We start from the raw sequence: 59,419 nt of genomic DNA on the forward strand, positions 1-59,419 counted from the left end.
GCCCTATGCAATTGGAGCAGTTATAATCTCCTGTCGAAATTGGTAAAAATAAACTATGGGGAAACTCGAATTAGATAAAACACAATAAAGATATGGAAGCTAATGGGAAGGCACCTTAAACTTAGGAGGTTTTCTTTTATCTTACCTATTGCATCAAATCCGTCATTTGCCCCGTTTAATATGGAAGACTTTTTCAACAGCTGGAAGGAAATGGGTATAAGTAATATTGGGGACCCTTATATAGAGGGCTCTTTTGCATCCTTTGAACAACTTCAGGAAAAATATAACCTACCTTGGACTCACCGATTAAAGCACTTTGAATTAGAAACTATGTGAGGGAACATCTGGATACGAAAATGCAACCCCTGATAAGCTGGATGGGTGTTTGAATCTGTGCACAGGTGACCATTCAATGACTTGACAATTTGCAAGGTCTTTTCCAGTCCAACATGTCCAAGATAAAGGATAAATGGGAGAGTGAATTGGGGAAGTCCATTCCTGATAATATATGGGTAACCAGCCTGGAGCATATCCATAGCTGCTCCTAAAATGCTAATATAAGGTTGTCCACATAATTCATTACTCCAAAGTAGGACTACATTGTATCTTTTCTGAAGTTTCTCCCACATGTGAGAAATGTGAGTCTTTCGAGGCCGACCTGGTGCAGAGCTTCACACTTTGTAATAAACTTTTTTGGGGGTTTTTCTCAAGAATATTTGGCAGTTAGATAGAACCTGAACCGCTTATCAAAATCTTTGGAATATCAATAGTAGCTTAATGCATTAACAGTGGCGCAACAACAGCTTCTTTCCTATGGACTACAGCCAAAAAACTCATATTAATGTGCTGGAAAGGAAAAGAGGTGCCCACAAGGAGAAGATGGCTGACGGAACTGACAGACACGCTACACCTAGAGAAAATTCGGAACACCATGAAAGACAAAACTGACAAATTTGAAAGGATATGGGGACCACTAATATCCTTCCTGGAACAGGAGCGGAGGTCCTGACCTCTTTAAACTGACATTGATGGCGCTCGGGGAAATAGGGGTGGGGGGGTTGGGTTGGCTGAGGGGGGTGGGGAGGTTGCTTTAGGGTTCATGTTCAAATTTTTGTTGTTTTCTTTCTTATTGTATAAATGACATGTTGTAACATATCCATCCATCCAGTATCCACACCGCTTATCCTCAGTAGGGTCGCAGGGGTACTGGAGCCCATCCCAGCTATCTTCAGGCAGTGGGCAGGGGACACCCTGAACTGGTTGCTAGCCAGTCGCAGGGTACACAGGGACAGACAATTCACTCGCTCATTCACACTTAGGGACAATTTGAACCAGCCAATTCAGCTGACATGCATGTTTTTGGAATGTGGGAGGAAACTGGAGTGCCCGGAGGATACCCACGCAAGCACGGGGAGAACATGCAAACTCTACACAGGAGGTTCAATTCCATGACCTCAAAACTGTGCTGCACACGCGCTAACCACTGTGCCGCCCTGCTGCCCTGTTGTAACATATCTTGTTCATAATTTGTTTTATAAAACCAATAAAATATTTGAAACACAATCCGTAGACCACCATCCGTACTGTGAAGTGTGGGGGTGGTAGCATCACGATTTGGGGGTGTTTTTCTGCACATGGGACAGGACTATAAGAGAGAATGACTGGGGCCGTGTATTGTGAGATTTTGGGAAACAACCTCCTTCCTCCAGTCAGAGCATTGAAGATGGGTCGTGGCTGGGTCATCCAACGCGACGACGACCCGAAGCACATAGCCAGGAAAACCAAGGAGTGGCTCTGTACGAAGCATATCAAGATTCTAGCATGGCCCACCCAGTCTCCAGACCTGAACCCAATCAAAAATATTTGCAGGGAGCTCAAACTCTGTGTTTCTCAGTGACAGCCAAGAAACCTGACTGATCTAGAGAAGATCTGTCTGGAGGAGTGGGCCAAGATCCCTCCTGCAGTGTGTGAACCTGGTGAAAGACTACAGGAACCGTTTGACCTCTTTAAGAGAAAACAAAGGCTACTGTAACAAATATTAACATTCATTTTCTCAGGTGTTCAAATACTTATTTGCAGCTGCATCACACAAATAAATCGTTAAAAATTATGCAGAGTGATTTCTGGATTTTTATTTTATCTTTCACAGTGGACATGCACCTACAATGAAAATTTCAGACCCCTCCATGATTTCTAAGTGGGAGAAATAGCAAAATAGCAGGCTGTTCAAATACTTAATTTCTTCAGTGTATATACATTTCTACAAATATAGGTATCCTCACAATTATTTTTCCCCCAGCTGTCTCCGGGCAGTGGGCAGGGGACACCCTTGACTTGTTGCCGGCCAGTCGCAGGGCACACAGAGATGGACAACTCACTTGCCCATTCACACCTAGGGACAATTTGAACCAGCGAATTATCAGGTTATGTATGCTTTTATAATGTGGGAGGAAACCAGAGTACCCAGGGAGAACATTCAAACACCACACAGGAAGGTTTGATCTCTAGACCTCAGAACTGTGCCGCACACATGTACTGTGCTGCCGTGCTGCCCTATATGTGTGTATATATATATATATATATATATATATATATATATATATATATATATATATATATATATATATATATATATATATATATATATTTACAGCGTTGGGTAGGGTTACTTTAACTGGATTACTTTCAATTACTTTTGGATTACTCCAATACCAAATATGCTAATAAAAGACAAAAGAAACTAAATATGAATACAATTATGACTCGCAACACGTGGTAAGCTTTCTCTCCTGGCTTTGATCTCTTTGATCGCCGCAAAACTAACATAAAATGCGACAGAAAAAAATGAAAATAAATCCAAACAGCTTGCCAACATCATTTTTGCCGTTCCATGTGTTCTGTTACTCCCCAAGCCTGCACCAAATGTAGTAATTTTATTCATAGGCATATATATATATATATATATATATATATATATATATATATATATATGTGTGTGTATATATATGTATGTATATATATATATATATATATATATATATATATATATATATATATATATATTAGTTGTAGAGTCAAACGATGCTCACGGCGCATTTAAAGACAGTCGAAAAGATGATAAGCACCGATTTGTTCTTCCATCAGCATCACAAATCCCAAGTTTTTGAGGAATTGATATGTATACATTTTAAAATAAACATGGATTTAGTTTAAAATATTTTCATTTTTGTAATATATCCGTTTTCTAGTATCAGGTTAAAGTTAATTTCACAAGGCAATTTCGGTCACTGAATGCAGCGCAGAACTGGCTGCGCATGCGCACAGGCGTTCCGCTAATCAGCTGACTCGGGATGCTTGCTAGGTTGAATGTAAAGACATTTGTGTCGCAACACGGCGATTATTATCATAATTAAAAATTTGTATTTTGTCACATGAATGGGAATCTGCAACTTTTTAACTAATTTGCAACGAGGCAAGCGAACTGCGCACCTTGTAAACCTTTCAGGTAAGGACGGCGACGGAGCCATACACGACGGTCATGACACGGCTAATGCTAACTAATGTATACATGCAGCGCTTTATTAACCTTTTCCTGTGTTATTTTTATATGTTTTTTTAATGATTTTATGACCGTTTTCCTTATTTTGATTTGTCGTGTGCATATTTTTAATCTCATCTGCGTATGATGGTCATATGACAGCTCGGGTCATGTGACGTCACCACCATGCTTGCTGCAACAACGAGAAAAAAATAGAAGTGAAAAGAGGAACAAAGTCATGCACTAAGTTCAAATTACTCACATTAGGAAAACATATTCCATAATAGTATAAAATAAAAACGACCAAGTGGTTTTTTTCCCAGGGTTGTGCAGCTGTAATGCGTCATATTTACGCATGCTTCAAGAAGATTTATAACAATAATAATAATAGTAGTAGTAATACATTCTACTTCAAAGCGCCTTTCAGGACACTCGAGGTCGCTGTACACCGAAAACCAAACAAGAAAAATACAAGCAAATAATAAATAGCAAATAAAAATAGGGTACAGTTCAAACGGGGGGCTTAATGTGTGGCAGATGATTATTACTAGGCAATTCTGAAGAGGTTGGCTTTGAGTCTGGATTTAAATTTAAATCTTGGCTTAAAATACACTTCTATTCTCTATCTTAAGATTGAGCTATATTTCCTGTGTATTATCTGTGTATTATTTGTTATTTCAATTTCATTGCTTTAATCATCTAGTTATTTTTAATAATAAGCCTGATCGTCATTTGGTTACAGCCATGTGTGCCTTCCTTATATTTCTTGATAACCTCAGCTTTGTTTCCATTGTTATCTTGATTTGCTTCTCTCTTTAGCATCAATGCAAGTCAGAGTATAAATACAGTACCAAAAATACAGTATTGTATCGCCGAAACACATGAGTTCTTGAACGAAACTAAGAGACTGAGGAGCCTTGAGTGATGTAGTTCAACCAAGATCACGTGGTATTTTCATGTTCCTGTGACGCAAACCAATAGCAGACAGGTATCTCAGCGATGTAACCCATCATATACACAAACATCACAACATTTGAGTTTTAAATGTTTTGGGGCTCGTTGTATAGTTAGGAAAATATCTTAAAGAGGGTCGTAAAAAACATCTTGTTCCACACCGTAAAGTGAAAACGTCATGAGGCGGGGTCATCATATCCTTGGCTTTACTGTATAATTTTTCATTAATATTTTAACTAAGTAGGGCTCAAGAAACATCTATTTTTGTTTTCAACCATTACAGTACTTATCCTGCATTAGTTCAAGGCTCCCAGTCCAACATGACAGAATTCTGGTTGATTTCGGCGCCGGGTGAGAAGACGTGTCAGCAGACGTGGGACAAGCTGATGGTGGCCACAACGCGCACCAACAACCTCTCCACCAACACCAAATTCAATATTCCGGATCTTAAAGTAATTGTGACAGACATACGGACGACAAATTGCATCTTTGAGGACTGATTTTGTTTTGTGGGACAGGTGGGGACACTGGACGTCCTGGTAGGGCTCTCAGACGAGCTGGCCAAGCTTGACACGTTTGTGGAAAGGTGATTTGAAGTCTTTGTTGTTGTGGTTTCTTGATCAAAGTTTTTGTATCTGTAATTTTTTTTGACAGTTGTGGCACGAATAATGATGGCAATGATATTAACAATCGTGTCATTTGCGGATAATGGCTCCAAAGATGTAAAAATATATATTGTAGTACATATATCCCTATTGGTGTGTGTGTGTCTGTGTGAATGGGTAAGTGTGAACTATATTGTAAAGCGCTTTGGGAGGTCTTCATTGACTTGAAAAGCGCTATATAAAGACCATTTACCATGTTTTTTTGTGCTAAGCACCATGCAGTAGGATTTATCATTAAGTCGACATTGTTCGGCTTTTATTGAATCAGAAATTTACAAAAAACATTTGGTATTTCCAATTATGCATATGCCGGTAGCATCTATTTTCTATTATTTTATATGACATATATTTGTTATGATAATAAAAACTTATACATTTTTTGTCTTTAATTTTTCCTATTTTTAACGAGTCCTTTAAAATAATATATTTATTTTTTAATGAAATTCATTAATTTATCTTTTTATATTTTTGAGTAAAAATTTCATTTATAATTGGACCATGAATTAGATTTTTAAGAAATGTATTTTTTAGCAAAATGATTGTAATCATTAAAGTTGTAATGATTATATAATATGTTTTCAAATAATTATGAAATGAAATGTGTTTGTATTTTTGTCAATAATATTTCCTATTATTTCATCTATACCTCTGTATTCATATATATATTGAAAATCATCTAAAAATATTCCATTATCAATTTAAAAATAAATGTATTTGTAAAATATTCATGTTATTATCATTCAAAACAAGTACATAAATACAAATTTGTTTTATTTTTATAATTCATTTTAGGTCAATAAGTAATAATTTGAACATTTCAAATAATTTAAATTATGATGTTATTGTAATTTAAAATGACTACATAAATATTTAATAATAAGAAGAATTAATTATAATTACTATCATTCATGTTTAGTTGTGAACTTTTATTTTTAAGATGGTAAAAATCTATATTTTGTGCCCACAGTGTGGTAAAGAAGGTGGCCCAGTACATGGCCGATGTTCTAGAGGACAGTCGGGACAAAGTGCAGGAGAACTTGCTGGCCAACGGATGTAAGACACCACATCCTTGTCCAAAAACTTTTGTTTTTTTCTGAGCACATCTGCAAGAGGTCTCGTTGTCGTTTTTAGTGGACCTTGTGACATACATCACCAGATTCCAGTGGGACATGGCCAAGTATCCCATCAAGCAGTCGCTGAAGAACATCTCCGAAATCGTCTCCAAGGTTGAGTTCCATTTTTTGAGGCTTCTGCGTTTTTTTTTTGGTAATCACAGTTAATGAGGACTAGAACCCTCTGTGATTTACAAAGTTCTGCCAAGTCAAGCCAGTAAAGCTCGGCTCTGCTTATCCCCGCTCGCAGCAATATGGGCTCAGGCATAATTTATTACGGCCACATGGGTGCAGTTTATTTTACATGGGAATGATGGCGAAAAAGAATCGCCAGGCCTGACAAAAGTGTGCTCTGCAGGCCACTTCTTGCAGCAAAATAGGATTGGGGATAATAGATCACAACCCCATGAGTGCAGTTTACATTTGATGGAACGAAAAGCTAAAAGAAGCCGCAGGGCCCGACAAAAATGAGCTCGGCCGGCCCCTGCACTCAGTAATAGTGGACCGGGAATAATGGATCACCGCCACAACCGTGTATTTTGTTTTATGCGGGCCAGAACAGTACGCCTCCCCAAAAAAGTCTTCTGACGGTCCATGCTCAAAGCCATATAGGATTGTGAAAAATGCATTAAGACTGCATGAGTGCAGTTCATTTCAGTTGAGGTGGAAAAAATGGCAAAAAAAGGGCAAAAGTGCTCTCTGCCCGGGCCCGCTCGCAGCGATATGCGAATGGGGATAACTGATCACGGCGGCACGAGTGCAGTTCACATTTTTGGTAAACAGAATTGCAAAAAAGAGCCACCAGGCCTGACAAAAACGCGTTCTGCCTTCCAGCGCTCGCACCGAAATGCAATCAGGGATAATGGATCGCAAAGTAGTATGGGATTACCGTATGACATAATCGTAGCATGTTTTTCTACGTTTTAAATGTATTCCATTCGATTTTTCAGCAAGCCACGCAGATTGACAATGACTTGAAGGCCCGAGCGTCTGCCTACAACAACTTGAAAGGGAATCTGCAGAACCTGGAGAGAAAGAACGCGTGCGTCTTTCTTTTGGTTTTCCCGTGATAGTTTTGCAGCCTAACCGTGAAGTATTTAACCTTTTGTCCACCAGGGGGAGCCTGCTTACCAGGAGTTTGGCCGACATCGTGAAGAAAGATGATTTTGTGCTGGACTCAGAGTACTTGGTCACTATGTTGGTTGTTGTTCCCAAGTAGGTGCAATTTTGGATTAAGTAAAATGCTGGTTATCTGGCTCCTTGGTGTATTATTTTTATTTTAAAGAAAACTAGAAGTCGAAATTCTTTTACTAGGTATAATGCACAAGAACAACATTAGAAAACGTGAATAAAATTAGTTCATCTTGATGCATTACTAAAGCACATTTGTAGGTTTCACATTTTGGCCACCAGGGGGCAGTTTAATGTTAGCCCGGCTATACAAGACTTAAAAGTCCATTGATCTTGACCACCACAGGTAGGCAGTGTAATTGATGTTTTGCTGCATATATATTTTTTTGCTTTTTTTGTTGTTCAAATTCGTATTTTCTTCACTGTATATATATATATATATATATATATATATAAATTTATTATTTATTTAGAAAAAAAAAATTGGGGTGGAAACCTTTCTTATTTTTTTTTTCGTTGCCCAACATAAAGAAAAACATTTTTTTTCCATGTGTGTTGTGATTAGGACAAGCTTCGTGGACTGGCAGAAGACGTACGAGACATTGGCGGAGATGGTGGTGCCGCGCTCCACCAAGTAAGTGGCCTCTTGTTTTCTGACGCCAGCTCCAAAAATGTTAGCTTCCATGCTAGCTTCTGTGCTAGAACGGTCGCTAATCCCCTCCTGTTAAGGTTGCTTTTCGAGGACAATGACAGCGGCCTGTTCAGCGTCACCCTTTTTCGGAAAGCCATTGACGACTTCAAGCACAAGGCCAGAGAAAACAAGTAAGGCTCGTAAAATGGTGCCCTCGCTTGTGGGAAAGGAAAGATGTCGCAGAATTTGTGTTCAGGTTCACCGTGCGCGACTTCCAGTACAACGAGGAAGAAATGAAGGCCGACAAGGAGGAGATGACGCGCTTGTCCACTGACAAAAAGAAGCAGTTTGTATGTTGACAATGCACACAAACACATGTACACGAAAACATACACACAATATTGTAGGGGTCCTTTAATTCCCCCCACCCCTCCTTTTTTAGGGTCCCCTGGTCCGGTGGCTGAAAGTCAACTTCAGCGAGGCCTTCATTGCTTGGATCCATATCAAAGCGCTCCGTGTTTTTGTCGAGTCGGTCCTGAGGTGAGTCATTGATATACACTGAACCCCTTGCATGGCTGACTCAGCTATCGGTGTGTGCGTGTGTGTGTGAATGGGTAAAGTGTGAAGTGCTTCGGAGGTCCTCAGTGACTGGTAAAGCACTATACAAAGTCAGTCTATTTGCTATTTACCATATGCAGACGGAAAAACATGCATTTATTTTTAGACTGATACTGGTACAAGTACCCTGAAACCACAATTGCTATATGTGCAAATTCCCCCATGAAAAATATCATTTCAAATAACTCAATAATATATATTAAAATTTTTAAAACTTCATGTAATTTCCTGAAATGTTCAATTATCTAATGTGTTGCACCAATATCACTACATGGAATTGCTATTACCTCAATTACTTTTTCTCTGTGTGCACCTTTGAATGCTTCAAAGAATGACATCATATTTATCCAATTATATCCATCCATTATCTGCACCGCTTATTTTCAGTAAGGTTGCGGGGATGCTGGAGACAATCCCAGCCCTCCTCGGGCAGTAGGCAGGGGACACCCTGAACTGGATGCCAGTCAGTCACAGGGCACACAGAGACAGACAACTCACTTGCTCATTCACACCTAGGGACAATTTGGAGCAGCCAATAAACCTGACGTTTATGTTTTTGGTATGTGGGAGGAAACCGGAGTGCCCGGAGGAAACCCACGCAAGCACGGGGAGAACATGCAGACTCCACACAGGAAGGTTCGATCTCATGACCCCAGAACTGTGCCGCACACGCGCTAACCATTGCGTCGCCGTGCTGCCCCTGGTATTGCACCAATATCAGTAGCTGGTATCGCAAGTACCACAATTACTTTTGGTAATCGTGCAATTCCCCCCATGGAATAGACAGTTTCAAAGAACCAATAAATATTTATCCAATAAGATTATTATTTTTAAAAAAACATTTTTTTAATTGAAATGTTCAATTATCCTCTTGTACCACACCAATATCATCACCTGGTAACACGAGTACCATATTTTTTCCGCCCTATGCGCAACTCTCCATCCCATGAACCAGATCAGTTTTCAAAACTAAATTATATTTATGAAATTATATCATTATTTCAAAAATGACTGTGTCAATTATCCTCTGGAATCACACCAATTTCCATACCTTGTATTAGTAGTGCCACTATTACTTTGGTATATGTGCAATTCCCCTACTGGATCATATAAAGGAATTAAATAATATTTATCCACTGATATCATTTATCCAAATTTTAAAATATCCTCGTGTATCGCACCAATATCAGCACCTGGTATCGCGGGTACATCTATTACGTTTGCCACACACCCACAGCAAAACAGATCATTTATATAACTTATTGTTATTATTATTAAAAAAATGAAGAAAAGATTGTTAATTGACTTTTGAATTATCCTCTGGTATCAGTATCCGGTATCAGTAGTTCCACAATTACTTTTGATATATGTTTAATGCAGTTCTGGGTGTCTTCTGCCTACTGCCCGAAGATGGCTGGGATGGGCTCCAGCACCCCCCGACACTACTGAGTATAAGCGGCGTGGTAAAATATTGAAGGGAATAGATAGATGTGCTCTCACGAAACATATAATTTCTAAGAATTAATGCATTGATGTAATTAGTTTTAAAAAAGTAGTAATTGACATTTTCAATTATCCTAGGGTATCAGACAAATATCAGTAATCAACAATATGGGATTTGGAAGAATTATTTCTAGCGAGACGAGTCAGAAAATACAGTAATGGCAAAAAACAGCCGCCAGGCACGCCAATAGAACGCTCTGCCAGCCCTCTCTTGCAACTATATGCAATCGGTGATAGTGGATCGCAACTAAAAGAGTTCAGTTCATTTTAGACGGGAACAGAGTAATGGCAAAAAAGAGCCGCCAATTCAGACAGTCTCTGCACGCTACCGGTTCCTGCCAGCTGCAATAAACAATTGGGGATAATGGATTGCAGTTGCTTTTGTGTAGTTCACTTTTGGTTGGCGAGAATGTCAAAAAAGAGGCCCCAGGCCTAAAGAAGTATGCACTGCTGGTCTATAATCTATCGCGGCAACACAAATGCAATGAATTTCAGGTAGAAATATAGTAACGGCAACTAAAGAGCTGCCAGACCCAACAATAGAGCACCTTTGTAGTCCCTTTTCGCAGCAATATGGGAAAATGAATCCCGGCTGAACAAGTGCACTTCCCTTTTCTGTGGACAGAATGAGCAAAAAGTGCCGCTAGGCCCGACAAAAAAGTGCTCCGCCGGCCGCTACTTAGGGTAATGAGCGATAGGGATAATGGATCAAAGGATTATAGTACATTTGTATGAATTTATATATTATCATAAATATTGCGAAGAATTGAATACAAAAAACATTTTTGTGGCATTTAGGTACGGTTTGCCGGTGAACTTCCAAGCAATGCTGCTACAGCCCAACAAGAAGAACATGAAGAAGCTTCGTGAAGTTCTTTACGATCTGTACAAGCACCTGGACAGCAGCGCCGCCATCATCGACGTGAGCCAATCAGTCATCCCCTCAACAAACTCCGCCTTATCTCAGAGCCCAGTGCCGTCGCCGTGAAAACTGCTAGCATCATTGACGTAATTTAGCATCAACAAGCAGTTTAAGGAGCGTATCCTGGAAATCGCAATGACTAAGGGCAGTCAACAAACAAAGAAGGAGATGTAGTTGCCAGTGGGTGCTAGTTAGCCCTCTATCACAAAATAAGTAGTTCACCATTGATAAGACAATGCAATTTTTACTACATTAAACCTTAAAGTGTTGTAAACTGTATTAAATGTTCTGTATTTTATTCACTGTTATCATTGAAAAAACAATCAATACTGTAAGATTTGTCACTCAAATCTTAACCTTTATTACCAGTTATTGCCTTGATCTTTCCGGCTCACATGTGTCAAACTTCTGGCCCACCGGCCAAATGTGGCCTGCCACATCATTTTATGTGGCTGGGGAGACAATGCTGAGAGAAGCTCAAGATAGAAATTAGCGGTTTCGTGTCAAACAATGACTTGCAGTTTGAAATATGTCTGCCGGTAGTCACCAAAGCCAGGTGCCATTCACAGTGCACCCACTGTAGCTGTATTTGGTAACTACTATTAAGCAACCAGAGAACATTCGCCGGAGACAAGGAAACTCCATCCTGGTTTTATTGTAGTTAAAACAAAAGTCAAAGACACACAAATTAAGGAAATACAAAAAAATGCATTGGGTGTCTTTTTTGGAGGTTTAAAGAAGCTTTACTAAGCTTACTAAGCTTTAATTCCCTCATTCAGGTCAACATTTTTATTTAAAAAAAAAAAAAGCGACAGCCTTTTAAATAATTTAATTAATCATATAAATTAGTATTTGTGTGCTACTTTTGTCACTTCCCAGTCTGCATTAGATTCCTGAGTTAAATAAACTGTAGTGGAAATTATTTAAATTGTATTTTATTTTCTATTTTTTTTAAATGCACCGCTGATGAATACTAGGGCGGCACAGCGGATGAGTGGTTAGCACGTCTGCGGCACAGTTCTGAGGTCATGGGATCAAATCCTCCTGTCCAGAGTTTGCCTGTTCTCCCTGTGCTTGCGTGGGTTGAGCGAGTGAGTTGTCTGTCTCTGTATGCCCTGCGACTGGCTGACAACCAGTTCAGTGTGTCCCCTGCCCACTGCCCTAAGATAGCTGGGATGGGCTCCAGCACACCTGCGACCCTACTGAATATAAGTGGTTTGAGGTAGTCAATGGATGGATGGATGTTGATAAATTCTACAAGAGAATAAATCTTAGTAAAGGAAAAAAAATATGGGTTTTATAATTAAACCTTTACATCATAATCTGTGAGCAACCCAAAAGACCCCGGCCCTCCATCTAGGACACACTTTTTATGCCTGCCCCTCCTTGAGAATGGCTTTTCTACTATGTGGCCCGTGGGCTAAAATGAGTCCTAGATTTTTGTTTGAAACGTTTTCTTGTCCCTCACAGGCCTCCATGGACATCCCGGGTCTGAACCTGAGTCAGCAGGAGTACTACCCGTATGTTTCCTACAAGATCGACTGCAACCTGCTCGACTTTAAAGTTTAAAAGTGTCGCCGTGATGACGGCGGTTTGACATTCCCCCCTTTTCACCTTTGATTTTTGCTCCCGGACCAATCCACAGTCAGAATTCAAGAGGGGTCCACTAAAAGTGATGATATGCCCTTGCCAAGTGGATATTTCCGCAATGATATCATCACGTATCATCACAGCGGTACACAAAATAAAGATGTATATGATGTAGTATTTATTTGAAGCCTCTGAAAAGTCAGTGAATATCTTATTTGACGGTGACGTGTTTTTAGCGTGTTTGTTTACAGTTAGATGTTGATCATCACCCCCCCCCCTCGTGAGAAAAAAACATTTGTTTGCTGACTGTGCTCTCCTGTTAGTTCTGTATGTTCAATAGTTTGTCATTGTTTGCGTGGATGCTTGTACTGTTGCTCTGAAATGTTAACATATTTAAAAAAATAAATGTGAAACTATTGATTGCTTTGTGAAAATTAAAAATGACTGTGCTTTTTTTCAAACTAAGTACAGTACAACACAAAAAAAAGGTTACAAATAAAGGGTGGGCAATATTATTGACTGCCCTCTAGTGGCCAATTTCTGATCATTTTTTTAATGCAGAATATTATTTATAGGCTTTTATTTAGACTTATCAGATTTAAATGCTCTAGGAGTATCAATATCTGCAATTCATAACTACTCAGGCATAGTGATGGCTGAAACCTTTTTTTTTTTTTTTTTTTACCAAAGATCAAATCGATACAAGATACAATAAATGTGTAGAATTCTGTGAACACAAAGATGAAGAGATGTGTCTAACTTTCAAGGGAAGTTTATGTATGTTTTTTTCACTTGGGATTAGAAATAATCTCCACCAGGGATCTTGATATGTACAGTATCACTATCTAATGTTGATGTTGACAACTACACAGGAGTTGAAGATTGGTCTGAAGAAAAGGGTATCCCTACTTAGTGTTTTTCATTGAATTGTTTTAAATCCGTATCAAACATGATTGTGCATCAATTATTGGATTGCTTTAATGTTTATTCAAGACCAGGCAGTGTCCAATACTGGGAGTAATGATAACTTAAAATGGGCTGGTGTCCACCTTAATTCCTGGTATCAATACTTGCCCATTCTTTCTGAAGTGTACAGTGCAACTTTTAAGGGAGGCATGTTCTTAGTTTTTATATGGAATGAGTATCTACCCTGTATCACTATTTATTGTCTATATCAAACAGTGGTATAGTTCCCTACCCTTTATTTTAATCTTTATTAAAACATTATTTTTTTCTTAGCTATCTGAATTAGATTTGTTGCGACCATACCGATTAAATAACCCAAGCGTCTTTGTAGTAGGATATGAAAATCCGTTTAAATTGAGGGGTGCCTGACATTTTGACTGAGTAAGCATCTTTCACTAAAAAAATATTCTCAGTATTTTTTATTGAATGCTTTATTGAACAAAACGCATACACACTTCCATAAAGAATTTGCATTGCAACGTTGCGTCACATACTAAACAAGGCATAAGCGAGCTAAACGGTTGCTTAGGGCCCCGCAACCACTAGGTGGCCCCCAAGAGTGGTTCAATTTTTGGGGGGTTCCAACATTGTCCCCATTGACACTACTGTATGTTTGTCCACTCAAAAATACTTCAAGAGAAATACAACAAAAATACTACACAATAACTACAAAACTAAACATCAAATAAAGTGCTTAAAAATATGCACCTCATAAATAATTTTGCTTTCATTCTGAAAATAAAAAAATAGTATAGAATGACTACAAAAATACTACTGCAGTAATACTATATTACAAAATACTACTACAGAATTGTCCTCCATCATCAGGACTTACTGTGTGTAGATGTGTGAAGCGTGTGAAGTCCAAGCAGCAAGATGGATGCGAGGATGGACGCGAGGATGTAACTAATTCCACCATTCATTCCTCGCCGGACAACCGACGCTTTAAACTCAGCGCTCACGAACGGCCCCAACGCCGGGAGCTTTTGAAGATTTCGACAAAGACTACAAAGAGTTCAGCTAAGTCAAATGATTCAGCAAAGCTGAAATTTGGTCTGTTAAATATTAGATCGCTTGCTCCAAAAGCTTTACTTGTTGATAACATTATTCGTGATTATAAACTTAACTGTATGGGTCTTTGTGAAACGTGGTTACGCCCGGATGAGTATTTAGCGCTAAATTATGACTCTCCCCCAGACTACGAGAGTAGTCATATAGCGCGCACGTTGAAAAGGGGTGGTGGTGTTGCGCTGATCTCTGAAAAATCGCTCAAATTTAATCCACGTACCTCTAATAATTACAAAACGTTTGAGGCTCTTGTGATGCGGTCCTCCTGCACCAAAAGATATGTCTTACCTTTGTAGTACTCTGGTAAAACTGACAAAACCCCGCCTCCTGGTCACATGTTAGAAGCCAAAACCAAACCCCACCCCATACCAGCAGACGGCACTGTTGGACTCAGCATTGCAGGACATTTACCAAAAACTATACACATATTTTAGCAGGAATTTCAATAAAATAAAAGTTATTATTACACCCGTTACATACACCCCCTGAAATTCTGCTAAATATGGGAGTGCTACACTAAACAGAAAAAAAAAATCACATGCCAAAAAGGCAAATACTGATGAAAAAGAGGACACGAAAACTGGTACAGTATTACAAGGAACAAACTGAAGTGCATGTCAGTTCTAAAACTCTCCCAAAAAGGAGTGTGAAAAGAAAGGAGGCGATCAAACTCCTAACTAAGCACAGACTCAAAGATGCCTGTTACATCTCTGAAATATCAAACATTGTTCCTGTAGTTGTAAGTTCTCACATAGGCACAATTCTTGTTTCTTACTCAAGCTTTGTTACTCAAACCGAAAGTCCATCTCTACTGAACTTAAACTAGGAACTTGCAGATATTGCGGACAGAGGATTGTCACCTACCACATGGTCATTCATCTGACAAATAAGACGACTAGGAGGCCTGATGGACTGGCGGACCCTAAGACCATAACGGTTAGGTTGAGCACAAATAACCTGAGCTTGAAGGTCTGGGGCAGTCAAGTCTAAACAGTCAGTATCAGGGGAGTCTGCGTCCAGATGGTCAGTGTTCAATGGGGTCTCGTCTGGGAGACCCATACCCAAAGGGATCATGTTTTCAGAGCACTGTGATGGGCTTTCCGTATTGTCACTTGAAGTATGGTCAACATCTTGTTCGGGGATGTGCTGACTTCCTCGACTGGATGTATCAACACTGCAAGAGTCGGACTGGGCATCAGATCTGCTGTCTAGTGAGTTATCCTCTACCTCTGGATGAACTTGCTCTTCACCTGCCTGTATCACCCAGTTTACTGTACGGACATCACTGTCTTCAACCGCGTCAGGTAAATCAGGGCATACATCACTTCCATGCATAGCAGCGTCAGACTCTGAGTGTTCAGATTCGCTGGCCAGATCATCCTCACAGGGCAAGAAGCTAACAGAGAGCAGCAAATTCCTGTGAACTACCTTCTCTTTGCCCGTCAGACAATCCTTGACTCTGTAGACATTGAGATCAGGCTTGACTGATTTGTATGCAGCTAGCTTCGCTACCCACCGCTGTTCACACGCATCAAGTCTTGGTTTGGTCAAAATGTATGTAAGTGGGTTATTGTCGGTCCACGTGGTAAAGTGTCTTCCTTTCAACCAATGGCTGAATTTATCACATACCGCCCATTTCAAGACAATAAATCAATTTATGAGTTGTATAGCAACAAGATACCTCCATCGAAGAAGCTGATCTTTCAGGGGTTTCAGAGATGTTAAATCTAAACTTAAAACTCACTTCTACTCCATTGCATACGAATAACCTACTCCTCTTGTCGGTTGAAAATAGTCTGTGTAATATAGTGTAACAATCTGTGAAGCCCTTTGAGACTCTTCGTGATTTAGGGCTATACAAATAAAAATGACTTGACTTGACTTGACTGTGAATTTCCCTGCCGGGATGAATAAAGTGTCTATCTATCTATCTATCTATCTATCTATCTATCTATCTATCTATCTATCTATCTATCTACTCCAAAAATACTACAAAAAGACAACTACAGTAATATTACAAAAATACTACGATGGAAATACTGTACTACAAAAATTCTACAAAAAGACTACTAAAATACTGTTTTGGAAATACATTATTTATACATCAACTGTTATTAGTTTTAAAGGTCTTTTGGTTAGGGGAAAGCTTGATGGACCAAATGTATCGTTTAATTTCACATTGAAAAATCAATTAGCACTTTTGAATGTAAAACTTAATAAGATTGACAACAAAAGTTTCTCTTTGCTTTGATTTAAATTTTATAAGATCATCATATATTCCAATGCTTAGGTCGTTAGGTAGATAGATAGATAGATAGATAGATAGATAGTCACGACCAGAATTGAATCAGGACCCAAATGCATAGCAATAGCCACAAGTTTATTGATAGAAAGAAGAAGGGCATCGGTGCTCGCTGGACGCGGGAAGCGAGTCGCTCATGCAATCGGATTGTGACTCGAATACGGAAGTGGATCTTCCGTAGTGGGAGATGGGGGTGTCAAGGACGGAAAAAACAGGTTGTTGGACAGGGGAGCAAAAACGTGGTCGGGATAAAAATGGGTCGTAAGCCGGGACGGGAGAGCAAACGTAGTCAGAATCAAAAACAGGTCAGAGCCAGAGACAAACGGGGAGATCAGGAACGGACGGGTGGAAAAACCAGGTGCAAAAACAGGACAGCCGGGAGTTAGCGTCAAAATGCTTGCCTTGTAACAACAGAGGTTTGCTAACGGACTGACAACCGGAGAGTGACAGGACTGGGCTTAAAAAAGGACAGGGAACCAATCAGGTAGCCCGCAGCGGCTGGCGCCAAATGAGGTGATCCAAATGAGTAGATAGACACGGACGGACGGACGGACGGACGGACGGACGGACGGACGGACGGACGGACGGACGGACGGACGGACAGACAGACAGACAGACAGACAGACAGACAGACAGACAGACAGACAGATAGATAGATAGATAGATAGATAGATAGATAGATAGATAGATAGATAGATAGATAGATAGATAGATAGATAGATAGATTGATCAATAGATCAGTTGATCGATTCCAAACAATTTTTCCAAAATAATTCAAAACCCATTGTCAATCTTATCAGCAATAACATTAAAAAGTTCAGAACCAAAATTGTATTTATGTATTTTTTAAGAGGCAGTGCCAAAAAAAATGTGTTGCAGTTTCAGGGTTCGTAGAACAAGGTGTACATGTAACATCAATTTCCCTCTTAATCCTTTTGGCAATATGCACTCTGGTGGTGTAAATCCTGTGAATTATTTTAAGGAAATTTCTAGCACTTGGTTAACAAATACCAGTTGAGTCAATTATTTGAACACATTTAACATTCTTCGTATTTCCTTATGTCCCTAAAGTATCAAGGCGTCAATTTTGACGCCATCGACAAACTATCCAATCAGGGTCATCAGCTCCTCACGGCCCCGCCTCTCCTCGCCCCCGCCCTCTCCCATGACGCACGCAGTTGTGGTCAGGCGGGTCAGCCGATGTAAACTGAGGGACCCGTACCACAGCAAAAAATCAGCTCAGCGTTCCACGGGTGACGACGGAGCGTGTTGGCGTGTCCGTGGCGTGGACATGAAGCGTGGAAGCCGCGGAAGGAGAACGGGCGCGAGGAGGTGAGTAGGCCTCCACGGAGGCTGCCTCCACCTGTGGGATGATGGGCTGCGGGGGGAGCAGGGCGGATGCGATCATTGAGCCGAGGTACCACGAGAGCTGGACACGCGAGACCGAGTCGACGTGGCTCACCAACACCGACGTGGAGTCTCCTCTGTCGGCCGCCAACAGTAAGAACGACGCCCTGACTCGTTTTAAAAAAAAAGGAAGAAAGAACGAAACCAGGTGTGCAAAATAAGGCCTCCTGCCATACAGGTTACTCTTGCCCATTTTCCTTTGACCGATTTAAAGGGACAGTGTATATTTATCGACGACTAGATGTTGCTGTATTGTGTCGCGAAACAGAAATTGTGTGCTAAAAAGAGGAAGAATCCAGACTACAAGGACTCAAAGTGACCAAAAGCAAATTTTTTTCTTCATATAATTTTGCCAGCAATGCAATTACAATACAACTATAAAAAATAAAAACATACTTGAAATTAGTCTTGTACTTTGGTCATTTCAAAGGTTTTTAACTGCTAATTTAAGGCAGAAAATACAAATAATACTTACAATTCATTTTACTGTAATAGATAGTCATTTCAAGTCATGTTCATTTGTGACGCCCCTAAACATAAGAAGTCTCAAAGAGATGTACGGACTACAATTACAGCATCCCCTGATCTCAAACCTACACGAGGACAAGAGAAATACCCAAAAACCTCAGCATAAAGAAGATGAAGAAACCTTGAGACAATGCTGTCCAAACTAATACTGTAACACCTACCCTGTTAATTACGAGTGGGGAAAAAATGCAATTGCACAGTAAAGCCACCAGAAAGCAGTGTCAGCACCATAAGCAGACTTGTTGAGACACATGGCAACAATTGAGAAATAGATGTTTAGAAATGCATATGAAAGGGACCGTGTGTATTATTCGACTATTAGTCGTATTATTTATTATTATTATTATTATACAATTTACAACAAAGAATACTCACTACGGTGACTCCAAGTGACCCCAAAATCTTCTTTATTTAGCCTTTTCCGAGTTATTGGCTGTGGCACCTGTAGCAGCATGATAGAGCAACCTGACATCATTGTTGCCTAAGTGAGGCTCAAGTTATGCCAAATAAATGCTACTTTCTAGACCTAAGAGTATTTTAAAATACATGTTTAAATGGTGGTTTTATTATTTCAGTAAATATAGTTTTTTTAATGAATGAAGTTTTGCTCTAGAACAGGGGTGTCAAACTCATTTTAACTCTGGGGGGGTCACACGATAGAACAAACATTCTCTCTATATCTTGTAGATTAGAGAAGTAAACAAGAGAGGGAGAGAAAAGTAGAGAGGGTGGGAGGGAGAGAGAGAGAGAGCGCGTGATTGACAAAAGAGAAAAAAAGAGAAATAGTGAGAGGGGGAAACAAAGAGAGAATGAAATCCAAAGAGAAATAGAAAGAGAGAGAGAGAAGGGGAAGCAAGAGAGAGAAAAAGAAAAAGGGAAGAACGCAAAAGAAGGTAAAAAGACGCAGAGAGAATGAGAAAAAGAGAGTGAAAGAGAGAGAGATAGAGAGTGAGAGAAAATGGGAGGGAGAGAAAGAGAAGGAAAGAGAAATACAAGTACACCATTTATGAGAGGCACCTGGCTCTGGCAACAACAAGTGGATATATTTCAACCTGCAGCTTGTTTTTCTCTTGCGCTTCTCTGAGCGTTGTCTCGCGGGCCGGATTCAATCCCTTAGCGGGCCTGATCTGGCCCGCGGACCGCCTGTTTGAAGCCCCTACTTTAGAACAAGGAGGTGCTAAATAATACACTCTGTCTCTTTAGGTAAATCTTTTTTCGATGTTTTTCTAGAATTAATTTTAGCTCTGTTATTGCCATTAATAAATGTGTAAACCTGTAAAAAAAAGACTTTAAAGAAAATATCCTGGTTTGCAGGTAAGAGGATGGTGACCACAGGCACGCAATGCGGAAAGCAGGGCCTTGGAAATCCCGCCGGTGCTGGCTGCAACCACCATAGGAGGCCCAGGCGCTCCTTTAGCGAGGTAATTTTTTTAAAAATAAGTTTCCAAAGGAAACCAGGCCGGCATGCTCAAAAAATATGCTCAATAACAAAACCCAGATCTAAAGTAACAGAGTAACAACATGTCCAAACAAAGAAAAAAAACAGTGCAGTTTGGCCACTCCCACCGGCTTAGTGCCCTCTGGTGGCAGGCCACAGCTTGACAATTGTGCTTTTATGAACAGGAAAACAAAAACAACAGTAACGGCCCGTTTACATCGTATATGGATTGTACACCCACAAAAAAAACTAAACATGAAACAAGTCAAAGAGCCACAGTATATAGAAAATATGATTAGGCAAAGAGCCGCATTCTATTTGGCCAAGAGCTGCATGCGGCTCTAGTCAAGTAAAGTCATTTTTATTTGTATAGCCCCTAATCACAAAGGGTCTTAAAGGGCGGCACAGGTTATTGCACAGACTATTTCAGATTATTATTACACCATCCCCTGATCTTAAACCAACATGAGGGCAAGGAAAAACTCAAAAACCTCAACATGAGGAAAATGAAGAAACCTTGAGAAGGGACCGCACATGTGGTAATCCCCTTTTCAGGATGACCAGGCTGCAATGGATGTTGCAATTACAAATAGTACAGAGGGAGAGCATTCCACAGAACGCTCTCGAACCTGCGGAACACTTTTAGGCTCTTGGGATCACCAGTATACCAGCGCTTTCAGAACGAAGGCTTCGGACCGGAACATATGGGGAAATCAAATCTGAAAGATATGAGGGAGAAAGTTCATGTATGATTTTGTATAATACAAAGAGAACCTTGAAATCACATCTTAGGCTAACAGGGAGCCAATGTAGGTTAGCTAAAATCTGCGTAATGTGATCGAACTTTCTTGTCCTAGTTAATAGCCTCGCTGCAGCATTTTGTACTAGCTGAAGACTCTTGATTCTGGACTTCGGGAGACCGGAGAGTAGTGCATTACAGTAGTCGAGACGGGAGGTAACAAACGCGTGAATTATAATCTCCGCATCCGACTGAGACAGCATAGGACAAATTTTAGCAATGTTGCGAAGATAGAAGAAGGCGGGTCTAGTAATCTTCTTCACGTGTGTTTGAAAGGACAGATCGGGGTAAAATATGACACCTAAATTTTTAACTGAGTCACTCGGTGTGATGTGACATTTGTCAGTGTTCACAGCAGTTTTTGAGAATAAGTCACGGCATTTAGATGGACCAATAACTAACATTACGGTCTTTTCAGAGTTAAGGCGCAAGAAGTTGAGTGACATCCATTATTTTATCTCAGTGAGGCAAGACTCCAAATTTCCACAATTTAATGTGGCAGATTCCTTCAACGGAAGATATAGTTGAGTGTCATCTGCATAGCAATGGAAACTGATATTATACTTGTGAATAATATCACCTAATGGAAGCATGTAAATGCTGAAAAGAAGGGGGACAAGTACTGAACCCTGCGGAACACCATAGGTAACACTAAAGGGCTCAGATGTCATTTCGCCATATTTAACACAGTGCGAGAGGACGGTTCCTGAGAGACCAATCCATTTTTCCAACCGTTCTAGTAAGATATTATGGACCACTGTTTTAAAAGCAGCACTAAGGTCCAGCAGCAGCAAAAGTGATGAAGCGCCAGAGTCCATAGCCAGTAGAAGATCATTGGTTACCTTAATCAGAGCTGTCTCAGTAGAGTGGTTAGCCCTGAATCCTGATTGCATTGATTCAAAAAGATTGTTCTCGGATATAAAATCATTCAGCTGTTGTGCCACCACTTTTTCAAGTCCTTTAGAAAGAAACGGTAGGTTTGACACAGGTCTATAATTATATAAGATTTCTGGATCAAGGTTGGGTCGTTTCAGTGTATCTTTAATAACAGCGGACTTAAAAGCCTCTGGAAGTACACCTGAGGAGAGTGATATGTTTATAATATTTAGAACTGAAGGTCCAAGGACCCCAAAAAGACCTTTAATAAGCGAACCCGGAAGCGGGTCAAACAGGCAAGTCGTCGGTTTGGCCGTATTCACCACCTGTTTAAGATTCTCGAGTGAAAGATCACTAAATCGGGACAAATTCCCTGGACAGCCACCATGTCGTGCATCTATAGATTTCAGCCCTTTAATATATAATGTATTAACACTGTCTTTAGAAATTTCTTTCTGTATGCATTTATTAAAGAAGACCATAAAGTCATGGGCTGAATGGGTAGAACTATCTGGGATAATCTGTTGCCTTGTTAGCGATGCTACAGTGTCGAAAAGGATTTTGGGGTTATTCTTTTGTGACGCAATCATCTTCGAAAGGTAGGCTGATTTTGCAGAGACAAGGGCTGCTTTATACTTTAACAGGCTGTCACACCAGGTTTGATGGAAAACCTCAAGCTTGGTAGTGCGCCATTTTCTTTCAGATTTCCTGCATTCTTGTTTAAGGGATCTAGTTTCATCAGTAAACCAAGGCGTGCGTCTTTTAGGTCGTGATTTAAGCCGGATGGGCGCTACTGAATCCAGGACACTAGCCAGGGTAGCATTAAACTAATTCATGAGTGAGTCGATAGAGCCTTTGTATGAAGGAAAGGACGCAACTGCTCCTGAAAGAAGATCAGAGAGCTCAGAAACTGTGCCACTGCTTATATTGCGTCCACTAAAACCTTCAGCTTTTTTAATACTGCATTTAGCTAGCACCTCAAATGTAACTAAATAATGATCAGAAATAACAGTAGTACACGGTAACACCGTCATGTTTGAGGTTGAAACTCCTCGAGTCAGAACCAAGTCTAGCGTGTTTCCATCTTTATGAGTTGGCAAATCAACCAGTTGATTAAAGCCAAATGTATTAATTAGAGACCAAAACGCAACAGTAAGTGAACTGAGTGAGGAGTTCATATGAATGTTAAAGTCCCCCATAATTATAATTTTGTCTGCATAGGTTACTAGGTCAGACAAAAGTTTAGAGAATTAATCTAAGAAAACTTTGTATGATCCTGGTGCGCGATAAATAGTTACTACATAAATTGACAATAGGGAGGACCACATAATAAGAGCTTCAAACGCCTTATAATTATTAGAGGTACGAGGAGTAGGTTTGAGTATTTTTCAGAAATTAGCGCGACACCGCCAACCTTCTTCAAAGAGCGTGCTACATGACTGCTCACGTAGTCTTGAGGAGAAGCCTCATTTAACGGTAAAAACTCATCCAGTCTCGACCAAGTTTCACATAGACCAATCAAGTTAAGTTTGTAATCACGAATAATATTATCAACAAGTAAAGCTTTATGAGCAAGTGATCTAATATTTAAAAGACCAAATTTTAGCTTTGCTGAATCGTTTAACTTATCTGAAGTCTTTGTAGAGATTGTCACAAGATGTCGCCGTTCGGGTGCGTTAAATTTCAGGCCTCGGTTGACCCGCAAAATCGATGAAGAAATAATGGTAGAATTAGGCACATCTTCGTGTCCTTCTCTGCCGTTTCGCCGATGTAGCTCCTTTAGCTTCAAACACTTCCCAGCGCGACCACCCCGCTTCTGTTTTCGGTCTTTACGCCGTCTCCATCGCTTCGTAAGTGGGGTTGCCGACCACGGAGATCCCGGATCGCTTTATACCTCGTTCGGGATATCAAAGGTGGTATAAAAAGTGCCCGAAAGTCGAAATTTAGACGCCCACCCAATTGAATAAGTTCCTCCCGACTATAAGTATTATTGGTCATGCATGTGTCCAGGAAACAAAGCAAAAAATACAAGAGAACGGTAATAAACAGAAGATTAGCTGGAGAGCAACTAGCCGCAGCATCCATGCACGCCGCCATGTTGGATGTCTCTAGAGCCACGCGTTTGCCACCCCTGCTTTAGTAGGTCAATTTGACCAAACTAGCGTTGTAATTATCCATTGTGGGTCATTTTTCACCCAAGCAGGGCAAAATAAAGTTGGTTGGGTGGATCCCTTAACCAAACGGGTCATAGGGGCACCATTTTCTGTGGTGTGTCTTGGACAAGTGCAGCCTGGGGCCGCCCATCCCTCTCCAGGCCCACATAAAGACTGAACAAATAATCTTGGGTACCTGTAGTAGCAAGATAGCTGACAATTATGTCAGCTCCCACTAGGTGAGGCTCATGTTATGTCAAGTCATGTCTATTTCTATAGCCCTTAATCACATAACGTCTCAAAAGGCTGCACAGACCACCATTACTCCATTCCCTCATCTGAAATCTCTATGAGAGCAAAGAAAAACTCATCAGCAACATAAAATGAAGGATATAACAAAATGCCCAGTTGACAGTTCCCTGTCTGAAAATCTTGACCGATGCAGCAGGTTCTAGATCACTTGTTCTCAGCTGCGACGCAAATCAAGATAAAACTCCACTTCTCAAATGTATTTAATGAAAGGATTGTGTAGTTTAACGCCTTTTTCAAAGAACAAATGACCAGGAAAACCAAAGTGACTGTAAGTACCAGATAGAGTTGCGCATAAGCCTACATCGCATATAGCCACGTACTAACTGAAATCCAATTAAATTAAGGTTTTACCTATACTATCCATCTCTTTTTTGCGCCGCTTATCCTCACACCTACGGACAACTTGGACTGGCCAATTATCCATTGGAACATGGGAGGAAACCGGAGTACCCGGAGGAATCCCACGCAGGCACAGAAAGAACATGCAAACTCCGCATGGTGAGGCCGCGGCAGCCGGAATCGAACCCTGGGCCTCCGCATTGTGGGGCTGGGTGCTAAACACCCAGCAGCCATGCCACCCTGTAAATATTGTTAAAGTTAAAACTTATATAAACTCTATGTTGACAGAATTACTCAAATAAAAACAAGCATTAAGGTAAATAAAATTCCCAAGCGGGAGAGCACTGTCCGGTGGCCCATCCGGGCCAGGACCTCGGCAGCACTGCCCCCTCCCGTGTGTGTAGATAACTTTATTCCCACAGGAAACAGAAAAATACACCGGAAATGCGACTTCAAAATAAAAGAGTACAAGACTGATAAACGTACAAGAGATGCAATTAGACTGATTATTGAAATGTTACTTCGTGTGTGTGTGTGTGTGTGTGTGTGTGTGTGTGTGTGTGTGTGTGTGTGTGTGTGTGTGTGTGTGTGTGTGTGTGTGTGTGTGAAAGATTGTTTTTATATTTAGGAATATAAAAACAAGTTATATTCACACAGTGAATTCTGAGAAATATTACAACCAAAACGACCAACCTATCAATATACTTAATATTGATATACTGGTAAAAAGCTAAAAATATATATTTTAAAACCATTCACTGTACCTTCTAGCAACACCTCTTTTACAGACACTCGTACACCAACAAATTTAGAAAATGTATCCATTAAAAAATGCAAGTTGATGTTTTTTTCTTTGAACTACATTATTAAACACATTGTCTCTTAAAAGCTCATACATTCTGAACTCCATTTTTACTGAATTTCCCAGCAAGCAGGCCGCGACTCCAAGCGGAAAACAACCCAGGAGAACAGCGCTTTGAGCAAAGACTCTCATTCCAAGGCGGAGGGCTCAAAAGCCTGCGACGAGACGTGAACAAGACACGACCGAGACCCGCCGGCTGCATTCCTTGGGAGAGTCACAATGGGGAGCCGGAGAGCCCTGGACATCGCAATGCTGCATCTTCTCCACCCCCTGCCATCGCATGCCAAAGCAAAGCTGGCGTTAGCGAGCGGACCACTGTGCTACATCGCTAAGTTTGTTTTTTTTCCCGTTGCGTCACATGACTTGGATCATTTTTCAAGACAAACCAGAAGTGCTGTTTTTTCTCTTTTTTTTCGTAGAAAGTCATAAAAAAAACACCCGCATGTGCCTACGTTTCATCCAAACGAACTCGTAGTGTGTTTGTGTGTATTTTGGTAATTGGAGTGTTGGAAATAAAAAAAACCTTCCACACTGAATAATAATTTGTAGGGAGAAGTAAGTACGGATATAAACATCTGTATTGGTGCTGATACTAACCGTTTTTAAGGTATTTGTGCTTGGGGCCGTGACAGATATGAGTATACAGTAGAGGGCTCCGCGCTTTGTGCTAAAAATAGTAACACGGCTTCGTGCCGCCATCTTGGAAGTCTGTCGATTACAAGCGGTGATAGCGAGAGGAGCAAATATTTACTCAGTTTGTCTATTTATTTACTCAACTAGCTTCGTTTGTGTACGGATTTTGTCCATCAACACTATGGAAAACTACGTGGAGAGTTTAGACAAGCAAGCATGGTGGAAAATTGGATACCTTCAAAATTAAAAACAAGGACTGGAAGTCTGATCCCGATTTGTTGCCATGTGTGACTTACATCGAACTTGTTAACTATCTTATTTTCCACCCAAGTCCCTTTTGTGAACTGAAGGATTTTCAAAATTACAAAAGTATGGAAGCCTACGACAGATTTGTGTCTGGTTGAGTTCGGGATGTGTCTGTGCACACAAGCGAAGGTTATGAAAACAAGACTGTGAAAGGGAAAGTTCTACATTCTCAGAGTTTGTCTCAGCCAAGTTTACAACCATGGATCATTGTTGACAAGTCATCATCGATTCTGTGTGCCCATTGCAACTGTGTTGCAGGTTTAGGGGAATGTTGTTCTCATGTTGCTTCCCTTTTGTTCTATGTTGAACAACCCGGGAAAGGCAACGCTTCTCCGAACGGTGCACCGGTGGCTAAGTTAGCTTAGCTTTCGGGGGCTTTAAATCCTCTATTGACGCGAGTTGACTGAGGAAAGGAGACTCTCTTTCCCTGAAACCGCGTTGAATTTCTCCACCAAAATAGTGTTTGAATGAGAAACGGAGTTTTGTTCGGTTTTTAAATGTCGTTTTCGGCGAAATACCTCACATATATGTTATAAAAGTAGTTTGGGGTCGTCGAGCTGTTGTCATGAAGTACACATGTCCCATAACCTTTTTAAAATTTATTTCTACATCATAAACAATTCAATTTACCTGTCAGAAAGTGGTCAGAACAAACACGAACACAGTCAAGGTTTGGCAAATTCGACCGGTTGATAGCTGCCAGCCACATTCGTCTTCGCCGTTCACTTTTCTCCTGAGCTTCAATCCCCTGATCGTAAACACACTTCGGAAGTCTAAAGAAGCCCTTCCCACCCTTTTCCCCTCGGCCACAACAGCCAACAATAACGCACGTATTCGGCATTACAATGTAGAATCTAACTGGTTCGCTGAACAATAACAATGAAGTGAAAAGCTTTGTGGACTTCCAAAATGGGCGCCAGCAATGCATTGTGGGTAATCTTAGGACCTCGAAGCACTCTATAGGTGCCGATGCTGGCCTCTTTTTAAAGGTACATGTATGTAATATTTGACTACTAGATAGCACTGTATTGCATACCTGTCAACCTGTACGGTTTTGCCGTACAAAGTACGATTTTTTAATGCATTTCAAGACGAGTACGACGTACAAGGAAATCTGAACAAAAAAACGCGAATTTTTCAATCGCATGCGTCTGCCGCCTGGGGATTTCCCATCATGCATCAATCTGAAAAAAAAAAAGTACGATTATTTTGTATTTTGTACGGGAAAATACGACCGTTTGTACGGGCATGGAGTCGTGGAGATTGACAGGTATGGTACTGTCTAGTGTGAACGAAAAACAAACACAGCGTAGTAGCAAGATGCCAGAAAATATGGCAGTGACTACTAGGTATGGATTCTGCCAGGTAAAAGAAACCCTACCTATGAATATGTATAAAACAATATATTGGTATTGTAGTTCATGTATTCTTGTCTATCATTCAAGTCAATTCAATGTTTTTTTTTAATGTATGAAGGTTTTTTGGCCCACTATGGGGTACTAAACACTACACACTGTCCCTTTAAGGTATTTGTACACATGTCATATGTACCAGTGCCAAAACCAGCATTTTTAACGTACTGTAGCTGCTTTTCTAACATTGGAAGATGTCAGTATCTGCTGCCCTCTAGTGGCCAAATCAAGAACCACAATTTTGAGGAATGATAAGTAGCAGTCAATGTAAGTATAGAGAAAATTATTACATTACAATTTAAAAGTATTTTTGCAAAGGGACGGGATTCTTTGTATACATATTATATCCATAACAGTGTCGGTCACTACCTTGCAAGCTACGTATCGGACTGAAAAATGTGGTATCGAACATCCCTGTAATTTGTATGCACAATTCTACAAAAATAAGAATGTATACTGTATTTCCATACACTCAAAGTAATAATGAATAAATGAAAAGTAATTTTGAACATGGGAAGATAAAAATAAAAAAGTAGAAAAAACAATGTTCGTGCAACATGTCCGACAAGGAATAGGAAGCACCATGTGCCTATTTATCATTTTTTTTTTTTTTTTTTTTTGTTACAACATCTAGGGTTTTTGGTTTGAACAAATTTATTGACACTAAAAACAGAAAACAATCATGACAATCTCAACAGCAATTAAGCACATTCACAACTAGATCTCCTGTGTATTTCCATATCATAAACACCTCATGATATGTACATAGGTTCAATGGGTGCATAGTCACTTCACATCATGGTTATTATTGCTGTCTCCATATATTTTCAGAATACTATATATGAAGAGTATTCTTTATGATAACAATTCTATCGGGTGTGCATGTTGGCAACTGTTTTGTGGTATGTTTTGTCCATCATACACAGTATTTCTGTAATGCACCTGGGTGTGGTCGATGATGCACTCTGTCTCGTATGCAAATCAAATTGATGCTTTTAAATGATTAAAAAAGCATTACTTGGGTGAGGATTCATAGGTTGACTACTATAGTAAGATTTTTTTTAAAAAAATCACATTACTGTTCACAAGAACTGGGAATAACCCATTCCAACTAATATCATTTATGTTTTAAAACGATTCTTGATGTTTGTTGGATAGCAACAAGAAGTAGCAATCTGTTTTAAATCGTTATTTAAAAAGAATATTCGCGTTTTTTAAATATACAAACGTAATCTTCCCTCTATATTTTAAAAGGTTCTTTATTAAAAACTTCGCTTCCCTTATTTATTCAAGTATTTTTTCCATTATTTACATATTTATATGTTATTTGAACACTGTAATAATTTTCGGAAGTAACCGATGCGCACAGAGAGCCCATAAACATTTTCAAAAAACTTGTGTGTTGTCAGCACATGAGTTTTGGACTAACATAATCCGGTTATATTTCAACATAAACGAAAGATAATTCGCTGTTTTTGTTTTTTTCTTTTTTTTAAACGTTACTGGTCGCTGAACTGTTTTTTTTTGTGTCAAGTTTTGATGAGTGTTAGACGCGTGTAAAATTATTTATTGCCGAAAGTATACTAAACAGGAACGGATTTTTCCATTTCCGTTTTTTGTGGGCTGAGCGTATCAAAATTCAGGCACTAAGACCGTGCGGAATACTGCCAACTGGCTTGAATTAATGCGCCGCAGTCGGTGCATCACATTCGCTCATTCGTTCAACTACTGACAGCTGCGAAACAACGCACCGTTCTGAAACGCCTTTTTCGTCTCCCAATTTTTATTTTTAAAATGCCTCTGAAATAACAACCATCTGTTATGGCCCATAAAACGGATAGCAACGAGAGCATATTGAGTTCACCGAGTGTCCCCCTCGACTTCGCCGCCGCCTTCAGCGTCAACATGGACACGGCGCTTACCGCTGAGGCGCCGACGGACAAAATGGACGTTTCCTTGGCGGACATTCTCGCGCTCTACAGTCAACCCATAAACGAGGAGCAAGCCTGGGCCGTGTGCTATCAGTGTTGTCGTACGCTAGCAGCGAGGCGACCCCGGCGCAAGGGCTCCAAGAGCTCTGGGGGCGGCGCCGAAGACTCGCCGCGGAGGATTGAGGGAGCCGGGGACGTGAAGATCGGTCGAGACGGCACCGTCACGCTGCGCTTTGAACGCACCACAGGTATGTTTCAAAATAAAATGTTGATGTGGCGCACGTTGACGTCGATTTGTTTAAAATGTGGTTTTAAAGGCAGTATTTTGTTGTTTAGGCAGGTATTTTATGTTTTAGTGGGATTTGCGCTCATGGTGATTAGGTAAACAATGTACCACGTGATGGCGGGGACCACCATCATACACTTTGCAGCAAAAAGGCAGCTTGACAAAAAACCCTAACTTGCTTGCTCATCAATTACACTTGTGTCTATTTTTAAACAAATTACAACTATGCCGCAAACTAATACAAAAAACATCCAATCAATTAACAATACGCACGTGTTAACCTGTCCGTAAAGACCCTACGTCGATTATCACAAAAAAGGTTTTGGTAAAGAAAAGTGCTGGATTTGTTTATTAAAGGGTCAGTGTGTATTTGATCTTTAGATGTCGCAGTATTGCGTTGTGTAACTGAAAATGAGTGCTAGAAAAGCACAAGGAAGAATAGAAACTACTGTGACCTAAAGTGCTCAAACTGCACCATTTTCTTGTAATATTTAGTGTGCTTTTTGCAGGGTTTTTAGGAACCCGTAATAGCAATATGGCTGATAATTATGCCAGCCCTCGATAGTTGAGGCTCGATGTATCCCAATAGTAGAAAGTATTCAAAAAATGTACGCATATTTGCATGTGTGTATTGGTGTATTGTTGCTTGTTAAAATCTATATCGTTTTGTATTTCTATCAGTATCAGTCAATTTAAAGACGGTCAACATTAACTCGGTTGATGCATGTTTACTTTTAAAAAAGTAGTATTTGGGGTTAAAATGTGTTAAAGGGAGACTGAAGCTTAGCTCAGGTCAAGCCAATCCAGTTTTTTTTTCAAGGGTGTTCTATATCAAATTTTCCAGACTGATACAATCCCTAAACTTCTTAAATATTGATAGTCACTTCATAAAATTCCTCTTTATTCTACATACATTTTTATACAAATTCTCAGAAAACCAAGAATATAGTTTCCCTCAAGATAGCTTGTATTCTATGACAGTAAAACATTCATTTAATTTCAGCTTCCTGAGTATTGAAGGCAGCTGCTACTAATATTGGATACTATTGAGATTTATGATTATCATTATGTTCAATCAATGGCATTGGATTTGAAATATTTGACATTTATTGTCATCACTGGCATCGGAATTAACGTCGATCAGCCTTTGACTTCTTGTTAATGGCACCGAAATAACAATATTTGACGTTAATAGTCATCAATGGCACCGGAACTAAAATGAACCTTTTTTTCTATATAGTTGTGAATGGCACTGAAATTGAACAAAATATTTGACATTTGTCATAAATGGCACCAGAATGAAAAATCAACTTTGACGTTTATAGTCGTCAATGGCACTGAATGTGTTTTAAAGAAGGGCTTGTATCAGCAACAAATTCTTATTCCCCTTAATCAGAAACGAGGCTTTACACAAAACAGTTGAGTCAAGTCAAATATATTTATATAGCTCGTCTTGGGATCAAGGGATCCCAGTTCGAATCCCGGCTCGTCCGTGTTAATTGTCGAAGTGTCCTTGGGTAAGACACTGAACCCCTAACACCCCCAATAAGCAGGTTAGCACCTTACATGGCTGCAAGTCCGCTGTTGGGAAATGTGGAGCACATTGTAAAGCGCTTTGGGAAGTCATTGACTTGAAAAGCGCTATATAAATGCAGATCATTTCATAAGAGGGTGCAAGTCCATGCAAACATTTGTATGTTAATAAGAGAACCTTAAAGTCTCATATTAAGTAGACTGGGAGCCAGTGCAAGTTGGCCAGTACAGGGGTAGGGCAATTCTGATGGCATTCCCCCGATCTTAACTTTCAAAATAATATAATAGAATCGTCTTTATTTTCATTGACATCAACGCGGCGAAACATTGTATGCTACAAGATTAGACGTACAATAAATTGTCAAAAAATATTCATGTTTAGTGTTGAGCAACGAGCTTTGGTTATAATAATGCAATGTTTTTTATTTCTAAAGAAAGGGGAATTGTAAGTTGGAGCAGAAAAGAGACTTGGAGGAAAAAAAAGATTGGATAGAGGAAAAATGTTCTTTTTTTTTTTTTTCCCAAAACGGAAAAAAAGAATAAACCTACGTTGTAACACAGTCACTCTTATTGACGGCTTCAAATGTTTAAGCTATACTTTAAAGTGCAATTGCTCATTTTAGGTCTTCTACAAATCTTTGGAATTTTGACACTGGTGGCACATTCAAAACCATTAAAACCTGAACGCCTCCCATGTTGTGATACAAGAACGACGTTAGCTAACCGCTAATATTTGCGTCGACTGGAATGTCACCCTGCTACCTTCATCCTCCTGGCACTGCCAGCCAAAAAAGGAATCAAAAACATGCCATACAGACAGCAAGTCCATTTTTTTTCTTTTTCTTCCTGGCTTTATGGGAAAAGTTCCCGGTGAGGCAAACTGTTTCCGCCCCGGACACAGACGTCCTTGTGTGTCTCCCCCGTAACCCGCACCCCCCGCCCCGCCTCCTTACCACCGTTAATGGATGACTTTTATTTTGTGCCCAGTCTCCGTTTGCAAAAAGTGACCGCGATGCTTAGTCGCACGGGAACTAAATTCACATGACGGTGACGCAATGTGGGGAGGGGAGAGGGGTGACGTCTTAAGGAGGGGTCAAACGTTGTAGGGAGGGGGCAAAGGTCTGCTTTGTGTGCTGGGCGCTTTCATTTTTTGTGACTTTTTTTTTTCCCAGCTTGTAATACATTGTATTCATGTTATTATGTCATGATAATGAACAAAAAGTGATTCAAAGAACGTATTTTGTAAATAAGAGTTTTGAGCTTATCACATATTTGTAAACTGGGAGAGAGTCCTTTAAAAATATCGGTTATTTAGAAAATGTTTGCGTGCAATTTTGGCTATTTGTTTAGATAATTTCTTTAAATTATAAACTGAATTAAAAAAATAATATTTATGCATGTGTGTATGTGTATAAAAATTTTTTAATATTTGCAGAATTGAGAAAGAAATTTGGCATTTAAAACGCAATTCTCAACAAAGGTTTTTGGTCATTTTCTGATTCATTGATTTTTTTTTTAAGTTGGCGCCATTTAACTTAAATTAATCCAATTTATAATATATTTTATAATTTTGACAAAATATATTACCGAAATAATTGTCATTTCAGGGTATTTACTTTTTGAATACACACGGCTTTATTTTTAGATTTTTTTTGCAACTGAAACTGAAAACATCTAACAATTCATATTTCAATTTAAAATGAATATTTTACAGTAAAAAATGTTTGGGGAATATTTGGATGTATTTTGAGGGGAAAAGTATTACAATAAAACATTTTAAATGATAGTTTTCTCTAATTATTTCTGTGTGTGTGTGTGTGTGTGTGTGTGTTGCATATATTAAAAATACTCATCTGTTAGAAATGGATAAAAATTTGTTTTCCAAAGTTTTGGTGAAATTTCTTTGCTAGTTTTTTGTGTGCTGGAGTATTCATAGATATTTTTTCATTGATGAACGAAAAAGTGCACCAACAAAAAAAGAATCCTCAGCATTGGTATAATTTCTAATATTCAAGTCTAATTTCTGCTCCGTCCCTGCCCTCAATGCTAATGACCTTCAATGGAATATGATTCCCCAATATGAATATTATTTTGCCGTCTTCCTGTTTTTGTGTGCGAATTGCCTCAGAATGTCCCACGAGGGACCTTCTTTCTTTGCACAATTGTGGAGGATGATGTAAATGACAGCAGGCGTGTCTTTCTCTCTCTTGTAGATAAAGACGGATTGGCACCGACGTCATTGGAGGTGAGTGTCACGACAAAAATTGTTGACTAGATGCAGGAAGTCGGCCATTTTGGTCGTCATTTCCAGCTAGTCAAAGTTTTACGGTTGACTCTTCTGTCGTCAAACCGGGGAGTGTTTAGTGTCTGTATTTCGTTGGATTTTTGTGCCATCAGAAACGGGCTTGTGTCGTCCTTTTCAAACCCCGGATTCTTGTTTCACTCTGAGCTCGTCTTACCCGAAGCGGCATCAGCAAAAAAATAACTGCGGGCGAGTTCTTAGAGTGGATCCAAATGCTCTTCGGTATCAGCTCGTTTGCTGACGCCAGTGTTTTTGTTTTTGGCGTGGATGTTGTTTTAATGGGGAAAGATCTTGTCTATCGCCCAGGACGTCTTGTGTTCTGATTTAGACCCCATTTCGGCCTAAAATAGGCATCTAAAATTAGGTAGTAATTGTGGAGCAAAATTACACCAATAATGGTTGTTTACCTTTGTATAATGTATACCTAAAAATGTGGAAAAAACAGATGTGAACAACTTTTCACTATAAACAAAATGTTCCAACTTCTAAAATCTAAAATTTTCTTTTTTCTTTTTTTCCTTTTTCATTTCCCTCCTATTTCCTTTTCCCTTAACCCTTTTTCTCTATTTGTCTTTTATTATTTTCATTCCACTTTTTTTCCTTCTACCCTGTTTTCCTTTTTTGGTTATATTTTTCCCTTGTTACTTCATTCATATTTTTTTCCTACTTCCTTTTTCTTCCCCCACCTCCTTTTTCACCCCTTTTTGTTTTTGTATTCATTTTTTTTGCTTTTCCTTTCTTTCCCTACTTTTCAATGATCTTACTGAACTTACCAGTGTTCAATTACTTTGATTGCCCCACCAAAAACTTTTGCCGATGATCGATATTGCTCTTTAATTTTTGTATGACGTCTGTTATTGGCTACGCGAGAGTGACATCAGCGGAAGGGTTTCAGCTTCGGAGTCACCTTCTGCTAGACTTTCTCGAACTGTTCCTGCAGTGCGAAACCTCTGGCTTTTTCCGCTTATGTAACCGTCCGTTCCTCGCAGGCCGAGCGTCGCAGTGTTTTGTTTTTGTTTTTTCTGCCTAGCAGTATAAAAAGCAAGTTGAGTGTGGTCGCATCACGGCATCCCTGTTCGCATTTTGTTTACGTGAAGTTTGGCCTCGCTTCTACCGGCACACAAAAGAACCATTCTCTCCCGTTTACGTCCGTGCTTGACTCAGTGATGCTTTCTCACCGCCTTAGCACGCTGCTTAATTTTCTTTCGCGTTAGGTCAGACGTTGACTGAATAACTTCCTGGGGATGTTGAGAAAATTAATTTCAGTTCGCTTTACTCATCGTTTTCCACGTGTAACACTTGCATGGTGCAAAGATGGCACGACTGAATTTTTCTTTAATCTTTTGTTTTTTTTTTGCATGGAGGTCGGAAAACCGTCTCAGCAAAACTATGCGATAGTGGCATTACTGCATGTTGGTAAGGCCATTATTGCATGAGAAATCTGTAAAATGTTATTGTTAGTAATGCCATTTTTGCATGAAGTGAACGATTCGTGTTCAAATCTAGAAATGTCACCATATTACATATATTGTATGGATATATTTTCTACTGATATGAGAATTTAGGAAATATTGATATTTATTCAGAAAATAATTTCTGAAAATACAAACATGTTTTGATGTGTCAACATTTATAAAATATTGCAGTATTTTATTTTTGTTAAAAATATAAAATCCCTAAATGGCTTTTTTCTTTTTCGGATTCAATAGTCATATTTATTTTAACATATACAAACATTTGGTGTGTATCTTTTTAGTTCAAATTTGTCAAAAAATAAATTGTATTTTTATATCCAAAGTATAAAACTACAAACTCTTAAAGTACTTTTCTTTTGGTCTTTTTTTATTTGACATTTTTGTCAGGTTCGAATGGTAAATAAGTAAAATATTCCGCGCATGTTTTTCATTTATGAAAATATCACAATTTTCCCAAAACATTTTATTTTTTATCAAAAGGCTATGTTATAAAATACACTCTTTTTTTACATTTGTTATTTGCTTTTAAATTATTAAAAAAAGATTTTCTAATTCATATAACTTTATTACACTAGGTTTTCATTCATACTACTTTATTTATTTTATTTGTAGTAGTTATAATTTCCTAATATCAACTTTTTTTCTCATATAGAAAAATCATCTATTTAAAATGAACCAATTTTTCTTATCTAGCAGACGTTTGCTTGTTTAAAAAAAAAATCCTGTGAAAAACGTTGCAAAACAATCTACACTCGTTAGATCAAATGCTTATTTTAAGGATTTTTTTTTCTTGTTTTACTAATTATCTAAAAATGAATAACATTTTCAATAGTCATGATATTATTTTTTATATTTGCAATAGCAAAGCACAGCTGGTTTTGTCACGTGACCATGGTGGGGAAAAAAAACACGCTTTTAATGTCAAACAGGTTTCCAAGTGTTTCTTAACCATTAAAAACAATAATAATGCTTTCTCTCTTGGTCTGGTTCGTAGCTGCTAACCTTTTGTGGCTTTTTCACCTGGGTGGAGTTCACTTGGTAGTGATCCAGTTCAGAACCAGTTTGACTCCAGCTCCCCCTTTGTTGTTTACGGCTTCCTGTTGCTCAGGCTGAGTCACCGTCCCTTAAGTCGAGGCATTTTTAATTTTCTCTTAAATGAGGCCAGTGAATCGGGAGGATTGAGAAAGTCCGAGTAGTGTCACTTATAAATGTAAATACTTTGAGAATTGTTGAGATTGAAATCCTCAGTCTTCTCAAAGAGGTGTAAATGAGCGTCACTTTTGCAGTATGTCAACGATGCAGTTATTTGTCTTGACAGCACGCCCTGTGACTTGTTTTCCTTCACTTGGGTCCTCCTTTCCTAGTAACTTCAACCAAAATATTGGAATGCCATGCCCTTTGAACGGCATCTTGGTGTTGTCTGAAGTTTTTATTTTGTTAAGTTTAAAATACAAAAAATAGTCTTACTGGTAGAAAATCTGTCTCATTTTAAGTACTCATTCTAAGAAAAAAATCCTTAATGATGCTCATTTTTAGAATTGTGTTTGTTTTGACATTTTCTCAACTTATTTTACCAGGGTAACAAAATCCTAAAAGTGAGCAAAATATCTTAATTGTGATCGTTTTAAGATCTCTATTCTTGTTTTGATATTCCTTTATTACGTATTTTACCAGGACAAAGGGAATCTCCAAAGTGAGTTAAAAACTTGTTACTTAACAGTTGTGCTCATTTAAAGGATTTTTTTCTTTTATTTTGATATTTTTACTAGGAAAATCAGGCCCGCGAAGTAAGCAAAATGATAAACTAATTGTGCTTATCTTCAGGATTTGATTTTTCTGTTTTTATACTTTTCAAAAACATTTTAATTTTTTTTTTACTTGAAATGTTTCTAATTTTTATATTTTGTATTACTAGGAAAAAAGACTGAAATTCTTTTTTTCCTTATTTTGGCCTGTATTAGTGAACTCATTAAAATGAGAATCAAGACATTAATCTTACAGTATTTTTCTTGTTTTACTATATTGTGCTAATTATTTGAGAGAAGGAAAAAAATGAGCTCATTTTAGTATTTTCATATGTATATATATATATATATATATATATATATATATACAACAATTGGGGCACTCATTTTAAGTATTTTGTTATTTTACTATCTTACTTTGGAAGGAAATAAAATTATTTTATTTGGCAAAATGTTTTGGTAATTTTCTTAGTTTCTTAATATTCTTTAATGTGTGTGTTAATCTATATATCTATATAATCTATGTATATATAGATTAAAGTAACAATTGTGTGTACTTTTTTAAAAACACTTATTAAAACTACTCCTTAAAATGAAAACACTAATTTGATTATTATTTTCCCCTTAACTATATTTTAAGTATACTACCGGAGGGATATTTTTAAATGTCCGAAATTGTGCTTCGTTTAAAGGGACAGTGTTTATTTAGTGCCTCAGTGGTACAAAAACCTTTCATTCAGTAAAAAAAAAAAAAAACCTTTAAATTCTATATCAGATAGATAGAGATACTTTATTCATCCCCGCCGCCCGTAGGGAAATTCACATTTCCAGCCGTCTCCTTTGTTGTTTACTAACAGGATGCCCTCGGGGTGCTGTTTTGTAGTTTAGCAGCAGCGGAGTGGATGACGTCACGCGCTAGTCCAAAAGTTCGCCGATGGAAATCTTTGTGCCCAGGGTTACACCACCTCGTGTTCACGTAGATAGCAAGTCCACCACCTCTCTGCTGCCCGCAGTCTTTCGTGTCTCTAACAGCGCTGAAGCCGCGTAGCTCCACGTTAGCGTCCGGGATACTAGACATGAGCCATGTTACCTTAAAACACAGCAAACTGCACTCCCTGTGCGCTTTGATGCTTTTCACCAGCATAGCCAGTTCTTCGGGTCTTATTTTGTAGAGAGTTCACATTTACCATGATTATGGACGGTACCGAAGACTTATAACGCCGCTAGCCGCTTAGTTAGCTCCGGCTCTGTATCCACGATGGGGCCCCCTCATCACACCGGCACGAGAATTCTTCAGGGCAAGGAGTTGATTCCTCGAATAAACTCATTTTTGTGCGTTAAAACCCATAACGATAGGATAGAAAGTAATCCAAAGTGTAGTTGTCAAACGGGACGAAAATCACCAAAGATAGAAGTAGACAATAAATCACAAAAAGTGCGAAATAACACGGAGCTGCTGGACAGGCTGCCCCTCGCGCCGCTTTAATCAGGCAAAATTACATGAACTATTAAACCAATTTTCATTTTTATAAAAAAAAATCATAGGTATGGAAATGTGTATTTCTCATAAATAGTGGAATCAGACCTAGAATTAGAACTGTCTTTATTCTCACCGATATGAAACATTTTGTGTGACGAGATTAGACATGGCGCTCCAGGGTAATACATGTCATATAGAGACTGCAAAGAGATAAAACCAATAGATTTTTAGGGTAAATAGGCAAAAAATACATATATTTATAAAATTATTACCTTGAAATGGCTACCATGTTTGTCTGGCATCTTGCTGCTGCACTGTGCTCTTAGCACTGGTTTTTGTACGCATCAGACACTTCAGTGCCATCTAGTGGTCACGTATTACACACTGGGGCTTTAAGGATTTTTAAGGAAGGGCAAAATCCTTTGTAAATGTGCTTTTTTTTTCAAACATATTTTTACATTATTTTACCAGGACAAAAAGATTATTCTTAAAGTGAGAAGTTATCTGATAAAAATGCTCATTAAAAGGATTTTAAATGAATAAAATATAGATTTTTTTTTTCTAAATCAAAGTGGAAACCATAATTGGGTCACATGAGATGTGGGCGGGCATTTGGGGCTGCAGTGTTCTATGGACAAAGGAAATAGGAGCCGAAACATTTTTTGCAGGCGCTCGTTTCCTGGAAAAAGGTCCAAATGTTACTCGTCTTTTGTTACGGACATGAGAGCTTAAAAAGTTTTTTTCAATTAAAAAAATAAAATAAAAATCAAGGTCACAATGACTTAAGAGACATTTGCTTGCATTTTCCTTTTTTGGGGACTCTTTTATATGAATCCTCAATTGATCAGTTGAGTAGTTGATAAATTGGGTAATACATAACCCAAAAGTGTCAGAAAATAGCCCAACATATTGTTGTAAAAAAAGCAACAACACAAGCTTAAACAAAAAATACACGGAAAAAAATGGGATCATGTGTTACATTGACTCGAATTTATTTGCGCAAGGAAATAATTTGGTTCCAAACATATGTTTGAAGTGTTTGACTTGAGAAATAATCATCAAAATTGTTTGAAGTTTTTTTTCTTGACAACCTAATTGAATAAACTATTTCTTCTTCGTACTTGAAATACTTTTTTTTCCAACCAGAAAATGTCTTGCATGCTTTGACCATTGGTTTGTTCGAACACTTAAAAAGGGAAAATTACTACAATGTTATTAGCATTGGTTTTTAATGTACATTTATTCTATTTAAAATATTAAAGAAATTAAATTGTATTAATTGTTTTTATTATTTATCCTGCATTTTTATATTCAAATTTGTATATTAAAATAGGTTAAAATATGTACATTGCACATATATAATGTGTGTGTGTGTGTGTGTATATCTAAATTTAAAGAAAAATGGAAGGTAAAATTTCACATTTTTTCCATAAAGTTTCTGATATTAAATTTTTGCCCATTTGTTTGGTCTAATAATTTGGTCTAATAATTACGGATAAATCAAATTATGGCAATTTTATAGTGACTTAAGCTTTTATGTCAGATTATTTTTATTAAAAATGTTAATCAAAACCATGTGATTTAAATCTTTTAGAATATTTATTTTGTACACAAATAAAGTGGTTTTACAAAGAGAGATTTTAGAAATTCAAGTTTTTCATAAAATGGCCAGCACGGCGGGGCAGTGGTTAGCGCATGTGCGGCACAGTTCATGTTATGGGAACCTCCTGCGTGGGTTCAAATCCAGCTCCAGACTTCCTGTGCAGAGTTTGTATGTTCTCCCCGTGCTTGCGTGGGTTTCCTCCGGGTACCCCGGTTTCCTCCCACATTCCAAAAACATGCATGTCAGGTTGATTGGCCGGTCCAAATTGTCTCTAGGTGTGACTGAGCGAGTGAGTTGTCTGTCCCCGTGTGCCCTGCGATTGGCTGGCAACCAGATGAGGGTGTCCCCTGCCCACTGCCCGGAGATGGCTGGGATGGGCTCCATGAGGATAAGCAGTACAGCTAATGAGATGAGAAGTTTTTCATAAAATGTCTAGCCTGAATGGTAACTAAATGATGAATTATGATGACTTGGGAGTTAATTTGTTTATTGATTAGTAGACCATTGTTTGATTGCTTGTTCAATTCTTAAATAAAAATATATTTTAATGTTCTTTTTAGGCAAGAAATTGCCACTCAAAGTGATGTATAAAAACATTCAGCTTACAATAAGACAATTAAATCCCCTCCTTTATCCCCACCTAAACACAAGACACTCTCAGATAATGGTTAAAGTAAATAATATAAATGATATATTAAATGGAATTATGGCAAGGCACAGGATAGTTATATCCATCCATTATCTGCAGTGCTTATCCTCTGCAGGGTTGCGGGGGTCCTGGAGCCCATCCCAGCTATCTTCGGGCAGTGGGCAGAGGACACCCTGAACTGTTTGCCAGCCAGTCGCAGGGCACACAGGGACAGACAACTCACACCGAGGGACAATGTTTAGGAATGGCAAATTAACCCGAGATGCATGTCTGTGCAAATGTGGGAGGAAACCCAAGTGCCCGGAGGAAACGCACACAAGCACAGGGAGAACATGCAAACTCCGCACAGGCAGGCTGGTTGCTAAATTTGATCCCATGACCACACAACTGTACCAGGGTCGCTCTTGCCACCTATCCCACCGTGCCACCCCAGGATAATTCTAAATTTATTAAAAAAAAACAAAAAAAAAACGGGGGGGGGGGGTTTCCAGGTATTTTGGAAAGTAATGGGCTAAAAAGTAGCTTGATTTTTGTCTGTAAGATCCTCCCAAATTCAACTTAATTCTATATAATAATCATAAAAAGTACTGTCAGTGTTTCGTCTCAATTGTATTTTGGTGCCCCCTCCAGGTGATCGATTCGCTGGGCGTGATGATCTACAAGGCTCTGGACTACGGCCTAAAGGAGAATGAAGAGCGTGAGCTGAGCCCGCCATTAGAGCGCCTCATTGACATGATGACCAACGCCCAGGAGGCGGAGAGCGATGATCCCTGCCCGGATGAGGGATACGAGGCCACTGAGGAAGAAGAGGAGGAGGAGGAACTGGCTGTCATGACCTCGGTTGGTGGCGTCAACCAAATCCGAAGCTACCGTGACATCCTATCGGTAGGAGAATTCACACAAAGAATTTTTAAAGACGTGAAAAGCTTTCTTTGGCACAGAGTTCACAATGTGGTGTACCCCTAGGGTCAATCATTAGCCCACTACTTATGTTTAGTGTACACTATAACCTTAAAGATTTCGTCTTAAAGAACATTCCTTTTGAATGCCATTATAATTACCTTATTTATCCCTCCCCCTTTGTTCCTTGTGGCTGATTAAGTCGACGGGGGCCCGTCACGCTGTACATTCCTGCCACTCTCAGCCCCGTAAAGAAATATTTTCAAGCGCAATAAGCTGAGGAAATGTTCCCGGTATAGTTCCGCATAGTAGATGCTCTGTCCAATTCGTGAGAGCTGCGTGGCATTAGCATGACGTTTTGTTTGCGCTTACTCTACATTATCTTTACTTGGTAAATTGAATTATTTGTTTGAAAATGGAGGATTTAAAATGAGCATAACCTGAGTCATAAGTTAATTTGAATATTTTTAGTGTTCTGTAAAGATATGTTTTAGGCAATCGGTGTGATGGACAAAAGCTTGTTGGGAAATTTCAATGACTGGATGATCCAGTTTTTCTTATTGCCAGGGTATCAGCCAAAACCTTCCTGGCATTTTTTTTTACATGTAACGAGAATGTTTCTTATCATCCAATCAGTAAATGCTTATTTTAGTATAACTATAGATTGGATCATTTTGTTGGCAGTGCAAAGTTGAGAATAATGGTGGCCTAAACCAGTAAACCAACTAAGATAAAAAAAAAAATCATATATTCTGGCTTTTTTTTTTTAATTCCCACTAAACAATAAAATCAACTTTTCTTCTTAACAAAACTATGCTATGAAACGATGGTGCATTAAAATCCTCTTTCGCGACACCTGGGTCAGAGGTCTAAACACAAAATGTAACTTTCATTTTTCCAACTCCTAAAATAATTGATTTTGTCATTATTGTACTAATGTATTTCATATAAATTGGGTTGACAGTGCTTGAAGAATAAAATTTATAATGGGAGCCATCAAATGTCCTTTTTATCACAGCGTTAAACCATTCCACCTCCTCGCAATACTGTTTTCAGTGTTTTTTTCTTGACCATGTTAAAATAAAAGTATGCTCTGTTCTAGCAACTATTTGGTATTCAAAAATTAGCATCCACATTACTTTTTCTTTAAAAAAAAAAAACACTCAGGTTCTGTATGTGTTTGTTATTTAGTATTCATTTGAATATGTTGGGTCCATGCTAGTCTCGTACTATTATCGTAAGATTGTTTTAGTGAAAAAGGGATTTTGGTATGTTATATGCTAATTGGCTTATATTTTATTTTTGCCCCAGCTGTGCTCCTCTCATCTTCCGAGCCCCTCAGACGCCCCCAACCACTACCAGGCCGTGTGCCGTGCCCTTTATGCTGAGTCCAGGGAACTGCACACATTTCTGGAGAAGATTAAGAGCGCTAAGGAGGTAACAAAGATACGGCCACGGGATTAAGACCAAAACACAAATATTATATAAAATCCGTTTACGTGACCCAAAGCTAACCTTAAGTAGTCAAGTGACGCCAATAAGTCGGCACAGTACTGCCACATACCAGCCAATTAGAACGTTAGCCGCGCTGCTAACTCTTAGCATGAGTTTGATCACGCACTTTGTTGGCAGAACCTTCGCAAAATGGAAGGCGAGGCCCCTCAGAAGCCCGTTCAAGATCTGGACGAGCTGCAAAACGCAGATTGGGTGAGGAAATGGCGAATTGCGCCACGTTAAGGGACACGGTTTTTGATGGTTTTTCTCCCCCGAAAGGCACGATGTTGGGTTCAGGTGATGCGGGACTTGCGTCACGGCGTGCAGCTGAAGAAGGTGCAAGAGCGCCAATACAACCCGCTGCCCATCGAGTACCAGCTCACGCCCTACGAGATGCTCATGGACGATATTCGCTCCAAACGCTACACGCTACGAAAAGTCATGGTGAGGGAGACTGTTGGGGGTGTTCAAACTATGGCTTGTGGCCAGGGTGTGGCATGTTTTTTTTTTTTTTTTTTTCCCCAGCGTTACAAAAACCGTTCATTGATTCTATAGGTTTTTGTAAAAATCCCAAAGTGCAAATATACTATTTTTAAGTAACATTTTTTAGGCACAGAGGAGTACTGATACCATACATCAGAGCCAATACAGTTATTTATATGAAATGAAATGATCTGCATTTATATAGCGCTTTTCAAGTCAATGACTTCCCAAAGTGCTTTACAGTGTGCTTCAGTGTGCTTCACATTTCCCAATAGCGGCCGTGTATTGTAGCCATGTAAGACGCTAACCTGCTTATTGGGGGTATTAGGGATTCAGTGTCTTACCCAAGGACACTTCGACATGTAACACGGACAAGCCGGGATTCGAACTGGGATCCCTTGATCCCAAGACGAGCGCTCTACCTCCTGAGCTACTGCCGCCCCATATGAAAAGTAACCTGAAAACAAACGATAAAATAGCATTATATACATCTGGATTCAAACATATTTCTTTAAAATCAGTCAGTTTTTCTGTATCGGATATTACAATTGAAAAAAACAATAGAAAATGATAAATATAGCCAAGATTCTTCCTTTTTTTCAGATATCGTAGTCATTGTAACAGACATCATTGCCAATTAAAAAAGAAAATCCTGAAAATGATAAAATAACATTAAGAAACTGGTGCTGACACTAGCATTTAAATGATAAACTAAAAATACACTCATCCAAGATTAGGAAAAATATTAGTTAGGGATTTTAATGTATTTCTCTCTCTCTCTCTATCTCTATCTATATATATATATATATATATATATATATATAAAATCAATGCCAACTTTTTTTCTGTATCCTTTTTTGTTGGTAGTTGATACTCTAATTGATTTTAAAAGGGAATCTAAAAAAACAATTTAGATCATTTTATGACTGACGTAGCATAAACGGACACCACGGCGTTTGCAACCATTTATATAAAGAGAAATTGGAAAATTTTTTTTATTCATTTCCTAATTATATTTGTATAATTCATTATTTATCGGTAAAAATATGATTTGTAATAATATAAGTTAATGAGACTCTGACGGGACCAATTAAACCCCGGCAGTCTGCCACCATCTTCCTACGGTAGGGAAATGCTCTATACTGTAGGTGTAAAAACTACTGCCATTTGGTCAAATAGGGGAGGGCATTAGAAAAGAACCGTATTTTCCGCACTATAAGGCGCACCTAAAAGCCTTTATTTTTTTCAAAAGCTGACCATGCGCCTTATAATACAGTGCGCCTTATATGTGGATCAATATTAAGTCGCAAAGTCTTGCAACTAATCCAGCAGCTGCCGACTAGATTTCCCCCCCGAACGCGAAGTCGTCCGCGGTGTATGCTGGGATTTTTTTGCCGGCGTTTCATTGGCTAACCAATGTGTCAATCATCAGTTGAATCTATCACTATTGGCTAAAGTTATTCGGAGGTAAAGGGGGTGGATCCTTTTTATCATTTACAGGCTGGCATAGGCTAAAGGGGCAAAACAAAGCCTGCAATTGGCCGAAAAAGATGAATGTGAGTAGTAAGTTGGGATGACGGTATAGAGAAAACAGTATTTTACTATTCTGTACTGTATTTGTAAATATTTTACTCTCCTGGATTTACTACACTCACGGATATAAGAGGACCATGGTTGCACATTATTATTGAACACTTGAACGACTTCGGTGAGCTACCCCGGCTATATATTTTCCCTGTATCTTGTTTCAGACTGAACACGATGTTTCTGTGATAAGCAGTGCAGATAATGGATGGAATGGAGTGTCTATTTTTTAAATTAAACTCAATTCCAAGTGTTTATTGTCATATGCACAGTAAAGTTGCGAGCGAAAAAGAAAATAGAAACTAAGGAATGGTCTGCATTTCTTGAATCCCAAGACTTTAACCTTCCGAATGATATTTGTAACAATGCATTTGAGTGACATCGTACGGACACCGCATCCGCACGTGTCTAAGACACGTATTTGCTTCTTTGCAAGCTTTCGGAATGTTAAGGGGGTAATAAGTTGGACTGAACTATCTGACTGTTTTGTCCACGTTCCCATTGTAGCGCCTTATAATCCGGTGCGTCTTATGTATGTCAAATACAGGACCAAAAACTATTTTTTCGAGGTGCGCCCTATAACCCGCCTTATAGTGCGGGAATTACGGTACATGACTTCTTGTTCATTTATATTTAATAACTCAAATAATTGAATTTCACCCTGATGACGCTTTCAGGTCAACGGCGACATTCCGCCGAGGCTAAAGAAGAGTGCCCACGAGGTCATCCTGGAGTTCATCAGGTCGAGGCCTCCCCTAAATCCCGTGAGTGAGACTACTCAAGACACTCCATCTTGCGCTGTGTTACTCGATGTTACCGGCTCACACTACCGGCCGGCCGACTGCCCGCCCGCCTCTCACCCCAGGTGTCAGCGAGGCGCCTGAAGCCCACGCCTCCCCGGCCGCAGAGCCTCCACGAACGCCTCCTGGAGGACATTCGCTCGGACAGAAAACTCCGGCCCGTCTCCCCGGACACCACCCGGAGGATCCGCCTGGGTAAAGTTGCAAACGTTCGATGACGTCGCGAAGGAGCTTTGTTTTCTCGCTGTTTAAAGGAGGATCACATGAACGGAGGTCCTGTTTACTCGAGTTCTCTTCAAATAGTCTCCACTCCTTTTTAATGGAGTCTGGGAAAACAAAAGGCCTCAAGTTGCCTTGTAATTGTAATGCAATCTTTTAGTTATTACACTCTTATAACAGAGCCAATTGCCTTATTCATGCTACAGAGAAGAGGCAGAGGATTGATTCGACTCAATTAGATGGAATTTGTCGAAAAATAATAATGATTCATTACTTTTTGGAGGAGGTTCAGCACAAAATTAAATGCCTCAAGACCTTGAATTTTTCCAACGCAAATCATTTCAAATAATCAGTCATACAGCATATTCATTCTGCCTGTAGAATTTAAATATAATAATATGAAAATACACATTTAAAAAAATAATCCATTCACGAGAGAAAAAAAAACCAAATATGATTTTGAAAATACTAAACATTCCATAAATGTATTAAAAAAAAAAAAAATCAAAAAATGGTTGCAATCAAATTAAAGTACTTTAATTAACGCTCTTTCTCTTACAAAAGGCCAAAATCTGACACTAATTGAAATGACATTTTTTTTTAAAAACTTTCTTCGTCATGACTTCTCTTCATAATCGACCTTAATATCCAAAATACGTGTTTGGGGAAAAAAATCGATACAGTAATTACATGTGATCATTTTGAGGAAGAGGCTTGTTAAATCCCCTCCTAAAAAGCATTTTTTCGATCATGTTCGTGACGCATTATGAAAGTCTATGTCCCCCATTTGCGGTTGAGCAACTTTCAACTTTCCCCGCCAGGCTAATTAGATTGCCAGTCAAGTCATTAGCTGTGAATTTGTGCATAGCGTACCCACTTTAGTTGCATAATGCTGCATATAGGAGAGATTACAGGCAACATGTTGACTGTGCCTCTTTTTGTTTTCTCCAACTTGCAAACTAACGTGTCAGTCGCTCGTCCTCTTATCACGTCTTTCAGCTTTGACTCTGCAGGTACAGTTTCCCACACCTGTCTGCTATTCTTAGGCTTTTTTTTTTTTTTTTTGAAATCCTAAACACACCCACTGTTTGTATGTCTGGTTCGTACTGTCCAAATATGAGCGTGAGACACACCCGACATATGTCACGCATTTCCTAGCTTGCCGTAATTATTTTTTTCTCCTTTTACAAGAAATAGAAACAAAAGGAGTTAAGACAATGTTAGATTGTCTTCTAATCTGTTACTTCTAAGAGTGTTCTGTATTTGAGGTTTGTTTCAGCAGAATTCTCTTTTTCACTAACATGGCCTCTAATAGTTCAGCATTCGCTATATGACAATAGATTGTGATAAAAATGGAGGATTAAAAAGTAACATAGCGGCTAATGATATTAGCAAATAGCTTAGCTTTAGTTTTAGATTATTTTGTGACTTAACTGAAAGAATACTAGATCAGCTCCTATTCTATTCCTTTGAAATTAGCTTACATTTGCGCTAGCAGACTTAGCAAGAAACATTGCTTTGATGGCATGCTTTAGCCCCACTTTTGAAATAAATGCTAAACATTTTAGCAGCCAGACAGACCTCAATTACTAATGCTAGCACAGTGTAGAAGTTTGATAGCTGATAATGTCTTGCAATCAATGCTCAGTGTAAAATCTTGCAATTATTTCATTTAAAATGATGTAAACTACACCCTGTCTAAAAAGTAGATACATTTTAGTTTTTTCTTTTTAGTCCAACATCTTCCCACGAAGCTAGTTTGAAAATGTTCTAGGCCTGTCTTTTAATTCGCTGAGTGCCAAAGACGGCAATTCTTATTATGATTTTAGTGGAATAAAAATCTGAGAATTCACTTTTTTTTGGTAAAACATTTCCATATTGTAATCCTAAAAAAAAGTAAAACACAATTACTTGTGAGATTTTGTGTACTAATTCACCAAAGAAATTTAAAAAGCCCCCCATAAACCTAAACTGAACATTTTCTAAATTGATGACTCATCATAAACCAGGATGAGCACTGGCTGGCACAATAATCCCGGTTGAGAAATATCTTCCATTATGTAACTCATGCCATAAATCCATGAATGGGAGATTACAGAAACCGACCTCAATCCCGATAAATTAGCACGACTAACCTGTTGGCCCCAAGTTGCGTCTCCTGTTTGTGCACCTCCCTGATGTTTTTGTTGTTTATTTTTAACTTGTATTTATCCTTCGACAGGCGCTGGAAAAAGCATCAGCACGCCTCACGATTTGTGCCATACCTCAGGTACGTCTTTCTAATATTTCTAGCTTCTAATGAGATCAAGAGTATCCGTGGGCATGTTTTAATATTGGAGTGTTGCTAAGAAAAACGGCACACAAAGTTGTTTACCTCCAATAGACTCCTCATTTTTCTATTTTTTTCAGGATTGATTAATAATACCAAAATAAATAAGCGTATCGTTGAAATATTGAATACTGGAAATTGCCCACACCAACTGCCGATTCTTAAAAAAAAAAGTGTTTTTCAGTAGTAATTGTTGCAAATTAGCAAATGATCATTTTCCCAGTGCTATTTTACTATCAATTATTATTACCATAATTTCTGGACTATAAAGTGTACCTAAAAACCCCAAATTTACCAGAAATTTGAAAGTGCGCCTTATAGATTGGAAATGCATAATTGCAGTGGACTGCTTCTACGTACATTAATCATTTATAAATGAATTCATCTTCGTTTTGAAACCAGATTTCCTCATATTTGTGTTTAATGATTTATTTTGCAACTCTCTTATAATATTTTGAAGTGCATCTTATAAGTTTGTATATGTTTTTAGTTCAGGAACTCCATCATTTATGAGTTAAACCATGAAAAGACTGTGACCACTATAGACGTGTTATTGAAGCTTGAATTTTTTCCTCCGGATGGTGAAAACTGCAACAATAAAATACAGTGCATTAAGACCATGTGCCTATATTATTACAAAAGTGCATCAACTTTATATCTTTATGAACTATTATAAAATATACTGTAGCTTTTCATATGTCATATAAACGCTTTTAGAAACTTACTTCATTGCCTTGTTTAATCCTTTAACCACTAGGGTTGTAGGGGCACCGTTTCCTGTGGCGTGTCTTGGGCAAGTACAGCCTGGTGGTGCCCATCCGTCTCGCACTTTAGGCGATTGTGCTAACCACTGCACTATTTCTCGATACTTTGACTTAAAGCTTAAATAAACATGAAACATATGTAGAACACTCACAACATTGTTTAGCTTTCAAGCACTTTGAATGATTAAAGAAGGTCAATTGCAACACAAGGGTTGCTAGGTTTGGCAGGTAGCGCCGCATGCAAATTGTTGATGAGGAATTGAAAAAGTTGGCTGCTCATTGTCAAGTAAAACGTTTTTGTCATTTGTTATTGTTTTCTCTATAGCAAAATATCGAGTTGAAAAAGTACCTTCCCCTCACTTTTCAAATGACTAAAGTGCGTTTTTCATCTCAGACGCCATTGACGCTCCCCGAAAAATGGCGAATAGCACCCAGTCGCTCGTACGGGGCTCGGCCAATCAGCTCAGCCAAAGGAAGAGAATTCTGCGGGCGCCTACGCTAGCCGAACTGGAGAGCTCCGATTCCGACGTAGGTCACGAAATCGGCGCGTGAACGTGAACGTCTGAACCGATGAATTGGTTGTCAACAGGAGGACACGACCAGGAGCGGCTCTAGTGCCACCCCTTCCATGATGGACATATCGCCTGATTCTGCCAAAGACAAGAGATGTGAGCCTGACTTTGGAGCAGGGCTAGCATTAAGCTAGATGACTTGCGTATCCGTAATTGGAACATCTGACACTTTCAGCTCCTCCGGCGTTCCTACCAGGTTTCACTACGGCGCTGCCGGACAAGCATCAGCTTTCAGCTTCCCTTCGGCGCCACTCCATTGAAAAAGAAGCCCCCGCCCACAGCGCTCACTTTGTCCAACCCACCAGACTGGGCTCCAAGTCTCTGGTTCGTACTAAATACTAGTTCTGCAACATTTATTTTATTAGAAACTTACTGAGGCAACGGAGTAGGTGGTGCTAATTAAGTTTAGCTATCCAATTTGAGCTCACGTCGCTTACAATCTGCATTTCCTGTTTTCACGCTACAGCTGGTGGACAACGCTAACAAGGTAATGTCCACTCCCCCCTTCTCGCTGATATTCACATCGGTGTCTGCACTGTAATGCGGGGCAACTCCTTTTCAATTAGAAAGCATCAAGTGGTCTAAAAAGAAAGAAAAGTTGATTTTGAGACAACACAGGAAGTTGGAGGCATTCATACTGTGACTAGTATGAGTTTCCAATTTTTATGACTCAAGAGTCCCGTGCTTGCTTGTCAATGTTGTTGTCCTCCTGTGTGGTTCAGGTCCAAGCTGTCGCTACCGTTGTTCAGAGCACGGTATGTTTACCGAAAAGATTTAGCATGATTACATCATCATTTGTTTGATGTCAGCATGTGACATCTACCCTGCAAGGAGTGTTCTGTTGGCATTATTTTGCTTGGTGATGATCATTCTTAATACAGATTAAAATGAGCAAACGGCCTAACAGACCAGTACATTTTTTTAACTGCCCGTTTTTCAAAAACTGGCCACAGCCACAAAAAATAGTAAATGAGTGAAAACTATCTCCCAACACAAAAGCTTTACTCTGAAATGCTTTTATTTGAATATTTTGGCTTTTGTGGTAAAGTAAGAAAAAATAATGATTTAACAGCAGACACATCAATGTTGGAGAGACAATTATTGTTTTCAATTTTTAATGTTAGAAATTTTTGGGGAAAAATAGAAAATGAATGCAATTGATTCAGTTTAAAATAAGAAATGTAATTACACTCATTTTAATTTATAAGAACAGAGCAAATAATGTTACCATGGAGTCACAACCACATGTTTGTTTTCTTGATTTATTTGATTACTTGGCTTGAACAAAAATATTTGCTGCTACTTCATTCCTGTTTTAATTTCGTATGATACCTCCATAATAGAACATGAAAATCAACATGATGGAATTTGGTTAATTTATCTTTCTTCCAATTGCTGTAAAAATGTCATTGAAATTTTAGTTATGGATTTTTTTTTAGCATGGCCAAGATAAAAGAACCAACTTATTCACTGCCAGACCCACAAAATGTCCTCTTAACGCCGATCTCTTAAAATATAGAAATGAAGTGAAAATCTGTTTTTGGCACGGAATGAGTTAATTGAGCTGTTTTCCTACCATCATTGAATGCATCAGCTTTTTGGAGGTGCGGTGGCGGTGGTGGTCTCCTCCGGTGCTGGTTCCGATAACTTGAAAGGTTGTGGATCTGAGGTAAAGGTGTTTTGCCTTTTTCTTGCCCGTCTTTCCAGGAGGAGTTCTTCTTCCCGGTGGAGTGTTTGGCCCTTACTGTGGAGGAGGTGATGCACATCCGTCAGGTGCTGGTCAAGGCCGAGCTGGAGAAGTTCCAGCAGTACAAGGATGTCTACAATGCACTTAAGAAAGGAAAGGTGAGGGCGAATGAGATTTTGATGTCTACTTCAATGGCATTGACGGGTATGTCTTGTTTGATCTTTCGACGCAGCTTTGTTTCTCATGTCGCGTGAAGAGGTTCTCGTTCTTCACGTGGGCTTACACGTGCCAGTTTTGCAAGAGGTAAATGACTTTTTCTTTTTACAATTATTAGCACCAAGCTGATGTTTAAGAACTAACTATTTCCTTGTTTTTTTTTAACAAGGCCTGTGTGCTCACAATGCTCCACAAAGGTACAGTAATAAGCACTAATTATATATATATATATAACAATTTTCCCATACTCTTGTGAAAATTTGTATTACTGACAATAATTTTTTAAAAAAGGCTAAAAAAACTTAAAACAAAAGTTAATTAGTATTGATGGATAAAGAGTTTATCAAAGCAATCCCTATTTAGTGAATGGTCATGCATTATCTGCACCAGCTGTCATTGGGCATTAGACACCCTGTACTGGTTGCCAGCCAGTTGCAAAGCACACAGAGACCCACAACTCACTCACTCATTCACACCTAGGGACAATTTGGATCGGCCAAATAACCTGACATGCATGTTTTTGGGATGTGGGAGGAAACCCAGGCAGGCACGGGGAGTACATGCAAACTTCACACTAGAAGGCTGGTAGCTGGTTTTGAACTCATGACCTCATGTCTGTGCCAATGATGTGCTAACCACTCTGCAACCTCCCTGTGCCTGAGTGTGTTTCTTTCTGGCACTCCGGTTTCCTACCACATCCCAAACACATGCATGTCAGGTTAATTGGCCGGTCCAAATTGTCCCTAGGTGTGAATGAGCGAGTTAGATGTCTCTGTGTGCCCTGTGACTGTCTGGCAACCGGTTCAGGGTGTTCCCTGCCCACAACCATAGTGAGGATGAGTGGTGTAGAAAATGGATGAATGGATAAATATACCCCACACAAGTTTTTGGATAATCAAAAATAATTTCCATGCAGTTTAATTAAGGAATTTAGATCATTACAATGTTAATAACAATACAAATACCTGAGAGTATTTCTACCTCCAATGTGTAAAACGAACAAAATAATTCATTAGTGCCATCTTCGCACGAGCTTATATACTGGACTGTCTCAGAAAATTAGAATATTGTGATAAAGTTCTTTATTTTCTGTAATGCAATTAAAAAAACAAAAATGTCATACATTCTGGATTCATTACACATCAACTGAACTATTTCAAGCCTTTTATTATTTTAATATTGCTGAATTTGGCTTACAGCTTAAGAAAACTCAAAAATCCTATCTCAAAATATTAGAATATCATGAAAAAGTATACAAGTAGGCTATTCAACTTATCACCTGAATCATCTAATTAACTCGAAACACCTTGCGAGGGTTTCCTGAGCCTTAAAAACACTCAGCTTGGTTCAGTAAACTAAATCACTGCTGATCTGACTGCTGTCCAGAGGACCATCATTGATACCCTCCATCAGGAGGGTAAGACACAAAAAGAAATTTCTCAAAGAGCAGGCTGTTCACAGAGTGCAGTTTAAAAGCATATCCACAAAAAGTCTGTTGGAAGGGAAAAATGTGGCCGGAAACGCTGCACAACCAAGAGAGATGACCGCAGCCTTAACAAAATTGTGAAGAAGAGCCGCTTCCAGAATTTGAGGGCGCTTCAAAGACAGTGGGCTGAAGCTGGAGTCCAGGTATCAAAAGCCACAGTTCACAGACGTGTCCGGGAAATGGGCTACAATAGCCGTATTCCCATGGTCAAGCCACTTCTGAACTCAAGACAACGGAAGAAGCGTCTGACTTGGGCTATGGAGAAGAAGCACTGGACAGTTGCAGAGTGGTCCAAAGTCCTCTTTTCAGACGAAAGCAAGTTTTGCATTTCATTTGGAAGTCAAGGCGCCAGAGTCTGGAGAAAGGCTGGAGAGGAGCAAAATCCAAGTTGCTTGAAATCCAGTGTGAAGTTCCCACAGTCAGCAATGGTTTGGGGAGCCATGTCAGCTGCTGGTGTTGGTCCACTGTGTTTCATCAAGTCCAGAGTAAATGCAACTGTGTACCAAGAGATTTTAGAGCACTACATGCTTCCATCTGCTGAAAAGCTCTATGGAGATGAGTATTTCATTTTCCAGCATGATCTGGCACCTGCCCACAGTGCCAAAACCACCAGTAACTGGTGCACTGACCATGGCATCACTGTCCTTGATTGGCCTGCTAATTCCCCTGACCTGAACCCCATCGAGAATGTGTGGGGTATAGTTAAGAAGAAGATGAAAGACACCAGACCTACAAATGCAAATGAGCTGAAGGCCGCTATCGAAGCATCCTGGGCATCAATAACACCTCAGCAATGCCACAGGCTGATTGCCTCCATGCCACGCCGGATTGATGCAGTAATCCGTGCAAAAGGATTCCCAACCAAGTACTGAGTGCATCAATGGACATTTTCAAATGTTTGATTTAGTTTTGCTGTTATAAAATTATTTTTTTTACTTGGTCTGAGGAAGTATTCTAATATTTTGAGATAGGATTTTTGAGTTTTTTTCAGCTGTAAGCCAAAATCAGCAATATTCAAATAATAAAAGGCTTGAAATAGTTCAGTTGATGTGTAATGAATCCAGAATGTATGACATTTGTTTTTTTAATTGTATTACAGAAATTAAAGAACTTTATCACAATATTCTAATTTTCTGAGACAGTCCAGTAGATAAATATGGAAATTTTGGCTTAATTATTTACAGCCAAGTTAAATTTTGTAATTACAGTATGTAATTGTTTAAAGGAAAATTCCCACTCGGCTATTTAGTTTTGCAATTGGACCCCTTTTTATGATAGACTACTTGCTAAAATATTTTGACTGGAAATTACATTGAAATATAAGCATTGTCTTCATAAAATACATTTTGTCACTACCCTTTGATCCAATTATTTCATGTTTTTGGGAAATACAAAAAAATACAGCGCTGTTTCTATAGTAGGAGTTTCAAAATACGTTTTTAAAAAAGTAATATTTATATGGTTTAAAAGTTATACATTACACCGTATTCCTTTTCACCATAAAAAAATGTCTTTCGGATAGATTTTTTTTTAGTAGCAGGAACGAGGCTTCCAAAGCAATTTCATTAAGCTATTTGAATCTTTTGCCTACCAATTTTCATCAAATGGAATGAGAAAATTATGGGGAAATGTGCCAGTCAATGATTTATATTGATCTTTTTTTAATGATGTGGTTGAACAAGAATTTGGGGAAAATAAAAAATAATTTTTCGGATTGAAAGATAATGTACTTGTTTAATTCTTCTTCTCCAAAAATCTCCTCAGATGAGTCTTCCCTCCAAGCCGTACGCCACCTTGCCCATTTACACGTTGGGCTCGGGCGCCACGGCTAAAGACCAAACTGGTGGAGCTTCTGCGTCCTCACAAGCGGGGAAACAATCATTCGGATCGGCGCAGAACCGCCGCAGCCTGCGCAGGAGCGTCTACAAGTCAGTTTTTTTTGTTTTTTGTTTTTTTTTTACAATTGCTTAGAAAATGTTTAAACAAAACATTTATTTCGGACTATAAGACGCACCCAAAACCCCAATTGGGCCAGAAATTGGAACGTGCGCTTAATAACCTGGTGCATGCAGGAGTTATTGGTATGGGTCACGATTGAAAGTTTTACGACCCTATTTGAGCAATGATTGATCAAATTGCAATGGGAATTGGACCTGATACGAAGCGGTGGGAGCGCTGGCAGGACAAATGACTTATGAAAAGGCAATAACACCCCGTTTACACACTGTCAGAATCACAAAACTGCACAGTGCATTCTGATGGGTTTAACAGTCTTTCAACAAAATACTATACACGTTCTTTTACCTTTGTAACATATTAAACCCAAGCGTTAAAAATGCAAAGGTAAATAAGAGGAAAGACAGTTTAACCCGGGGGTCACCAGACTACAGCTTTTTGGGCTGCATCAGGCCCTTTGACAGGTTTAACACTGCCTGCAAGATAATGCTGAGAGAAACGGAAGGAAAAGAATAAACGGCTTCTAGTCAAAAAATGACCTGTTTTTTTTATAGCATGCAACAAAACACTTCAAATGATCAATTATAGTGGTTGAAAAAGGGAGAAATGACTTTGCTATTACTTTGTTGAAAGCAACGCGGCCCGTGACCTCAAGGTTTGACCACCCCTCGCCTACTCATTTAAATGCAGCACAAAATGCACTATGCAAATCAATGTTTCTAGTAGCGTGAGTACCAAATAATCTAATGATTCTATTTTTTGACTTCAATTGTGATATAGTGGTTAGGAATTGGCGCTTTCAGCGCCACTACTGTTTCAATTCCCTTTGCATAAGTTTCCTGATTTGGGTCAGTGAGGCTAAGTGTATAAGAGCCAAACGATTTTACTCTTTCAGTAATCTCAATTTCATGTGCATTATGAAAAAAATCTATGACACGACCGTGTAGTGCAGAAACGATGTCGAATTCTGACATTTTACCGTTTGTCTAAGGTCACAACCAGACAAGGAGGACGTGGCTCGAGACGACTTGGACCTCCCCCGTGTTTTGACAGAAGACTGGGCTTCTATGGAGGTTTGTGTGGACTGCAAGAAGTTCATCACAGAGATCATCTCATCCAGCAAGCGCAGTTTGTGCGTGGCCAGCAAGCGAGCTCGCCTCCATCGCCACAGTCGGTCCTTTTACGGAAGCTCCTCGGCCTCCGTCGACAGACGGCCGTCGCCGCGAGTCGCCATCCACGAAGCCTAAAGGACAAAAGAGGTCGCAAAAGGACTCAGGATCAACACGCTAGTGTCGCCATGCTCAGGTTGCCACATCCTCCTCTGATCAAGCTGCAAGTTTTTTCCACAGAATTCCTCACTATGGAAAAGGATGGCAAGTGCACATTTAGTCATTTTATAAATAACTGAAAGTAATTGTCCTTTCCCATGTTTTTAATTAGGTTTATTAGAATACCACAAATTTGCTCTTACATTAGTAAACACACCCATTTCTCATTTAAAATCAAATAAAACTACGCCAAGTATTTGATAAACTCCCACGTTGTATTACAAACCTTTTCAACCAAATCTATGGCAGAATTCCTCTCCAAATAGCAAGTGTACATGGAACTCATTCTAAAAGTACCTGAAATCAATGTTGGTCAATAATTTGAAGTCTTATTCAAGAAAACCTACCTGTATCCTAATAAATACCTAATAATACATTATTAGGCTAATTTTTCATCAAAATTCAAATATAACGAATGGCAAAGCGTCCGAATTCCTTTCCCTAATCATAGCTTATTTTTATAATGGCTAAAATGTTTTCATTTAAAGAAAACTTCCCAAGTTAACATGTTCCCTCACATAATTTGTTTTTTTCTCATTGAAAAAAATCAAATACATATTTGTCAAATATTGCTACTATACCAAAATGTTTACTAAATTGATGTCTTAATTCCTTTCTAAATCAGAGCAAGTGTACATTTAGCTCATTTTAAAAATCACCTTCCCATCTTTGCAATTTGGTCTATTAAAACAAAGATGGCAACTAATTTGTACTACACCAAATACCTCATTATGAATCAAGTGTACATTTAGCTTATTTTAAAAATGGCTTAAAAGCTGAGGAGGACAAATTCAATTTTGTCTATGACAGATACCTGTATTGCAACAATATGTATATCCTCCCCTCTTCCATTATTAGACATGTTCCTCCAAATCATTTGGTATATCAACTAAAACTATGCCAAATATTAGTACTATACTATTGAGGGTTAATTGAGCTCATTTTCAAAGTAGCAGAAAAAAAATAAGAATGATTAGACAGATTAAATTTGGTCTCTAATATCGCAAAAACAATCCTCCACAGTTCCTTCTTACATTTATGTGAATTACACACAATCATTTGATTTGTCATTTAAAATATTGTTTAAGTACTTTAAACAACAACCCTCAATTTTCTTCGTTCATTGCTGCATTTTGAAGTGTGCCTGGTGCCAAACGGCTTTGTTTTCTGAATGTATCCTAAAAGTGTAAATAATGTCAAATGACATCACGGGCTCTTTAGCTTTGCATTTTAAGTGGATCGAATGTAAACGTCCAATCAAAGTCTTTAATTGAAGTGTTCAAAACACACTCCTGTGTCTTATTTAATTATTTATGTTTCTTTTTGTTATCGGGGTTTCCATTCTACCAACCAGACTTTATTGTCGTCGTGTCGAAGCCTTTTTTTATGATTCCAAACTCGGAAGAAAAAAATGAAAACCAGCCAGTCTTGTTCATACTCTCATCAAACTTTTTTTTTCTTTTTTTTTTCTTTTCTTTTTTAGGCTCTTGCCAGGAATGTGCATGTTTTTTTGTTTTAAATGAAAGGAACTATAATAAAAATGTTGAATTTGAATGCCTCAGTCATTATGTACTCACGATGTGTTTTTACCCTTGTTAAAGGGACAGTGTGTAATATTTGCCTCCTAGTTACATAAAACTGGTATTTGAATACAATTCAAAATATATATATATATATATATATATATATATATATATATATATATATATAATATAATATAAGTATAGGTCATACAATTTTGTTTCTTTTACATAGTGTCTGCCATCTTGTTGCTTCCTGTGGAACTAGGACTTTAAATGGACAATGTATATTTGGTGCCTGCTAATGGTAAAAAAAATCCCTATTCATTGATAGTCCATGTATATTTCTTAAATCATATTTTTATTTTGCATAATTATTTCTACTACAGATACCCAAAAACCTCAAAGGCTGGGAAAACAGATGGTTTTGTCAATTGAGCCTCCGTATTCTTACTTGTGCTTTTAGCAATTGTTTTTGGTTTCACGACATCATACAGTGGTAAAACATGGTTAGTTACATTGTATGATAACTTCATTACGTCTGAAAATTCAGGCAAATGTAAAAGTACTGTTATTTTCTAAGGTTTGATAGTTCTGATGCAGCTATGTACATTTAAGATTTCACAATGCCGTTTATACTGTTACATTTAAAGATTCAATCTAGATTAATACATGTGTTTTTCTGTTGAATGTATAATATGATAAAACAAGTTCAAGTCAATGAGTTAAAATGAAAGTAATGCAAAGGTGGCTGCGCTTGATTAGAAATTGAAATTTCATAGTCATTTAGTGTTTTCTATGAGTGTTTTTTATTTTTATTTTGCGGCGTAAAACACTTTCCTTAATGTAAATTGCAGTAATCAATAAACCACTAGGTGGCGGCAGTGTTTTCAATCGTTCCCCCCCATAACGGGTTAGATTAAAAAGAAAATCATACCTTTATGGGGCAATGCTGATGTGGCCGTTTGATGATCTAAAATGAAAATGAGAATTCACAGCAGTTTAATTTTAT

General features: G+C 38.7%; 3 protein-coding genes across 7 annotated transcripts; all 3 read left to right on the top strand.

Annotated features, from left to right (window-relative positions):
* Window positions 1-3,302: 3,302 nt before the first annotated feature.
* On the top strand, window positions 3,303-13,125 carry LOC148370971 (V-type proton ATPase subunit C 1-A). The gene is made up of 13 exons (XM_088328804.1): window positions 3,303-3,505; window positions 4,776-4,944; window positions 5,011-5,078; window positions 6,125-6,210; window positions 6,289-6,383; window positions 7,220-7,311; window positions 7,386-7,484; window positions 7,966-8,034; window positions 8,130-8,222; window positions 8,288-8,381; window positions 8,474-8,571; window positions 10,951-11,074; window positions 12,545-13,125. Exons 2-13 carry the CDS (start codon window positions 4,813-4,815, stop codon window positions 12,641-12,643), a joined length of 1,149 nt encoding a protein of 382 aa, XP_088184930.1. The 5' UTR covers window positions 3,303-3,505; window positions 4,776-4,812; the 3' UTR covers window positions 12,644-13,125.
* A 5,015-nt stretch (window positions 13,126-18,140) lies between these two features.
* LOC148370972 (uncharacterized) lies at window positions 18,141-28,649 on the top strand. The gene is made up of 3 exons (XM_088328805.1): window positions 18,141-18,500; window positions 20,250-20,356; window positions 25,781-28,649. Exons 1-3 carry the CDS (start codon window positions 18,371-18,373, stop codon window positions 25,883-25,885), a joined length of 342 nt encoding a protein of 113 aa, XP_088184931.1. The 5' UTR covers window positions 18,141-18,370; the 3' UTR covers window positions 25,886-28,649.
* Window positions 28,650-29,725: 1,076 nt separating this feature from the next.
* LOC148370973 (protein spire homolog 1-like) lies at window positions 29,726-58,441 on the top strand. Of its 5 annotated transcripts, none has more exons than XM_088328808.1 (19): window positions 29,726-30,244; window positions 34,029-34,060; window positions 41,700-41,954; window positions 43,281-43,406; window positions 43,602-43,676; window positions 43,743-43,907; window positions 46,208-46,294; window positions 46,396-46,525; window positions 48,771-48,818; window positions 50,037-50,170; window positions 50,232-50,310; window positions 50,411-50,538; window positions 50,681-50,701; window positions 50,937-50,969; window positions 51,922-52,059; window positions 52,134-52,204; window positions 52,287-52,314; window positions 55,368-55,531; window positions 56,551-58,441. In XM_088328808.1, exons 1-19 carry the CDS (start codon window positions 29,887-29,889, stop codon window positions 56,804-56,806), a joined length of 2,328 nt encoding a protein of 775 aa, XP_088184934.1. In that variant the 5' UTR covers window positions 29,726-29,886; the 3' UTR covers window positions 56,807-58,441. The 5 variants fall into 5 exon arrangements, with proteins under 5 accessions (XP_088184934.1, XP_088184938.1, XP_088184933.1 ...); XM_088328807.1 differs by having other exon boundaries at window positions 29,728-30,244; window positions 50,390-50,538; XM_088328809.1 differs by lacking the exon at window positions 50,937-50,969 and having other exon boundaries at window positions 29,730-30,244; window positions 50,390-50,538.
* The last annotated feature ends 978 nt before the right edge of the window (window positions 58,442-59,419 follow it).

The sequence above is a fragment of the Urocampus carinirostris genome, chromosome 2, assembly GCF_059441175.1.
Source record: "Urocampus carinirostris isolate Australia breed hairy pipefish chromosome 2, RoL_Ucar_1.0, whole genome shotgun sequence".
In the NCBI taxonomy this organism is placed as follows: Eukaryota; Metazoa; Chordata; class Actinopteri; order Syngnathiformes; family Syngnathidae; genus Urocampus; species Urocampus carinirostris.

Bases quoted from the DNA above. Each gene is read 5' to 3' on its own strand.
- LOC148370971 (XM_088328804.1), top strand. From the start codon at position 4,813: ATGACAGAATTCTGGTTGATTTCGGCGCCGGGTGAGAAGACGTGTCAG. The intron at 6,384-7,219 runs GTTGAGTTCCAT...TCGATTTTTCAG, and splicing joins TCTCCGAAATCGTCTCCAAG to CAAGCCACGCAGATTGACAA. The intron at 7,312-7,385 runs GTGCGTCTTTCT...TTTGTCCACCAG, and splicing joins AACCTGGAGAGAAAGAACGC to GGGGAGCCTGCTTACCAGGA.
- LOC148370972 (XM_088328805.1), top strand. From the start codon at position 18,371: ATGATGGGCTGCGGGGGGAGCAGGGCGGATGCGATCATTGAGCCGAGG. The intron at 18,501-20,249 runs GTAAGAACGACG...CCTGGTTTGCAG, and splicing joins TCCTCTGTCGGCCGCCAACA to GTAAGAGGATGGTGACCACA. The intron at 20,357-25,780 runs GTAATTTTTTTA...TGAATTTCCCAG, and splicing joins CCAGGCGCTCCTTTAGCGAG to CAAGCAGGCCGCGACTCCAA.
- LOC148370973 (XM_088328807.1), top strand. From the start codon at position 29,887: ATGGCCCATAAAACGGATAGCAACGAGAGCATATTGAGTTCACCGAGT. The intron at 50,702-50,936 runs GTAATGTCCACT...TGTGTGGTTCAG, and splicing joins TGGTGGACAACGCTAACAAG to GTCCAAGCTGTCGCTACCGT. The intron at 50,970-51,921 runs GTATGTTTACCG...CCGTCTTTCCAG, and splicing joins CTACCGTTGTTCAGAGCACG to GAGGAGTTCTTCTTCCCGGT.